The following is a 59,773-nucleotide window of genomic DNA, read 5'->3' as shown; positions in this document are numbered from 1 at the left end:
ATAAACGACCCCCCCCCTCTGTAATGTGCCTTCATGTTGTATTATCTAATGGGGATCCTAATAAACTACCCCCCTCTGTAATTGTGCTCTCATGTTTTAGTATCTAATGGGGATCCTAATAAACTACCCCCCCCCCCCCCCCCACTGTAATGTGCCTTCATGTTGTATTATCTAATGAGGATCCTAATAAACTACCCCCCCCCTCCTCTGTAATGTCCCACTTCATGTTATATTATCTAATGGGGATATTAATAAAATACCCCCCCCCCCCCTTTAATGTCCCACTTCATGTTATATTATCTAGTGGGGATCCTAATAAACTACCCCCCCCTCTGTAATGTCCCACTTCATGTTGTATTATCTAATGGGGATCCTAATAAACTAACCCCCCCCTCTGTAATGTCCCACTTCATGTTGTATTATCTAATGGGGATCCTAATAAACTACCCCCCTCTGTAATGTCCCACTTCATGTTTTATTATCTAATGGGGATCCTAATAAACGACCCCCCCCTCTGTAATGTGCCTTCATGTTGTATTATCTAATGGGGATCCTAATAAACTACCCCCCTCTGTAATTGTGCTCTCATGTTTTAGTATCTAATGGGGATCCTAATAAACTACCCCCCCCCCCCCACTGTAATGTGCCTTCATGTTGTATTATCTAATGAGGATCCTAATAAACTACCCCCCCATCTGTAATGTGCCTTCATGTTGTATTTTCTAATGGGTATCGTAATAAACTACCCCCCCCCATCTGTAATGTGCCTTCATGTTTTATTATCTAATGGGGATCCTAATAAACTACCCCCCCCCTCTGTAATGTCCCACTTCATGTTGTATTATCTAATGGGGATCCTAATAAACTACCCCCGCCCCTCTGTAATGTCCCAATTCATGTTTTATTATCTGATGGGGATCCTAATAAACTACCCCCGCCCCCTCTGTAATGTCCCAATTCATGTTTTATTATCTGATGGGGATCCTAATAAACTACCCCCCCCCTCTGTAATGTGCCTTCATGTTGCATTATCTAATGGGGATCCTAATAAACTACCCCCCCCCCACCCCTCTGTAATGTGCCTTCATGTTATATTATCTAATGGGGATCCTAATAAACTACCCCCCCCCTCTGTAATGTCCCACTTCATGTTGTATAATCTAATGGGGATCGTAATAAACCAACCCCCCCCTCTGTAATGTCCCAATTCATGTTCTATTATCTGATGGGGATCCTAATAAACTACCCCCCCTCTGTAATGTGCCTTCATGTTGTATTATCTAATGGGGATCCTAATAAACTACCCCCCCCTCTGTAATGTGCCTTCATGTTTTATTATCTAATGGGGATCCTAATAAACTACCCCCCTCTGTAATGTGCCTTCATGTTGTATTATCTAATGGGGATCCTAATAAACTACCCCCCCCCCCCTCTGTAATGTGCCTTCACGTTGTATTATCTAATGGGGATCCTAATAAACTACCCCCCCCTCTGTAATGTGCCTTCATGTTTTATTATCTAATGGGGATCCTAATAAACTACCCCCCCTCTGTAATGTGCCTTCATGTTGTATTATCTAATGGGGATCCTAATAAACTACCCCCCTCTGTAATGTGCCTTCATGTTGTATTATCTAATGGGGATCCTAATAAACTACCCCCCTCTGTAATGTGCCTTCATGTTTTATTATCTAATGGGGATCCTAATAAACTACCCCCCCTCTGTAATGTGCCTTCATGTTGTATTATCTAATGGGGATCCTAATAAACTACCCCCCTCTGTAATGTGCCTTCATGTTTTATTATCTAATGGGGATCCTAATAAACTACCCCCCTCTGTAATGTGCCTTCATGTTGTATTATCTAATGGGGATCCTAATAAACTACCCCCCTCCTCTGTAATGTCCCACTTCATGTTGTATTATCTAATGGGGATCCTAATAAACTACCCCCCCCCCCTCTGTAATGTGCCTTCATGTTGTATTATCTAATGGGGATCCTAATAAACTACCCCCCCCCCTCCTCTGTAATGTCCCACTTCATGTTGTATTATCTAATGGGGATCCTAATAAACTACCCCCCCCCCCCCTCTGTAATGTCCCACTTTATGTTGTATTATATAATGACTAGATGACTGGAGGTCGGGACGTCTGATATCGTTTGTTGAACTTTACTGAAAACATTACAAGGATACATTCACTGTTGATCACTAGTTCTTCAGCTCAACTAGTGCAGGAGTAAGACATGGAATGGAATACTGAGTGTATCAGTTCAAACAGGATTTACAAGTTGCATGTTCTCTCTCTCTATCTCTCCCTCCTTACACTAAAGAGGCCAGGCCTTTCACAGTGATACTCATGACTAGAGGAAGGTATCCAGGCTGGTCCTTCATCTCTGTCCTCAGTGTGTCCTCCTCTCTCTTCAGTGTAACTTCAGAGTGACCAAAGAGACTCTCTGTCCTCTGATACAGCTCCTCCTCAGTCAGAACAGCCAGACCTGCATCTCTCAGAGAGAGGGTCTCCCCACTCCCTGCTGCCACATGCTGCACCTGGAGGACAAACAGCGCAGGAATTAATGTGGCATCTGCATCCCTAGAATTTGCAACAATGAAAAACACTTTAAAATGACAAATAGTTAGACATTATACATGTTTTAATTGATATTGAACTGTTTATCAATGTGAAACATAATGAAAAACTTGATTTGTATGCATTGTTTAAAATACTTAGAAGCAAATAGGCTTGTCCCAGTATTGATGAGTAGAGTAATTTTGGAGATGTAGAGATATATTATTTTGAATGCTATAAAATAAAACAAATGTATTTAATATCATTAGTGTTACAGCCTTGTAGATCACTCATTACAAAGATATACAAGGACCTTAAGCATTCTTTCCTGTGGCAAACTGTTATCAGGAGAGGGGTCTATATTAAATAAAATAAAGTTGTATTGTCATTTTGGTCAATTTGATTTGAGGAAAGGCAGCTCCCTAATGCAGCTGTTTCAGCCTCCCTCAGTGATCTGTTATGGAGAGGCTCGCCTGGGGACTCAGTCAGCTGTAGCCCACTTGGGTGCTGCCATAGAGATTCATTAGTAGTGTCCGCCCAAGAAGGCTTGATGTCATTTGCCACAGATAAATAGACATCTTATCTCTGGTAGAAATGTCATAGTTGTTTATCGCCTTCTAGTTAGCTAGCTGAAAAGTCATCATGAATCATGTCAACAATCTCCTGGCAAATTATTTTAAAACTTGTAGAGATAAAACATCTTGGTGCTCATCAACCACTGAACAGACCTCAGTTAAAATAGAGCAAGTTATAAAATAATTCAACCTGAGTGGTTTGGATGGAACTTGCGGTGGCTAACAGCTGTTTGAGGTAGCTAGCTAGCTAGCTAGCTAGCTACTACGTGCTGTTGTTAATAATTGATGTCAGAATGTAAAAACCCATGAAACTGTATCTATGCAATGGTTGAAGCGAGGCAGAGAGTAGCTTTATAAACATTATTGCTTTATTCATAACCTGAGCATCTTGTTAACAGACAGGCAGAGGCAACTGCACTCAGATTGGTGTTCTGCTGCGTCCCATCACTCTAACAGTAATTAGCAATATTGCAGACCGATGCTGATATTGATTCTGAAGTAAAATAAACTTTACTCTATAAAGTATGCTGGACTACCGTGCAATAGGAGCCAAAGATATGGGCAGTAGCATATACACTGGTCATAACCCACGGAACCCAATTTAATTTGCAACGCTCGCGCACGCGACGCAAGCGGTGTGACGTGAGAGGTGTAATCAGCTGACTACACCGCTCACGTCACGTGCGAGAACGTTGCAAAATAAATTTTGAAATCTATATTCTTAAATTATTGCAACCACACTGCTTGCGCGCACCAACGAGCGTCTGCGTTGCCAAAGGCTAAAACAGAAGTCAGTTCTATTTCTGACGCAGATCGCGCTGCAAGTCCTGACTCTCTCTTCTCCTCATTGGTTTATAGAAGCAGGTACCCACATGCCATCTCCTCATTGGTTATACCCACATGGGTAACTGAAAGACGAACGAGGTCAGTGGCGGTAATGGACCTATGGATGGATTTATGAAAGTTGCCAATCGCAATATAAAGTCAAGAGAAGAAAAGGCCTAGAAGGAGGAGAGATGACTAGAAACGATTCGGTTGAGGATTAATTGTCGGAATAAAGGACCTTGTGCATTTCAGGTAAAATAACAACTCAATGTTTATATCCCAGTACAAATTAGCTAGCAACAGCAAGCTAGCAAAATAGGACAAATTAGCTAGCACGTGCAAACTAGCTAGCTAAATTGTCATAAATGTTTAATGCTTTTCGACCTGTTCCTAAAATAATGTAATTGGTTCAGAGTTTGTCTTGATATCTTAACCTGTGTGTCATGATCGCGTTTGGTGTGGAGAGGCAGAATACATTGATGCATGATGGCGCATGCGCGCAGCCGGTTTGAGTTCCATGCTATGCTATAACGTTTTTTGTGTGTGACTCAAAACTAATTTCTGGGATTGGTAGTTATTTATGATGGTGCATTCAATGTTTAGTGTAGTAATGTATCGATGCATATTCACTTTTTTCATTGAGTTTGCCCCACCAATATTTTTGTTAAAAATTGCCACTGGTTACCGTCATTGGTGTCAGTACTGCTACTGGTGGTACAATGTTATCATAATGGTAGAAATATTAGTTTATTTAACATGGGAAGATAAATTTACATAAACCCAAATACATTTACATTAAAAAAAAACTAGAAAAATGAACTCCAGGTCATACAGGACAGGAGGCTCAATCAAGCAGGTGTGAACTCACCAGGATCTGCAGGGCCTGTAAGACTGGAGGACTGCAACAGGATCCCAACACAGAGAGACACTCATCTGTCATTCCTGAAGATATAAATATACACACATAAAACCACAGTAGTGAAACTAGTTTCCCAGGAACTGATCAAATAATAACTGGAGAATCCTGTGAAAACTGCTCTCTATCTCACCGTCCATGGCACTGACAATGAGGTGGATGGCACTGAGAAGTGAGGATCGGATCTCGTCCTCATCCTTCCCAACACATTGGTCTACAAGATCCAGTATGGCCTGGACTGTTTCCCTCTCAGACTCTTCCAGATCACCCAGGTCAGGAGTCTCACCTTCACACATCTGATCCAGCTGTGGAGGGAGAGAGAGAGAGAGAGAGAGAGAGAGAGAGAGAGAGAGAGAGAGAGAGAGAGAGAGAGAGAGAGAGAGAGAGAGAGAGAGAGAGAGAGAGAGAGAGAGAGAGAGAGAGAGAGAGAGAGAGAGAGAGGAATATATTCATTCCTGCAGGTAGGTAGGTAGGTAGGTAGGTAGGTAGGTGGTAGGTAGGTAGGTAGGTAGGTAGGTAGGTAGGTAGGTAGGTAGGTAGGTAGGTAGGTAGGTAGGTAGGTGTGACTACTACTATATGACTACTACTATAGGGCTACTATTATAGGACTACTACTAAAGGGTTACTATAGGACTACTACTATAGGGCTACTACTATAGGACTACTATAGGGTTACTACTATAGGGCTACTACTATAGGACTACTACTATAGGACTACTACTATAGGGCTACTACTATAGGGCTACTACTATAGGACTACTACTATAGGGCTACTACTATAGGGCTACTATAGGACTACTCATATAGTGTTACTACTATAGGGCTCCAACTATAGGACTACTACTATAGGACTACTCATATAGCGTTACTACTATAGGACTACTACTATAGGGCTACTACTATAGGACTACTACTATAGGGCTACTATAGGGTCACTATAGGGCTACTACTATAGTACTACTACTATAGGACTACTACTACAGGGCTACTATAGGGTTACTATATGACTACTACTGTAGGGATACTACTATAGGACTACTACTATAGGGTTACTACTATAGGACTACTACTATAGGGTTACTATATGACTACTACTATAGGGATACTACTATAGGACTACTACTATAGGGCTACTATAGGGTTACTACTATAGGACTACTACTCTAGGGTTACTATAGGGCTACTAATACAGTACTACTACTATAGGACAGCTACTATAGGGTTACTATAGGGCTACTATAGGACCTCTACTATAGGACTACTACTATAGGACTACTACTATAGGGTTACTATAGGACTACTACTATAGGACTACTACTATAGGACTACTACTATAGGGCTACTATAGGGCTACTACTATAGGGCTACTACTATAGGACTACTACTATAGGACTACTACTATAGGACTACTACTATAGGGCTACTACTATAGGGCTACTACTATAGGGCTACCACTATAGGACTACTACTATAGGGCTTCTATAGGACTACTATAGGACTACTACTATGGGGCTACTACTATAGGACTACTACTATAGGACTACTACTATAGGGCTGCGAGGGTTATGGCCTGGGAGGGTTATGGCCTGGAGGAGAGGTGCTGGGTCCCTGCTAGAGACATTCTGGACCCAGCCCTCATGGCCGACCTCCACCGCTGGCACCCCGGTCAACCAGGTATGTAGGGCGCCAGGTGTCGCTCCTAGAGGGCGGGGAACTGTCATGCCCTGATTTGTTTCACCTGTCTTTGTGCTCGTCTCCAACCCCCTCCAGGTGTCGCCCATCTTCCCCATTATCCCCTGTGTACTTATACCTGTGTCCTCTGTTTGTCTGTTGCCAGTTCGTCTTGTTTGTCAAGCTTACCAGCGTTTGTCCTGTCCGATCCTGTCTTTTCCCAGACTCTATTTTTCTTGCCCTCCTGGTTTTTGACCCTTGCTTGTCCTGACCCTGCCGTCCTGTACCTTTGCCTCTGTTGCTGAAATAAACATTGTTATTTCGACTCGGTCTGCATCTGGGTCTTACCTTATCCTGATAATACTCCTTTTCCTCTAACTTTCTCTTTACTTCATTGAAAAAGGCCTCAATCTTCAGGAATAATAGTAGCCTAGACAATGTCTCCTTTTACTCACTCGCTCTCTCTCCTCTCTCTCTCCCTCTCCTCAGCAGCAGGGGCACGTCAGGTGAGCGGCCGGAATCAGTTTCAGTTGGACATAAGCTATACATTTTATTGAGTTGCAATTGGCTGAAACAGATAACAAGAGGACGGGTCCAATCAGGTCCATTCGGTAAATCAATTGTAATTACACATACCCAAAAATCTGTGGCAATTAGATCAGACCCGACCCAGAGCCGAGACAAAAGTCAGAATTTAGGACCCGAACCCACTCGGGTCCCGGGTCGGATTTCAGATCTATTGGACCCGTGAAGACCTCTACCACTCACCACACTCTCCAGCACACTGACTGCCTCTCTGTCCTCCATGGTTGTCTTGAGGAGCTGGAGCAAAGAGGAGCATTTGGCCACCGGCAGAGCTGACAGGAGCTGTAAATGACCACTCAGTTTCTCCAGTTCTATCAACGCACAAACAACACAGAGACCATTTTGTCAAAGTGTCATATTTTTATGGAGCAAATCATTTAATTTTATATTCCAAAAGTGTGGAAACATTGTAATTACTAATCAAAGAGAACGATTTAAATATGGAACATTCCATTCAGTAGACTACATTACATGTTGACCAGACGTTCCATTCAGTAGACTACATTACATGTTGACCAGACGTTCCATTCAGTAGACTACATGTTGACCAGACGTTCCATTCAGTAGACTACATTACATGTTGACCAGATGTTCCATTCAGTAGACTACATGTTGACCAGACATTCCATTCAGTAGACTACATGTTGACCAGATGTTCCATTCAGTAGACTACATGTTGACCACTAGACAGGAGACATTACCCTCCACTGGAATTATTACCTTCGTTCAGATTTAAGGGGCTGGTGGTATCAAAGTCGCCTCTCAGGTCCATAAATCCATCCTCTTCAATCTCGTAATTTGACCAAACCTTTTCAAAGCCCCCATTGTTGCGGATGAGGCACAGCTCTATGGACAAGAGCAGACAACAGTCATAACCAGTCACACACAGACAGATACAGTGGCTGTACTAAATACAGTGGCTGTACTAAATACAGTGGATATACTAAATACAGTGGCTATACTAAATACAGTGGATATACTAAATACAGTGGCTGTACTAAATACAGTGGATATACTAAATACAGTGGCTGTACTAAATACAGTGGCTGTACTAAATACAGTGGATATACTAAATACAGTGGCTATACTAAATACAGTGGATATACTAAATACAGTGGCTGTACTAAATACAGTGGCTGTACTAAATACAGTGGATATACTAAATACAGTGGCTATACTAAATACAGTGGATATACTAAATACAGTGGCTGTACTAAATACAGTGGCTGTACTAAATACAGTGGATATACTAAATACAGTGGCTATACTAAATACAGTGGCTATACTAAATACAGTGGATATACTAAATACAGTGGCTATACTAAATACAGTGGCTATACTAAATACAGTGGATATATTAAATACAGTGGCTATACTAAATACAGTTGATATACTAAATGCAGTGGATATACTAAATACAGTGGATATAATAAATACAGTGGCTATACTCAATACAGTGGCTATACTCAATACAGTGGCTATAATAAATACAGTGGCTATACTAAATACAGTGTCTATACTAGATACAGTGGCTATACTCACTACAATGGCTATAGTAAATACAGTGGATATAATAAATACAGTGGCTGTACTAAATACAGTGGCTGTACTAAATACAGTGGCTATACTAAATACAGTGGATATACTAAATACAGTGGCTGTACTAAATACAGTGGCTGTACTAAATACAGTGGATATACTAAATACAGTGGCTATACTAAATACAGTGGCTATACTAAATACAGTGGATATACTAAATACAGTGGCTATACTAAATACAGTGGCTATACTAAATACAGTGGATATATTAAATACAGTGGCTATACTAAATACAGTTGATATACTAAATGCAGTGGATATACTAAATACAGTGGATATAATAAATACAGTGGCTATACTCAATACAGTGGCTATAATAAATACAGTGGCTATACTAAATACAGTGTCTATACTAGATACAGTGGCTATACTCACTACAATGGCTATAGTAAATACAGTGGATATAATAAATACAGTGGCTGTACTAAATACAGTGGCTGTACTAAATACAGTGGCTATACTAAATACAGTGGGATATATTAAATACAGTGGCTGTACTAAATACAGTGGATATACTAGATACAGTGGGTATACTAAATACAGTGTCTATGCTAGATACAGTGGCTATACTAAATACAGTGTCTATACTAGATACAGTGGCTATACTCACTACAATGGCTATAGTAAATACAGTGGATATAATAAATACAGTGGCTGTACTAAATACAGTGGCTATATTAAATACAGTGTCTATACTAGATACAGTGGCTATACTCACTACAATGGCTATAGTAAATACAGTGGATATAATAAATACAGTGGCTGTACTAAATACAGTGGCTGTACTAAATACAGTGGCTATACTAAATACAGTGGGATATATTAAATACAGTGGCTATACTAAATACAGTGGATATACTAAATACAGTGGCTATACTAAATACAGTGGATATACTAAATACAGTGGCTGTACTAAATACAGTGGCTATACTAAATACAGTGGATATATTAAATACACTGAGGAACATAGACGCTGGCTGTGTACTTTACCATGGTACTTAACCATGCAGCTATACCTGGGACATTGACAAACCATACACTTCCTCACCAAACTGTCCATTGCATTTGACGTAGAGCTCAATCAGACTGTAGGCCATGACAGTATTTGCAGGAATACCCAGTGACACATCACTTTCTGTCTGAGTACTGCCGATCTGCTTCATAGAGGCCTGTGGAGAACATTTTAAATTAGTCAGAGACGTTTGGTGCCCAGGCAGATTCTAACCCAGACAGTCACATATTCTACACCACCACATCTTCAGGAAGTGGTTCTAACGATAAAAACACGATTTGCTGCCTTTTGAGAAGTCTAACTTGCTCAAATTTATTTTGGGATTTCACCTAATTTGAACAGTCTCTCATAAAGAGCATAGGTTCAACTTCGTAAAAAAGTGTTTTCCCATCTCAAGAGGTATTTTTTTAATAATTATAGTAAGTGCCTATTAAGTAACAAGGTTGACCATATCAGGGCTGACCATTTTAAATCAGCCATAAATATCCTTGTGACAGGGGTAATGGAAGCCTGTTCGCAAGGAGTGGCAATGGAAAGCAAGCTTCCCCATTTATTTGTTTAAATCTATGGAGAACAGGTTTGAAGTGTTACGCTCAACCCACTCAGTTTTCCACCACAAAACACCAGAACATTGACTAAAGGAGGAGAACCAGTTTGTTTACCTGCTTTTACACCATGATTTAACTATTAGATGTTGAATATTTCTTTAGAAAACAGTTTCACCATATTAAAACGAGAGTTCACGTAACAGGGTTGACCTTAAAAAGATGGACATTGTATTGTATTAATACTATGATTGATTGTATTAATACTATGTTGACTGTTATGACTGTATAATGACTGTAAAGACTATATATTACTGTTATGACTGTATTAATACTATGTTGACTGTTATGACTGTATATGACTGTATTATGACTGTATTATGATGTATATGAGGACAGAGGGCCTCCTGGGTGGCGCAGTGGTTAAGGGCGCTGTAACCGGCCGCGACCGGGAGGTCCGTGGGGCGACGCACAATTGGCCTAGCATCGCCCGGGTTAGGGAGGGTTTGGCCGGTAGGGAAATCCATGTCTCAAATATAATTCACTTCAGTAGAACACTTGGTAATCTTTCTTCCTACCTTCCCGCTCAGGAACACACAGGCACTCACGTTGGCTCCTACATTGCCATGCTTAAGGACAGTGTTTGTGACCGGGCAAGGTAGTGATGTCATAATCCTCTCCGTCAAGACGCCTAACACTGCCCTGGGATTCGCACGGGTCTGCTTGATCACAGGATGGGACATGTCCAGAACTCTGCAGGAGGGACACATTTTAAGTCATATTTCATAGAAATCTGGAAACACATATTGACCCTTTAAACTAAGCTAGTAGTGAAAACAGTCTAAGTTTCAGGAAGTTGCTAAACCAGTACAGTTCCACTTCTTTCTTGTCTGAAATCACTTCAACCTGAAAATGTCCTTTTTACACAAAAGATACCTTGGGAAGGTGAGCTGAATGATCTATTATGACTGTGTTATGACTTATGACTGTATAATGACTGTAAAGACTATATATTACTATTATGACTGTATATGACTGTATATGACTGTATTATGATGTATTATGACTGTATTATGACTGTATATGAATGGATATTATTGTATTATGACTTATGACTGTATTATGTCTATTATGAGTGTATATAACTGTATTGTGACTATAATGACTGTATTTTGACTATTATGACTGTATAATGACTATTATGACTGTATATGACTGTATGTGACTATTGTGACTGTAGTATGACTATTATGACTGTATATGACTGTATTATGATGTATTATGATGTATTATGACTATTGTGACTATTATGACTATATTATGACTGTGTTATGACTGTGTTATGACTATTATGGCTATATATATATAAATATATGACTATATTATGACTGTATTATGATGCAGTATGACTGTATTATGACTATTATGACTTGGTATGACTGTATTATGACTATTATGATTGTATTATGACTATTATGACTGTTATGACTGGAGTATGACTATTATAACTGTATGACTGTATTATGACTGTATTATGACGTATTATGACTGTGTTATGACTATTATGACTGTATTCGACTGTATTGTGACTTATGACTGTATTGACTATTGTGACTCTATTATGACTATTATGACTGTATAATGACGGTGTTTTGACTGTATTATGACTATTATGACTATTATCACTGTATAATGACTTATGACTGCATATGACTGTATTGTGACTATTATGAGTGTAGTATGACTATTATGACTGTATATGACTGCAATATGACTGTATTTTGACTTGGTATGACTGTATTATGACATATTATGACTGTATTATGACTATATATGACCATATTATGACTGTATGATGACTATATTATGACTATTATGACTGTATATGACTGTATTGTGACTATTATGACTGTATAATGACTGTGTTATGACTATTATGACTATATATATATATGACTATATTATGACTGTATTATGATGTAGTATGACTATTATGACTGTATTAGGATGTATTATGATTGTATTATGACTGCATTATGACTGTAGTATGACTATTATGACTGTATATGACGTATTATGACTGTTTTATGACTATTATGACTGTATTATGACTGTATTATGACTGTAGACTGTATTGTGACTATTATGACTATTATGACTGTATTATGATGTATTATGACTGTTTTATGACTATTATGACTGTATTATGACTGTATTATGACTGTATTATGACTATTATGACTGTATGACTGTATTATGACGTATTGTGACTGTGTTATGACTATTATGACTGTATTATGACTATATTAGGATGTATTATGATTGTATTATGACTGTATTATGACTGTATTATGACTATTATGACTGTATATGACTGTAGTATGACTATATATGACTGTATTGTGACTATTATGACTGTATTATGACTATTATGACTGTATATGACCATATTATGACTATATATGACCATATTATGACTGTATTATGATGTAGTATGACGATTAGGACTGTATTATACTGTATTATGATGTAGTATGACTATTATGACTGTATTATGACTATATTAGGACATATTATGACTGTATAAGACTGTATTGAGACTATTATGACTATATATGACTATATTACGACGTAGTATGACTTATGACTGTATGATGACTGTATTATGATGTATTATGACTGTATTATTATGTATTATGACTCTTATGACTGTATATGACTGTATTGAGACTATTATGACTCTATATGACTATATGACGACATAGTATGACTATTATGACTGTATGATGACTGTATATGACTGAATTATGACTGTATGATGACTGTATATGACTGTATTATGATGTATGATGACTGTATTATGACTGTAGTATGATGTATCGTGATGTATTATGACTGTATAATGACTGTATTATGATGTATGATGACTGTATTATGACTATATATGACTATATATGACCATATTATGACCGTGTTATGACTGTATTATGATGTAGTTTGACTATTATGACCATATTATGACTGTATTATGACTGAATGATGACTGTATGACTGTATTATGATGTATGATGACTATTATGACTGTATGACTCTATTATGACTATTATGACTATATATGACCATATTATGACTGTATTATGATGTAGTATGACAATTATGACTGCAATATGACTGTATATGACTTGGTATGACTGTATTATGACTATTATGACTGTATTCGACTATATTGTGACTATTATGACTGTATATAACTGTATTGTGACTTATGACTGTATTATGACTATTGTGACTCTATTATGACTATTATGACTGTATAATGACGGTATTTTGACTGTATTATGACTATTATGAATGTGTTATGACTATTATGACTGTATTATGACTGTTTATGACTGTATATGACTATTATGACTGTATTCGACTGTATTGTGACTATTATGACTGCAGTATGACTATTATGACTGTATATGACTGCAATATGACTGTATTTTGACTTGGTATGACTGTATTATGACATATTATGACTGTATTATGACTATATATGACCATATTATGACTGTATATGACTGTATTGTGACTATTATGACTGTATAATGACTGTGTTATGACTATTATGACTATATATATATATATGACTATATTATGACTGTATTATGATGTAGTATGACTATTATGACTGTATTATGACTGTATTATGACTGTATATGACTGTAGTATGACTGTAGTATGACTATTATGACTGTATATGACTGTATTGTGACTATTATGACTATTATGACTGTATTATGACGTATTATGACTGTATTGTGACTATTATGACTGTATTATGACTGTATTATGACTATTATGACTGTATTGTGACTATTATGACTGTATGACTGTATTATGACATATTGTGACTGTGTTATGACTATTATGACTGTATTATGACTATATTAGGATGTATTATGATTGTATTATGACTGTATTATGACTGTATATGACTGTAGTATGACTATTATGACTGTATATGACTGTATTGTGACTATTATGACTGTATATGACTGTATTGTGACTATTATGACTGTATTATGACTATTATGACTGTATATGACCATATTATGACTATATATGACCATATTATGACTGTATTATGATGTAGTATGACAATTAGGACTGTATTATACTGTATTATAATGTAGTATGACTATTTTGACTGTATTATGACTGTATAATGACTGTATTATGACTATGACTATATAAGACCATATTATGACTGTATTATGATGTCGTATGACTGTATATGACTGCATATGAATGTATTGTGACTATTATGACTGTAGTATGAATATTATGACTGTATATGACTGCAATATGACTGTATTGTGAGTTGGTATGACTGTATTATGTCTGTATATGACTGTATTATGACGTATTATGACTATTATGACTATTATGACTATATATGACCATATTAGGATGTATTATGATTGTATTATGACTGTATTATGACTATTATGACTGTATATGACTGTATTATGACGTATTATGACTGTATAATGACTGTGTTATGACTATATATATATATATATATATATATATGACTATTATGACTGCATTATGACTATATTAGACTGCAATATGACTGTATTGTGACTATTGTGACTGTATATGACTGTATTGTGACTATTATGACTGTATTATGATGTATTGTGATGTATTATAATGACTGTATGATGTATTATGACTGTATAATGACTGTATTGTGATGTAGTATAACTGTATTATGACTGTATAATGACTGTATTATGACTGTATTATGACTGTATTGAACATATGTATAGTATAGGGTAACTCACCTGTTTTTTGAGTAGTTGTGTAAGTCCTTCACATCAACCTTCTCTTTGTTCAGGCTGCCAAGGGACAGCTTCTGTTTGGTGGACCATTTCCCTTCCACTGTCAGGTTGAAATCAGCCAACTTTGCCTCCACGTTTCCATCTGCGTTCATTTCTTTCTTGTCACCAAATGTCCCACTGTAGTCCACAAAGTCAGACTCCTTGACAGCTGAGGGAAAGTTCAACATTTGAATGGACTCTATGCTATTATACCACATCACATATCTATAACAGACACATCCATCACATATCTATAACAGACACATCCATCACATATCTATAACAGACACATCCATCACATATCTATAACAGACACATCCATGACATTATCATTTCCCTATTCTGCTCAGAAAAATGAGAGTAGGATAAATATTTAAATCAATGGTCAGATATTTTAGAACAACAACAACCCATAGTTATTTGTCACTAGCGCTTTGGTGCTTACTTGGGCTTAAAGGTGTGTTTCCAGGCTCTCCAGGCTCCAGAACATCACCGAGGGTAAAGCCAAGGGACTGGTATTTGGGTTCCTGCCAGAAGTATCTGTGCCTGGTCTTGACAATGAGTGATCGGAGATTCAGTTTGTCTGTGTCATTCAGACTGGACACAGGGATCAGGCGACCAGCATGATCTGTGTCCTTCACGAAGGCTTTTGTGGCTTTGGCAAACATCTGCGAGATGGTGATGGATCGTGTTTCTGGCTGCAGCAGATGACAAAGACACAAATGACAAAGACGTCTAAGAAACAAAACTAAGATGAACACATAAACACTCAATCAATACAAAATCTTCTGAAGAGCATTCTAAATACATTTCACAGTTGTCAAGACATTAGCCCTGTACAAACTTAAAGGAGAATGCCACCACTTTTTAACCTCATAATCTAATGTTCCTAATAGATAATTTGCTGAATACCTGACACCTATTAGGATTTCAAGTCAGGAACAATTGTTTATTAACATTCAACAGAAAGCAAACAACCTAACGTTCACTTGTAATGAAAGTTGTATGTATGCTCTGACAACAAAAGGTATAAACTAAACCAGCAGAGGAAACTAAAATAACCACACTTCTTACCCTTTACTTTGAGAGTTGAAAAAAGTTTGATCTTGATTCAAATAAGCAATGAACAGATACTGTACGATTAGATAAGATGCAAGATAACGCCTTTGAATTTGGCTTATCTACCAAATGAGTGGTTGAAAATATCAGTCTAACTTCCGTTACAAGTGAACTCACAGACTTGACACTAAGGCTTTGTGCTAACCACAGAAGTATAGCCTACCACTTTAGACAGCCTACATCTGTGGTTATGCATGAGCGACGACAAGGGTTCTTCAAAGGGTTATCCTATGGAGACAGCCGAAGAACCCTTTTAGGTTCTAGATGGCACCTTTTTCTGTGTGTGGCTAATCTTCCAACATTCTAATATCAATGATGGCACAGCTATCCAACACATATATGTATCCAAAACATAACCTGAAAGAGCAGTATTTCATTGTAGTATTTCATAACCTGCAAGAGCTTCAATACTTACAGTTTTTCACAGTTTCCTATTGAGTCTGACAATTATTGACTTCAATCACTGTGTAACATCATGAGTAACTCTGGGCATCGGCTTTCAGTTGAAAAAAACGCACGCTCTTTTGGTACTTTAAACCAGCACAGCAGCTTTCACCGATCATATAGTGTGTGTTTATAAAGATGCTACTTTTCTTTTTAAACGTCCTCTTCCACATATATAAGGGGGTAGCTTACTCGTCTTTGTTAAGTAACCCTTTTACTTCCACTTCCTCTTTCTTCAGTCTCACTTCCTCTTTCTTCAAAGGACGACTCGAGTGTGGAAGACGTGTTCAGTCCCAGAATTAAAGTTTAAATCTACTGCATCTGCCACCAACTGTGTCCCCATGTATCCGCTGGCTTCTCCGCTGTCACAAAATGTCCCACTGTGGTCCACAATGTCACTCTCCTTGACAGCTGAGTGAAAGTTCACCGTGACCGTGGACTCTATTATGCCACAAAACACCTATCTGTAACAGCCACATCCACGACATGATCATTTTCCTAATCTATTCAGACATAGACTAACATAAATAATACAATCAAATATCTTTCACAAAAACAACAGCAACAACAAAACAGGAGATGCATTCCAAATGCCCCCATAGTTTGAGTTTCTTCTGAGAGAGATTATTATTTTACCTTTATTTAACTAGGCAAGTCAGTTAACCCACTGTTCCTAGGCCGTCATTGAAAATAAGAATTTGTTCTTAACTGACTTGCCTAGTTAAATAAAGGTAAAATAAATAAAAAATAATCTCTCTCAGAAGAAAGAGAGAAAAAAAACCTTGAATCTACACTTGTGTACTTTGTAAAAAGAAAAATCATGATGTCGTCGATGATGTGCTCCTAATGTCTGTTTTTCTAATTCTAAGAGATCAAAAGATTGAGAGGTGAGCTGGTGAGAGGTGAGAGGTGAGCTGACTGTCATTATACAGCAGATATGTCCCTTTCACATTAAATTACACACATGCAGTCAGGCTACAAACAGCATAGTTCTAGCTTTTGGTTTATCTCCTAGACTAGCAACATTGGGTATATGCTACAAATAGCATAATTATAGCCTTTAGTTTATCTCCTAGACTAGCAACATTGGGTATATGCTACAAATAGCATAATTATAGCCTTTAGTTTATCTCCTAGACTAGCAACATTGGATATATGCTACAAATAGCATAATTACAGCCTTTAGTTTATATCCTAGACTAGCAACATTGGGTATATGCTACAAATAGCATAATTACAGCCTTTAGTTTATCTCCTAGACTAGCAACATTGGGTATATGCTACAAATAGCATAATTACAGCCTTTAGTTTATCTCCTAGACTAGCAACATTGGGTATATGCTACAAATAGCATAATTACAGCCTTTAGTTTATCTCCTAGACTAGCAACATTGGGTATATGCTACAAATAGCATAATTACAGCCTTTAGTTTATCTCCTAGACTAGCAACATTGGGTATATGCTACAAATAGCATAATTATAGCCTTTAGTTTATCTCCTAGACTAGCAACATTGGGTATATGCTACAAATAGCATAATTACAGCCTTTAGTTTATCTCCTAGACTAGCACGGCTGTATCAGGATGTTGGTTAGCTTTAGGCTGTGTATGACAACCAATGATGTATATAAACCTTGGATTGCTGATGCTATGTATTGGCCAATGAAAGGCTTTGAAGCCACCAATCATCCATATTGGCACTCCCCAGAAGAATAAATCCAACATACACTGAGTGTACAAAACATTAAGAACACCTGCTCTTTCCACGACATATAGACTGACCAGGTGAATCCGGGTGAAAGCTATGATCAATTATTGATGTGACTTGTTAAATCCACTTCAATCAGTGTAGATGAAAGGGAGGAGACAGGAAAAGATTGATTTTCAACCCTTGAGGCAACTGAGGCATGAATTGTGTATACAAATCATTCCACTTTTTGTTATGTTACTGCCTTATTCTAAAATTGATTAAATAGTTTCCCCCCTCGTCAATCTACAAACATTACTCCATAATAACAAAGCAAAAACAGGTTTTTAGACAATATTTTAGCAAATTGATAAAAAAACGGAAATATTACATTTACATTCAGTTGAAGTCGGAAGTTCACATATACCTTAACCAAATACATTTAAAGTCAGTTTATCCTAAACCTAGCAAAAATTCCCAATCTTAGGTCAGTTAGGATCACCACTTTATTTTAAGAATGTGAAATGTCAGAGTAATAGTAGAGAGAATTATTTATTTCAGCTTTTATTTCTTTCATCACATTCCCAGTGAGTTAGAAGTTTACATACAATTAGTATTTGGTAGCATTGCCTTTGGCAGCCTTCCACAAGCTTCCCACAATAAGTTGGGTGAATTTTGGCCCATTCCTCCTGACAGAGCTGGTGTAACTGAGTCAGGTTTGTAGGCCTCCTTGCCCGCACATGTTTTTTCAGTTCAAATTTTCTATAGGATTGAGGTCAGGGCTTTGTGATGGCCACTCCAATACGTTGAGTTTTTTGTCCTTAAGCCATTTTGCCACAACTTTGTAAGTATGCTTGGGGTCATTGTCCATTTGGAAGACCCATTTGCAACCAAGCTTTAACTTATAGCCTGATGTCTTGAGATGTTGCTTCAATATATCCACATAATTTCCTTCCTCATGGTGCCATCTATTTTGTGAAGTGCACCAGTCCCTCTTGCAGCAAAGCACCCCCACAGTTGGGATGGTGTTCTTCGGCTTGCAAGCCTCCCCCTTTTTCCTCCAAACATAATGATGGTCATTATGGCCAAACAGTTCTATTTTTGTTTCATCAGATCAGAGGACATTTCTCCAAAAAGTACGATCTTTGTCCCCATGTGCAGCTGCAAACCGTAGTCTGGCATTTTTATGGCGGTTTTGGAGCAGTGGCTTCTTCCTTGCTGAGCGGCCTTTTAGGTTATCTCGATCTAGGACTCGTTTCACTGTGGATATAGATACTTTTGTACCCGTTTCCTCCAGTATCTTCACAAGGTCCCTTGCTGTTGTTCTGGGATCAATCTGCACTTTTCGTACCAAAGTACGTTCATCTCTAGGAGACAGAATGCGTCTCCTTCCTGAGTGGTATGTCGGCTGCGTGGTCCCATGGTGTTTATACTTATGTACTATTTTTTGTACAGATGAACGTGGTACCTTCAGGCGTGTGGAAATTGCTCCCAAGGATGAACCAGACTTGTGGAGGTCTACAATTTTTTCCTGAGGTCTTGGCTGATTTCTTTTGATTTTCCCATGATGTCAAGCAAAGAGGCACTGGGTTTGAAGGTAGGCCTTGAAATACATCCACAGGTACACATCAAATGTACTAAAATTATGTCAATTAGCCTATCAGAAGCTTCTAAAGCCATGACATCATTTTCTGGAATTTTCCGAGCTGTTTAAAGGCACAGTCAACTTAGTGTATGTAAACTTCTCACCCACTGGAATTGTGATACAGTGAATTATAAGTGAAATAATCTCTGTTAATAATTGTTGGAAAAATTACTTGTGTCAAGCACAGTAGATGTCCTAACCGACTTGCCAAAACTATAGTTCATTAACAAGAAATTTGTGGAGTGGTTGAAAAACAAGTTTTAATGACTCCAACCTAAGTGTATGCAAACTTCTGACTTCAACTGTAAGTATTCAGACCCTTTACTCAGTACTTTGTGGAAGCACCTTTGGCAGCGATTACAGCCTCAAGTCTTCATGGGTATGATGGTACAAGCTTGGCACACCTGTATTTGAGGAGTTTCTCCCATTGTTCTCTGCAGATCCTCTCAAGCTCTGTCTGGTTGGAAGGGGAGCGTCGCTGCACAGCTATTTTCAGGTCTCTCCAGAGATGTTCGATCGGGTTCAAGTCTAGGCTCTCGCAGGGACACTCAAGGATATTCAGAGACTTGTCCCGAAGCAACTCATGTGTTGTCTTGGCTGTGTACTTAGGGTTTTTGTCCTCTTGGAAAGTGAACCATCGTCCCAGTCTGAGGTCCCAAGCACTCTGGACCAGGTTTTCATCAAGGATCTCTCTGTACTTTGCTCCGTTCATCTTTCCCTCAACCTGACTAGTCTCCCAGTCCCTGAAAAACATCCCCACAACATGATACTGCCACCACCATGCTTCACCGTAGGGATGGTGCCAAGTTTCCTCCAGAAGTGACGCTTGGCATTCAGGCCAAAGAGTTCAATCTTGGTTTCTTGTTTCTCATGGTCTGAGAGTCCTTTAGGTGCATTTTGGCAATTCCAAGCAGGCTGTCATGTACCTTTTACTGAGGAGTGGCTACCATCTGGCAACTCTACCATAAAGGCCTGTTTGGGGGAATGCTGCAGAGATGGTTGTCCTTCTGGAAGATTCTCACATCTCCACACAGGAACTCTGGAGCTCTGTCAGAGTCTCGGAGCTCTAAAGCCAATTCCTTTGGCCTCATGGCTTGGTTTTTGCTCCGACATGCACTGTCAACTTTATATAGACAGGTTTGTGCCTTTCCAAATCATGTCCAATCAACTGAATATACTACAGGTGGACTCCAATCAAGTTGTAGAAACATATCAAGGACAAGCAATTGAAACAGGATGCACCTGAGCTCAATTTCTAGTCTCATAGCAAAAGGGTCTGAATACTTATGTAAATAAGGGGGCTCTTGATGGGGCGTAATTAACTTATACTTTAATATGTATCATAGGGTTCTTCGTGGAGCCAAGCTTGTCTATCTATGCATTGAAAGTTCCTTTACATGTAATAAAATATTATCATCATGACTACATTATTTTGTAATGTTTTACCACAGATAGAACAATGAGAACATGTTTGGTTTCACTGTGCAGCTGGTGGTGCCCTGGATAGGAGGTGGAGATGGAAGCACAGAGAGATAGAACCAAATTCCCCCAAAACACTCCCAGTGCACGTGGCTGGAGAAAGGGGTGGAGCGAACCTCTTTGTTATCGCGGTACTTATTCCGCTGTTGAGACAGAAATATCTACCTTTATCTAAACCGGTAACTCTAACTTGGAACGGGCTTTCGCTTTCGGCTAGGACATAGCCAGGATAAACGGTAAAACATATTGCTCTTGTAGGTAGCAGTAGTTTCAATTTTGAACATATTGAGTCGTGAATTATGAACGCATAGATAGACTATGAACGTTTACGAATAACAACCACAGTATTTTGACTCTGTGTAATGTCTGATTTCTTAGCGTATCCAGTCTGCTACTCATATGGCTCATAGTTTTTAACCTTTTATTATTTTAGATAGTACATTAATGGGAACTTTTTCAATGTGAATATTATCGTATTATTAATCTTGTGTTCTTGTCGTGTTTGTTATCAGTTGCAAACAGAGACATCATCCTCGATCATTTCTGTGTCTGTCTCCCATTGAAGATGTTTTCCACGGCCACAAGAAACTTTGTGGAGGAGATTGATGATGATGATGGTGGTGGCAGCTTGATCCCTGTGTCCAGTCTGATTGACTCAGACAAACTGCTCCCTCTCTCACTGGTTGTGAAACGCAAGCGTTTTTGGATTTGGCAGAAACCCAAGTACCTGCCCACTGATTTTACCCTCAGTGATGTGCTGACTGGAGACACACCCTTAACCCCAGGTAAACACAAGATCAGCCCCTCAGTTGAAATGATAGGCTGCACACCTGTACTTGCTACCTGTTTGTTTGCAGGTATAGGCTCCTCGCTCCCTCAGTGTGATACTGTGTGAATGTGTTCCTTGTGAAAGATTTGAGCATCGATTCTGTTATCCATGCTACTGGAAAGATTATGAAGAGGATCCTATCATGATACATAATGATACATACAGTGACTTCAGAAGTATTCACACACCCCAACTTTTTCAACATTTTGTTGTGTTACAGCCGGAATTTAAAATGAATTACATTTAGATTTTTTTTGTTGTCAATGGCCTAAACACAATACCCCATAATGTCACAGTGGAATTATGTTTATCTGTTAGGTCCCTCAGTCGAGTAGTGCATTTCAAACACAGATTCAACCACAAAGACCAGGGAGGTTTTGCAACTTTTGGTAGATGGGTACAAAAAGTAGTCATTGAATGTCCCTTTGAGCCTGGTGAAGTTATTCATTACACTTTGGATGGTGTATCAATTCACCCAGTCGCTATAAAGATACAGGCACCCTTCCTAACTCAGTTGCCAGAGAGGAAGAAAACTGCTCAGGGATTTCACCATGAGGCCAATGATGACTTTAAAAGTTTAATGGCTGAGTTTAATGGCTGTGATAATAGATAGCTGAGGATAGTTCAACAACATTGTAGTTACTCCAGAATACTAGCCTAAGTGACAGAGTGAGAAGAAGGAAGTGTGTATGCAACAAGCCACTAAAGTAATACTGCAAAAAATGTACAGCAATTCAATTTTTGTCCTGAATACAAATTGTTATGTTTGGGGCAAATCCAATCCAACACATTACTGAATACCACTCTCCATATTTTCCAGCATAGTGGTGGCTGCATCATGTTATGGGTATGTTTGTAATCGTTAAGGACTGGGGAGTTTTTCAGGATAAAAAATACACGGAATGGAGCTAAGCACCGGCAGATTCACATTTTAGCAGGACACTAACCTAAAACACAAGGAAAATAAACACTGGAGTTGCATACCAAAAAGACAGTGAATGTCACTGAGTGGCCGAGTTAGATTTTCAAGTAGATTTAAGATAAAAACTATGATCAAAAACCAATTTGACAGAGCTAGAAGAATTAAAAAAAGAAACATTTTTGCTTCCCTCTCCTACAGTTGTGGTCAAGACTGATTTCCTAAAGTACCAAGGGACATTTGGTGACAACAAATCAGGAAACTTTGAGTCAAATTTGGTTGCTGTAAACCTTAAGGTGGAGGGGAAAGACACATCTAAACTCCAGTCGTCCTTCGGCAGCCTGAAGAAAGAGGAGGTGGATGTACAGAAGTTGCTGCGCGACTCCAAAGACAAGTGAGTTCCTCTCTCTCTCTAATATGTACCTACAGTAACCCCAGGTTACACTCAGTTCACCTGTACCTACAGTAACCCCAGGTTACACTCAGTTCACCTGTACCTACAGTAACCCCAGGTTACACTCAGTTCACCTGTACCTACAGTAACCCCAGGTTACACTCAGTTCACCTGTACCTACAGTAACCCCAGGTTACACTCAGTTCACCTGTACCTACAGTAACCCCAGGTTACACTCAGTTCACCTGTACATACAGTAACCCCAGGTTACACTCAGTTCACCTGTACCTACAGTAACCCCAGGTTACACTCAGTTCACCTGTACCTACAGTAACCCCAGGTTACACTCAGTTCACCTGTACCTACAGTAACCCCAGGTTACACTCAGTTCACCTGTACCTACAGTAACCCCAGGTTACACTCAGTTCACCTGTACATACAGTAACCCCAGGTTACACTCAGTTCACCTGTACCTACAGTAACCCCAGGTTACACTCAGTTCACCTGTACATACAGTAACCCCAGGTTACACTCAGTTCACCTGTACATACAGTAACCCCAGGTTACACTCAGTTCACCTGTACATACAGTAACCCCAGGTTACACTCAGTTCACCTGTACATACAGTAACCCCAGGTTACACTCAGTTCACCTGTACATACAGTAACCCCAGGTTACACTCAGTTCACCTGTACCTACAGTAACCCCAGGTTACACTCAGTTCACCTGTACCTACAGTAACCCCAGGTTACACTCAGTTCACCTGTACCTACAGTAACCCCAGGTTACACTCAGTTCACCTGTACCTACAGTAACCCCAGGTTACACTCAGTTCACCTGTACCTACAGTAACCCCAGGTTACACTCAGTTCACCTGTACATACAGTAACCCCAGGTTACACAAAATGTATAAAACATTAACTGAAAAATGCACAGTTATAAAGGTAATCAGACCCATTACTCAGTACTTTGTTGGGCGGCAGGGTAGCCTAGTGGTTAGAGTGTTGGACTAGTAACTGGAAGGTTGCAAGTTCAAACCCCAAGCTGACAAGGTACAAATCTGTCGTTCTGCCCCTGAACAGGCAGTTAACCCACTGTTCCTAGGCCGTCATTGAAAATAAGAATTTTTTCTTAACTGACTTGCCTAGTTAAATAAAGTTTAAAAAAAGCAACTTTGGCAGCGATTACAGCCTAGAGTCTTAGGTATGATGCTACAACCAATATTTTACTCTTTGGCCTGAATAGCTAGCGTCACGTCTGGAATAAACCAGGTACCATCCCTACAGTGAAGCATGGAGGTGGTTCCATAGCCGCAGGCAGAACAGTTGAAACTGGAGCAGCAGCACGGCCAGGTAGACTGGGGACAACAAGGAGTCATCATGCCAGGTAGTCCTGAGGCATGGACCTAGGGCTCAGGTCCTCCGAGAGAGAGAATTGGAGAGAGCATACTTAAATTCACACAGAACACCAGATAAGACAGGGGAAATACTCCAGGTATAACAAACTGACCCTTGCCCCCCGACACAAACTACTGCAGCATAAATACTGGAGGCTGAGACAGGAGGGGTCAGGAGACACTGTGGCCCCATCCGATGATACCCACAGACAGGGCCCAACAGGCAGGATATAACCCCACCCACTTTGCCAAAGCACAGCCCCCATCATTCTACTCCTTGCCACTGCTTGTCATGTTTGGCACAATGAGCCGTGGAATGTTGTCACAAACAGACTGGATTACTCCAAGCTACTTTATAATCATCCAAGAAACATAACTTGAATCCTCTTTTCCCTCATCAAAAGGACAACTCTCTGATTTATTTGTCTCTCCTGCAGGATTTTGGACATGTCCCACTGTCTGATCCAGCAGACCCGTGAGAAGTCCAGGGAGGTGTTTGCGGTGGTGAAGGAGAGGATTGTAACGACCCAGCCGTGTTCGGTCATAGAGGAGGTCCAGCAGGGGGGGCAGTTAGGGGAGCTGCTGAGCTTCTGTGGGCCCAAGAGCACCCAGGTAGACGGAGAGAGATGAAGAGCGTTGTAGGATTTGTTACATTAATCATCTCTATTTGTTAGGCTTGGATATTATATATTACAAGTATTGAAGTTAACCATGTAGTTTACCCTGTATAGATGCATCTTTAAGCAGGGAAAATAGGGAAGAAGTTGCCTCAAAGGGCAGCAGGCCGGATTGGACCTATGACAACACTGCAGACAGGCCTATGTGTGCTGGAGGCAGCAGGCTGGATTGGACCTATGACAACACCGCAGACAGGCCTATGTGTGCTGGAGGTTACAGGCTGGATTGGACCTATGACAACACCGCAGACAGGCCTATGTGTGCTGGAGGCTGCAGGCTGGATTGGACCTATGACAACACCGCAGACAGGCCTATGTGTGCTGGAGGCTGCAGGCGGGTTTGGACCTATGACAACGCCACAGACAGGCCTATGTGTGCTGGAGGCAGCAGGCTGGATTGGACCTATGACAACACTGCAGACAGGCCTATGTGTGCTGGAGGTTACAGGCTGGATTGGACCTATGACAACACCGCAGACAGGCCTATGTGTGCTGGAGGCAGCAGGCTGGATTGGACCTATGACAACACCGCAGACAGGCCTATGTGTGCTGGAGGCAGCAGGCTGGATTGGACCTATGACAACGCCGCAGACAGGCCTATGTGTGCTGGAGGTTACAGGCTGGATTGGACCTATGACAACACCGCAGACAGGCCTATGTGTGCTGGAGGCAGCAGGCTGGATTGGACCTATGACAACGCCGCAGACAGGCCTATGTGTGCTGGAGGCTGCAGCAATACTGCTGGACCAGCAAGGCCACAGATGGATGATTTTTAATGTTTGTGCAGCAAAAGGAGGAGTGAAGCGTGAATAGACTCCTACAGTAGATCAGTCACACAGCCTAGGGTCCTGTGTGGCTCAGTCGGTAGAGCATGGCGCTTGCAACGCCAAGCGTCGTGGGTTCGATTCCCACTGGGGCCACCCATATGCAAAAGTAGTGGCCCCAGCCGACTTGTAAGTCGCTTTGGACAAAAGCGTCTGCTAAATGGGATATATTATATATTATATGAATGGCTGATGAGGATTCACTAACACTGCCTTATGTTAGGCTCTTATTCTATGTTGTCATGTCCACTTGTTCACTTCCCTTGACTGGTTTGAAGGAAAATGACTCAAGTGAAAGTCACCCAGTAAAATACTACTTGAGTAAATGTCTAAAAGTATTTGGTTTTAAATATTCTTAAGTATCAAAAGTAAATGTAATTGCTAAAATATACTTAAGAAGTAAAAGTATCAATCATTTCAAATTCCTAATATTAAGCAAACCAGATGGTTCCATTTTCTTTTGAAATTTAATTTACAGATTGCCACAGGGGCACACTCCAATACTCTGAAATAATTTACAAATGAAGCGTTTGTGTTTAGTGAATGTGTCAGATCAGAGGCAGTAGGGATGACCAGGGATGTTCTCTTGATAAGTGTGTGAATTGGACCATTCAAAATGTAGCGAGTACTTTTGAGTGTCAGGGAAAATGTATGGAGTAAAAAGTAAATTATTTTCTTCAGGAATGTAGTGAAGTGAAAGTAAAAGTTGTCAATATGACTAGTAAAGTACAGACACCCCCAAAATGACTTCAGTACCACTTTCCACAGGCGTCTGTAAAGGAGAACAGCAGCCTGCACAAAGACAGCAACGTGTCTCTGGAGATTCCTGCCCACACCGTCATCGCTTACGGCATTATAGAGCTGGAGATCAAACTCAACGGACACTATGGTGAGGGAGCCTTTATTTTCCAGTTTCTCAGGCAACAACACACGTTTTAAACTGTCAACCCTCACCTGGACCCATCAGACCATGGAGGTTGTATATTACAAAGCCTTATCAAGTGCACGGTCTCTGTTAATGTTCAGTATGTCCAATGTATTTGAATGAGTGTCTGTATTAATAGGTTCAAACTACTGTCTCCTTGTCTTGTTCCTCAGAGCTGTGCCTAATGTCCCACACTCTTGTTCCTCAGAGCTGTGCCTAATGTCCCACACTCTTGTCCTCAGAGCTGTGCCTAATGTCCCACACTCTTGTCCTCAGAGCTGTGCCTAATGTCCCACACTCTTGTTCCTCAGAGCTGTGCCTAATGTCCCACACTCTTGTTCCTCAGAGCTGTGCCCAATGTCCCACACTCTTGTTCCTCAGAGCTGTGCCCAATGTCCCACACTCTTGTTCCTCAGAGCTGTGCCCAATGTCCCACACTCTTGTCCTCAGTGCTGTGCCCAATGTCCCACACTCTTGTTCCTCAGTGCTGTGCCCAATGTCCCACACTCTTGTTCCTCAGAGCTGTGCCCAATGTCCCACACTCTTGTCCTCAGAGCTGTGCCTAATGTCCCACACTCTTGTCCTCAGAGCTGTGCCTAATGTCCCACACTCTTGTTCCTCAGAGCTGTGCCTAATGTCCCACACTCTTGTTCCTCAGAGCTGTGCCTTATGTTCCACACTCTTGTTCCTCAGAGCAGTGCCTAATGTCCCACACTCTTGTTCCTCAGACCTGTGCCTAATGTCCCACACTCTTGTCCTCAGAGCTGTGCCTAATGTCCCACACTGTTGTTCCTCAGAGCTGTGCCTAATGTCCCACACTCTTGTTCCTCAGAGCTGTGCCTAATGTCCCACACTGTTGTTCCTCAGACCTGTGCCTAATGTCCGACACTCTTGGGGGGTTCGAGGTGGATGGGCCTGTTAAGAAGAGCTTAGTGGGGGTGTCTGGCGCTCGCGACGACACCCCAAAGAAGAGCTGCTTTCAGAGAGGTAATGAGACTAATGGAAGTTCCCCTTCTTTTGTAGGCCCACGTACCAATTTAAATGGTTGTTGTTATTATTATTCGATTTCTGTCAGGGGAACTCAGTCGGGGTCTCTACTTACTGTTGAGAGGTAGAATAGTAGAATACACAATTGGTTGTGGATCAACATTTTTTAGGTTGCTAAATTAGTCTAGCCAGCTGTCTAAACTTTGTGACATTAGCTGATATATCAACGTGCTGTACAGAAACCCAGCCTAAAACCCCAAACCGCAAGCAATGCAGCTGTAGAAGCACCCCCATTGATCTGGTTAGTCACTCTCACTCAGATATCATATTAAATACTGCAAACATTGTTGCTTAGGGCAAAATCTGACTGCATGTGTGGGAATGGATTTGGGTTGGCAGACCCGCGAGCCACTGCCACCCCTCAGGACGAGTTCATAAAGTTCCCCATCCCTGGTCTAGTGGCGGAAGGCGTCCCTGGTCTAGTGGCGGAAGGCGCCCCTGGTCTAGTGGCGGAAGGCGCCCCTGGTCTAGTGGCGGAAGGCGCCCCTGGTCTAGTGGCGGAAGGCGCCCCTGGTCTAGTGGCGGAAGGCGCCCCTGGTCTAGTGGCGGAAGGCGCCCCTGGTCTAGTGGCGGAAGGCGCCCCTGGTCTAGTGGCGGAAGGCGCCCCTGGTCTAGTGGCGGAAGGCGCCCCTGGTCTAGTGGCGGAAGGCGTCCCTGGTCTAGTGGCGGAAGGCGCCCCTGGTCTAGTGGCGGAAGGCGCCCCTGGTCTAGTGGCGGAAGGCGCCCCTGGTCTAGTGGCGGAAGGCGCCCCTGGTCTAGTGGCGGAAGGCGTCCCTGGTCTAGTGGCGGAAGGCGTCCCTGGTCTAGTGGCGGAAGGCGCCCCTGGTCTAGTGGCGGAAGGCGCCCCTGGTCTAGTGGCGGAAGGCGTCCCTGGTCTAGTGGCGGAAGGCGTCCCTGGTCTAGTGGTAGAAGACTTATACTGAATGGAATGTTACATGTGGGTCTTTATGTAAAACTTTTAATTGATCCCGTCACATTCAGGTTGTAGAACTGACTTACAACACATTTAACACAATGGTTGTTGTGATACAACTTATTTTTGTGATAAATTGTCTGCACAGAAATGTTTACTCAATCATTTGTGCCGTGGCTCCACAGTCCACAACACTTGTGTAATTATTTTCATCCAGAAAACCTTGTTGTGCCAAATGTGTTGTACATACAACATGTGTGTACAGGCCAATGTCTAGCATATCCTGTTGTAAATAAGGATTTGTTCTTCACCTTCTTGCCTAGATAAATAAATACATCAGTAAAATCAACAAAAGAGCTCATAAGGAGGATCATGTAAAAGGTTATAGCACTGCCTTGGAGAGATCACCGTTTGCTCTAACAATTCATTTAAAAAAAATAATTCATAGATTTGTCCCATTGTGGTTGCAGAATAAATCATACACATGATAGTTTTCTGATTGTGAAATCTCTGATACGGTGGCAGCGGAGTCAAACTTCTGCTCGATACAAAGTGTTTGTGTGTTGACAGAACTGGAGAAACTGAGGGGTCATTTCCAGCTGCTGTCAGTCCTGCCAGTAGACACACGTTCCTCTCTGCTCCAGCTCCTCAAGACAACCATGGAGGACAGAGAGGCAGTCAGTGTGCTGGAGAGTGTGGTGAGTGAGACATACAGAAACAGGGCACAAACACATACAGTCCTACAGTTATTTTCTATGAGTGGATTACTGGCAAGAATCAGCAGCTTTATGAAAATGCTGAACATACTAACTTCTCATTGCGTTCGGTCTGTCATCATTATAATCTACCATAGTATCCTAAATATCTTCTGTCTGGAACCTTCACATATGAGTTATTTACCAGACACTCTTATCCAGAGAGACTTACAGTCAGTACATTCAACTAAGTTTAGCAGGAAAAAACAAACCACACATCTCACCTATTCTTTCTAATAATGTCTCTTCTCACAGCTGGACCAGATGTGCACAGGTAAGACAGCTGACCTGGGGGAGGTTAAGGAAGCGTCTCGGATGCAGACAGTCCAGGCCATACTGAACCTTCTAGAGCATTCGGACTCCAGCCCAACACACTCCCTCCTCAGTGATTCCAGCCAGACACCCACCCTCCTCAGTGATTCCAGCCAGACACCCACCCTCCTCAGTGATTCCAGCCAGACACCCACCCTCCTCAGTGATTCCAGCCAGACACCCACCCTCCTCAGTGATTCCAGCCAGACACCCACCCTCCTCAGTGATTCCAGCCAGACACCCACCCTCCTCAGTGATTCCAGCCAGACACCCACCCTCCTCAGTGATTCCAGCCAGACACCCACCCTCCTCAGTGATTCCAGCCAGACACCCACCCTCCTCAATGCCACTCATCTCATTATCAGTGCCATGGATGGTGAGACACTGAGCAGTGAATATTAGTTGACTAGTTGGATATTAAGTGCCAGTTCATTGTCACAACAGTCTCCAGCCACTGCATTTATCAGGAAAACTGGCATCGCACTTCATGAACATTTTATTTTCTCAGAACCCACAATGCCCTGAAAACTACTTCCTGTTTCACACCATCTGTGAATCTTTATTTCTCAGGAATGACAGATGAGTGTCTCTCTGTGTTGGGATCCTGTTGCAGTCCTCCAGTCTTACAGGCCCTGCAGATCCTGGTGAGTTCACACTTCCCATTTTGTTACACTTAGCCTGGTAAAAAAAAGTGTATACTTCTTCAAAAAGACTGTACACTTAAACAACCTATGGGCCTCTCGGGTGGTGCAGTCGTCAAAGGCACTGCATCGCAGTGATGGCTGTGCCACCAGAGACTCTGGGTTCGAGCCCAGGCTCTGTTGCAGCAGGCCGCTACCGGGAGGTCCATGGGGCGACGCACAATTGGCCTAGCGTCGTCCGGGTTAGGGAGGGTTTGGCCAATAGGGATATCCTTGTCTTATCGCGCACTAGCGACTCCTGTGGCAGGCCGGGCGCTGTGCACGCTGACCAGGTCGCTAGGTGTACGGTGTTTCCTCCAACACATTGGTGCGGATGGCTTCCGGGTTGGATGCGAGCTTGGTTGGGTTGTGTTTCAGAGGATGCATGACTTTCGACCTTCGTCTCTCCCGAGCCCGTATGGGAGTTGTAGCGATGAGACAAGACAGTAACTACTAACAATTGGAAACCACGAAATTGGGGAGAAAAGGGGGTAAAAAATAAATACTGTACTGTTTGGTAAACAAGTCTGTATACTTCTTCAAAAATATAGTACTGTGTGACCTGTTCACCACTTGGCTAAGCTAAATAAAGGTTCAATTAATTCAATAGTTGTTTGGAATAGATTAAGGGCGGCAGGTAGCCTTGCAGTTAGTTAGAGCGTTGGGCCAGTAACCCTGGCCGTGACCTCACTCCCTGTGGAACAAACACCTTTCCATTACCAACACGTGTGTAACAGGACAAACACTCCCACGTTATTACAATACTTCATTCTCCATTTTGAAATTGTCATTGCATCTTAGACATGACATCGCTGTATCTGATCATATTCCTGTGTTGCTTGTCCTCCAGGTGCAGCATGTGGCAGCAGGGAGTGGGGAGACCCTCTCTCTGAGAGATGCAGGTCTGGCTGTTCTGACTGAGGAGGAGCTGTATCAGAGGACAGAGAGTCTCTTTGGTCACTCTGAAGTTACACTGAAGAGAGAGGAGGACACACTGAGGACAGAGATGAAGGACCAGCCTGGATACCTTCCTCTAGTCATGAGTATCACTGTGAAAGGCCTGGCCTCTTTAGTGTAAGGAGAGACTGAGTAAGAGAGGGAGGAGCGGTTTCCTTCCTCTCCGGCAACTGAGTTAGGAAGGGCGCCTGTATCTCTTTAGTGACTGGGTGTATTGATACACCATCCAAAGTGTGATTAATAACTTCACAATGCTCAAAGGGATATTCAATGTCTGCTTCTTTTTTTTAACCCATCTACCAATAGGTGCCCTTCTTTGCGAACCATTGGTAAACCTGTGCTTGAAATTCACTGCTCGACTGAGGGACCTTACAGTTAACTGTGTGTGGGGTTGTCATTCAAAAATCATATTAAACACTTATTGCACACACAGTCCATGCAACTTGTGATTATTTAGGCTTACCGTAACCAGTTTTTCATGTTTAATTCCTTTGTAAACAATTCCACTGTGACATTATGGGGTATTGTATGTAGATCAGTGACACAAAATCTCAATGTAATCAGGTTGTAACAACGTGAACAAAAGTCAAGGGGTGTGAAGTCTTTCTGAAGGCACTATTACCGGACGACGTTGTCATGGCCAATAGGAGTGATAAGACCTTACGGGATCAGTATTAAGACCGACCTTACGGGATCAGTGTTAAGGCCGACCTTACGGGATCAGTGTTAAGGCCGACCTTACGGGATCAGTGTTAAGGCCGACCTTACGGGATCAGTGTTAAGGCCGACCTTACGGGATCAGTGTTAAGGCCGACCTTACGGGATCAGTGTTAAGGCCGACCTTACGGGATCAGTGTTAAGGCCGACCTTACGGGATCAGTGTTAAGGCCGACCTTACGGGATCAGTGTTAAGGCCGACCTTACGGGATCAGTGTTAAGGCCGACCTTACGGGATCAGTGTTAAGGCCGACCTTACGGGATCAGTGTTAAGGCCGACCTTACGGGATCAGTGTTAAGAGCGACCTTACGGGATCAGTGTTAAGAGCGACCTTACGGGATCAGTGTTAAGAGCGACCTTACGGGATCAGTGTTAAGAGCGACCTTACGGGATCAGTGTTAAGAGCGACCTTACGGGATCAGTGTTAAGAGCGACCTTACGGGATCAGTGTTAAGAGCGACCTTACGGGATCAGTGTTAAGAGCGACCTTACGGGATCAGTATGAAGAGCGACCTTACGGGATCAGTATGAAGAGCGACCTTACGGGATCAGTATTAAGACGGACCTTACGGGATCAGTATTAAGACGGACCTTACGGGATCAGTATTGAGACCGACCTTACGGGATCAGTATTGAGACCGACCTTACGGGATCAGTATTGAGACCGACCTTACGGGATCAGTATTGAGACGGACCTTACGGGATCAGTATTGAGACGGACCTTACGGGATCAGTATTGAGACGGACCTTACGGGATCAGTATGAAGACGGACCTTACGGGATCAGTATTGAGACGGACCTTACGGGATCAGTATTGAGACGGACCTTACGGGATCAGTATTGAGACGGACCTTACGGGATCAGTATTGAGACGGACCTTACAGGATCAGTATTAAGACGGACCTTACGGGATCAGTATTAAGACGGACCTTACGGGATCAGTATTAAGACGGACCTTACGGGATCAGTATTAAGAGCGACCTTACGGGATCAGTATTGAGAGCGACCTTACGGGATCAGTATTGAGAGCGACCTTACGGGATCAGTATTGAGAGCGACCTTACGGGATCAGTATTGAGAGCGACCTTACGGGATCAGTATTGAGAGCGACCTTACGGGATCAGTATTGAGACCGACCTTACGGGATCAGTATTGAGACCGACCTTACGGGATCAGTATTAAGACCGACCTTACGGGATCAGTGTTAAGGCCGACCTTACGGGATCAGTGTTAAGGCCGACCTTACGGGATCAGTGTTAAGGCCGACCTTACGGGATCAGTGTTAAGGCCGACCTTACGGGATCAGTATTAAGACCGACCTTACGGGATCAGTATTAAGACCGACCTTACGGGATCAGTGTTAAGGCCGACCTTACGGGATCAGTATGAAGACCGACCTTACGGGATCAGTATGAAGACCGACCTTACGGGATCAGTATGAAGACCGACCTTACGGGATCAGTATGAAGACCGACCTTACGGGATCAGTATTGAGACCGACCTTACGGGATCAGTATTAAGACGACACCCAAGAACTGTTGAGTGTTTTAAAAGCCGGTATTCAATCCAAAGCACGTTATAGAGTATTGCACTGGACAGCTGACCATGATCCTTTTAAAGGCATTTTTTTGTTTGTGGACATTATCATTCACGGCAAAAGGTGCATCAAGTGTAAATTACCTTTAAAAGTCACTGCTCTATGATAACACATCTTGGATTGAATCCTGGCCTAAAACTACTGCTCAAAATTGGGAGCGTGTCAAGGGATCTATTCAATCCGCATCGCAAAAGTTCAGCATTCCAGCGTGATTTAAATTTAAAGGCGATGTTCCTGCTTTAGCAGAGAATGCATTGACGGTAAGCACTGAACATTTCCTTAAATTCTACTGTGCAATCTAACTCTTCAGTGATACAGACTGAAGAGCTTTGATTCCACCGTTCTTTGTTTACCTTTTCTCCTGCGTGACAAGTTACAAGGACGGCCCTCATTTCATTATGCTCTTTTTCTGTCAGGATACTAAAACTTCACACCATTATTATTATACTGATGTTTCCCATCTACAACAGCTGGAGAACATACGGACATCCAGGTGCTTTCCGCAGGTCCTGGAGTTGTAGGGAAAACTCATGGAAAAGTGTTGGCTAAATGACAGTACATTTAAATGTAAAAATGGCAATGATTAGACAGTTGCTCGACTCTACTGGCTTTATAAGAGTAGTTTGAGGAAAACAGGGGGTCTGGTAACATGGTACTGTATTGACAACATCAATTATGAGGCTTTTCAGGGAAAATGGCCTCCAGCAAAGCTACACTGAACAAAAATATAAACAATCATTTCAAAGATTTTACTGAGTTAGTTCATATAAGGAAATCCTTCAATTGAAATTCATTAGGACCTAATCTATAGATTTCACGACTGGGAATACAGATATGCATCTGTTGGTCACAGATACATTTTAAAAATAGAGTTGATCAGGCTGTTTGTGGCCTGTGGAATGTTGTCCCACTTCTCTTCAATGGCTGTGTGACGTTCCTGGATATTGGCGGGAACTGGAACACACCGTCCTACACGTTGATACAGAGCATTCCAAACATGCTCAATGGGTGACATGTCTGGTGAGTATGCAGGCCATGGAAGAACTGGGACATTTTCAGCTTCCAGGAATTGTACAGATCTTTGGGATATGGGGCCGTGCATTATCATGCTGAAACGAGGTGATTGTGGCAGATGAATGGCACAACAATGGACCTCAGGATCTCGTCACTGTATCTCTGTGCATTGAAATTGCCATCGATAAAATGCAATTGTGTTAGTTGTCCGTATCATATGCCTGACCATACCATAACCCCACCGCCACCATGGGGCACTCTGTTGACATCAGCAAACCGCTCGCCCACACAAAGCCATACACGCTGTCTGCCATCTGTTGTACAGTTGAAACAGAGATTCATCCTGAAGAGCCCACTTCTCCAGCGTATCAGTGGCCATAGAAGGTGAGCATTGGCCCACTAAAGTCAGTCACGACACCAAACTGCAGTGAGGTTGACTGAGGAGGACGAGCACGCAGATGAGCTTCCCCCCGAGACGGTTTCTGACAGTTTGTGCAGAAATGATTCAGTTGTGCAAACCTACAGTTTCATCAGCTGTTCGTTCGGGTGGCTGGTCTCAGACGATCCCGCAGGTGAAGAACCGGATGTGGAGGTCCTGGGACGGTGTGGTTACACGAGGGCCGCGGTGGTGAGGCCGGTTCAACATACTGACAAACTCTCTAAAACGACTGAAAACAGTTGATGGTAGAGAAATAAACATTGTGGTTACATGAGGGCCGCGGTGGTGAGGCCGGTTCAACGTACTGACAAACTCTCTAAAACGACTGAAAACAGTTGATGGTAGAGAAATAAACATTGTGGTTACATGAGGGCCGCGGTGGTGAGGCCGGTTCAACGTACTGACAAACTCTCTAAAACGACTGAAAACAGTTGATGGTAGAGAAATAAACATTGTGGTTACATGAGGGCCGCGGTGGTGAGGCCGGTTCAACGTACTGACAAACTCTCTAAAACGACTGAAAACAGTTGATGGTAGAGAAATAAACATTGAAAGCTCTGGCGGACATTCTTGCTGTCAACATACCAATTGTACTCTCCCTCAAACCTTGAACACAAGGTGCACCTGTGTAATGATCATGCTGTTTAATGAGCTTCTTGATATGCCACTCCTGTCAGATGGATGGATTAAATTGGCAAAAAGGAGAAATACTCACTGACAGGGATGTTAACTAATGTGCACATCATTTGAGAAACGTTTTGTGCACATGGAACATTTCTGGGATCTTTTATTTCAGCTCATGAAACCTGGGACCAAAACTTTACATGTTGTGTTTTATATGTTTGTTATAGTGTCTTCAGAAAGTATTTATACCCATGGACTTATTCTACACGTTTTGTTATAGCCTGGATTATATAGATGTGTTTCCCCTCACCCATCTAGACACAAATACCACATAATAAAAGTGAAAACATGTTTTCAAATTTACTTAAATATATATAAATATAATTTACATGAATTTTCACACCCGAGTCACTATTTTGTAGAAGCACCTTTGCCAGTGATTACAGGTGTGAGTGTTTCTGGGTAAGTCTAAGCACTTTCCACACCTGGATAGTGCAACATCTGCACATTATTTTCTAAATTATTCAAGCTCTGTCAAATTGGTTGTTAATCATTGCTAGACCACCGTTTTCAGGTATTGCCATAGATTTAAGTTAAAATTGTAACTTGGCCACTGTCTTGGTAGGCTCGCCATAAAGGGGTTGAATTCTTATTGACCCAAGACATTTCAGCTTTTAATTTTTAGTTAATTTGTAAAAAATAAACAATTCCACTTTGACATTATGGGGTGTTATGTGCTGGCCAGTGATAAAATTTAAATGTAAATTTTTAAAAAATTCAGTCTGTAACAGACAATGTGTGAAAAGTTGAGGGTTGTGAATGCTTCCTGAAGGCACTGTAACTACTGACATTTAATGAACTAAGCCAAATGGTTGTTTCTAATGACTAATATGGGAGACATTTACACCTTTGAAATATGATTTGTTTAAATAAAGAAATGTACCCTTCTGTGAAACAAATTAAGTCAAATTTTTTACACAGTCTGGATATGATAAATATGACCTGAGATAAGTACAAGTTTTGCTCTGAAATTGTAAAATATATAACTTTTAAGTAGATATGGCAGTTGGTTAAGTTTCAGTAATATCACAAAGGGATAGTTCTCAGATGCAGTACGCTGTCAAGGTCCAGTATCCTGGAAGTATTATTCCAACATAAAACACAGCACCATACAGACATGTACTGACAGAGTACGGACCCAACTGGGAGACCGTCCGCTGACGATACGATGGAATTAAAAGTAGACTCCTCGAGATGGCGTTGCAACGAAGATATAGAGATGAGTGAGATACAGTCACACAAAGCATGTGCACGGGCAGCGCTTCACGCTGCTACAACGTGGTAGCTACAGGACCAAAACAGCGGAGTAGTTTAACCTCGCGCTTCACGCTGCTACAACGTGGTAGCTACAGGACCAAAACAGCGGAGTAGTTTAACCTCGCGCTTCACGCTGCTACAACGTGGTAGCTACAGGACCGAAACAGCGGAGTAGCTCGCGCTTCACGCTGCTACAACGTGGTAGCTACAGGACCAAAACAGCGGAGTAGTTTAACCTCGCGCTTCACGCTGCTACAACGTGGTAGCTACAGGACCGAAACAGCGGAGTAGTTTAACCTCGCGCTTCACGCTGCTACAACGTGGTAGCTACAGGACCAAAACAGCAGAGTAGTTTAACTTCGCGCTTCACGCTGCTACAACGTGGTAGCTACAGGACCAAAACAGCGGAGTAGTTTAACCTCGCGCTTCAACGCTCCCTAGTTGTGGAGGAAATGGATCCACTACGTGTTAACTTTGTGCACGCAACGACATCTCACTGAGTCGACCTTTAATGAAACCATTCACAATCTCGTAACACAGAAAGCGGCGTAACAAGGGGAGGGGATTATATTAGCCTACATTATAGTCTCATCCAAGAAACAGCAACAAAGACCTTTATATCACAGATGTGGTGTGATATTACCACCTCTCTCTCAGCCCTTAGTCTGCCTTAAAGAGAGAACATGGCTGTTATTCTACATGGAGTGTTCAGAGATGATGTGAGACAGGTTGTGCATCCCAAATGGCACCATATTCTCTATGTTGTGCACTACTTTTGACCAGGGCTGATAAGGCTCCGGTGAAAGTAGTGCACTATATAAGGAATAGGGTGCCATTTGGGACACAAGAGGCCAGGAGATGAAGTATTTATTGTATGCAATGTAAACTGCGAAGAGTTTTAACACACTGAGGTATCGTCACAAAGCAAGCCCTCCTCACATCTCCTTTCAGAATAAATACGCTTGTATTATTGTTCTAAACATTGAGAAATATTGTAGTAGTTGTGAGCAACCAACAGTGATAAAATAAAACATTAAATATTTTAAAAATATCCTCAACTCCATGATTTTGTTTCTCGTTCCATATCCATATGAACAGAAAGGTAGTCAAGTTAAAGTTAGAAAACTGTTCAATAAATAAAGTTCTTCTTGTGTAATGTGAACATTGGTTCTATTCCGAATGGCTCCCTACTCCCTAGGTAGTGCTGGTCAGAAGTAGTGCACTACATAGGGAATAGGGTGCTATTTGGGACGTATCCAGAGAGTTGCATAGTGTACAGATGGGGCCTGTGGTGCAGAGCAGACTGAGCCTGGAGGGGCTAGGCAGGGTGGGCTATTTGAGGCTAGGCAGGGTGGGGCTAGGTGAGGCTAGGCAGAGTGGGGCTAGGTGGGGTGGGGCTGGGCAGAGTGGAGCTAGGTGAGGCTAGGCAGGGTGGGGCTAGGTGAGGCTAGGCAGGGTGGGGCTAGGTGAGGCTAGGCAGGGTGGGGCTAGGTGAGGCTAGGCGGGGTGAGGCTAGGCAGGGTGGTGCTAGGCAGGGTGGTGCTAGGCTCCACTGGGGCTGCATGGTAAAGTCCCATACAAACATAAGTCTCAATGGGTCCTTAGCTCTCACATCCCTGTAGGGGTCAATTCCATTTCAATTCGGTCAATTTAGGAAGTTCACTGACATTCCACTTTTCCTCAATGGGAAAAATGTGGAATTGTAGTTCATCTACTTCCTGAAATTCCAGAATTAAAATTGACCCCAACCGTGATGGTTAGGGACAACCTCTTCCAAGTCTCCATTTGCTCCTGGGCCCAGCAGCAGGCGGCGTGTCCTCCAGCCCAGTAGGGAGCAGCCTAACCAGGCAGGGCAGCAGGTGAGGACAGTGTCTCTCAGTACACCCAGCTGACAGGGACCCACTGGGGCTCAGAACACAGCTGCTCCACGGCCGCCTGCAGCTGCTCAAAGGCCTTGTCCAGGTTGTCATTAACGATGGTCAGGTCAAAGTAGTGGCTGTAGGCCCGGCGGATCCTGGCGCTCTCATCCACCGTCTTCTTCAGATCTGTCTCCTGAGAGAGGGAGGGGGAGAGAATGGGGAGAGAGTGGAGAGGGAGAGAGTGGAGGGGAAGAGGGAGCGGGAGAGAGTGGAGGGGAAGAGAGAGTGGAGGGGGAGAGAGTGGAAGGGGAGAGGGAGCGGGAGAGAATGGGGAGAGAGTGGAGGGGAGAATGGGGAGAGAGTGGAGGGGGAGAGAGAGCAGAAGAGAATGGGGAGAGAGTGGAGGGGGAGCAGAAGAGAATGGGGAGAGTGGAGAGTGGAGGGGGAGAGGGAGTGGAAGGGGAGAGGGAGCAGAAGCAGAAGAGAGAATGGGGGAGAGTGGAGGGGGAGTGGAGTGGGGGGAGAGAGAGTGGAGGGGGAGAGAGAGAGAAGAGAATGGGGGAGAGTGGGGAAGAGAATGGGGAGAGAGTGGAGAGGGAGAGAGAGTGGAGGGGGAGAGAGTGGAGGGGAGGGGAGCAGAAGAGAATGGGGAGAGAGTGGAGGGGGAGAGAGAGTGGAAGGGGAAGAGAGAGTGGAGGGGGAGAGAGAGCAGAAGAGAATGGGGAGAGAGTGGAGGGGGAGCAGAAGAGAATGGGGAGAGTGGAGAGGGAGAGAGAGTGGAGGGGAAGAGAGAGTGGAGGGGAAGAGAGAGCAGAAGAGAATGGGGAGAGAGTGGAGGGGGAGCAGAAGAGAATGGGGGAGAGTGGAGGGGAGCAGAAGAGAGTGGAGGGGAGAGAGAGTGGAGGGGAAGAGAGAGTGGAAGGGGGAGAGGGAGCAGAGAGAATGGGGAAGAGAGAGTGGAGGGGAGAGAGTGAGTGGAGGGGAGTGGAGGGGGAAGAGAATGGGGAGAGAGTGGAGGGGGAGAGATGGGGAGAGAATGGGGAGAGAGTGGAGGGGAGAGAGAGAGGGAGGGGGAGAGGGAGTGGAAGAGAATGGGGGAGAGAGTGGAGGGGAGAGAGAGTGGAGGGGAGAGAGGGAGGGGAGAGAGTGGAGGGGAGAGAGAGTGGAGGGGAGAGAGAGAGGGAGGGGGAGTGGAGGGAGAGAGAGTGGGGGAGAGAGTGGAGAGGGAGAGAGAAGAGAATGGGGAGAGAGTGGAGGGGGAGAGAGAGTGGAGGGGGAGAGGGAGCAGAAGAGAATGGGGAGAGAGTGGAGGGGGAGGAGAGTGGAAGGGGAGTGGAGCGGGAGAGAGTGGAGGGAGAGAGAGTGGAGAGAGAGTGGAGGGGGGAGAGAGTGGAGGGGGAGAGAGAGTGGAAGGGGAGAGGGAGCAGAAGAGAATGGGGAGAGAGTGGAGGGGGAGAGAGAGTGGAGGGGAGAGGGAGCAGAAGAGAATGGGGAGAGAGTGGAGGGGAGAGAGAGTGGAGGGGGAGAGAGTGGAGGAAGAGAAGAGAATGGGGAGGAGTGGAGAAGAGAATGGGGGAGAGAGGGAGGAGTGGAGGGGGAGGGAGCAGAAGAGAATGGGGGAGAGAGTGGAGGGGAGAGAGAGTGGAGGGGAGAGGGGGAGGGGAGAGTGGAGCAGAAGAGAATGGGGAGAGAGTGGAGGGGGAGAGAGAGTGGAAGGGGGAGAGGGAGCAGAAGAGAATGGGGAGAGAGTGGAGGGGGAGAGAGAGTGGAGGGAGAGGGGAGAGGGGAGAGAGTGGAGGGGAGAGAGTGGAGGGAGGAGAGAGTGGAGGGGGGAGGAGGGAGAGAGAGTGGAGGGGAGAGAGTGGAGGGGAGAGAGAGTGGGAGGGGAGAGGGAGCAGAAGAGAATGGGGAGAGAGAGGTGGAGGGGGAGAGAGAGTGGAGGGGGAGAGGGGGAGCAGAAGAGAATGGGGAGAGAGTGGAGGGGGAGAGAGAGTGGAAGGGGAGAGGGAGCAGAAGAGAAGAGTGGAGTGGGGGGAGAGAGTGGGAGGGGAGGGGAGAGAAGAGAATGGAGAGTGGAGGGGGGGGAGAGAGTGGAAGGGGAGAGGGAGCAGAAGAGAATGGGGAGAGAGTGGAGGGGGGAGAGAGTGGAGGGGAGAGAGGGAGAGAAGGGGAGAGAGTGGAGGGGAGAGAGTGGGAGGGAGCAGAAGAGAATGGGGAGAGAGTGGAGGGGGAGAGAGAGTGGAAGGGGAGAGGGAGCGGGAGAGAGTGGAGGGGAAGAGAATGGGGGAGAGTGGAGGAGAGAGTGGAAGGGGAGAGGGAGCAGAAGAGAATGGGGAGAGAGTGGAGGGGAGAGAGAGTGGAGGGGAGAGGGAGGAAGAGAATGGGGAGAGAGTGGAGGGGGAGAGAGAGTGGAAGGGGAGAGGGAGCAGAAGAGAATGGGGAGAGAGTGGAGGGGGAGAGAGTGGAGAGTGGAGGGAAGGGGAGAGGGAGCAGAAGAGAATGGGGAGAGAGTGGAGGGGGAGAGAGAGTGGAAGGGGAGAGGGAGCAGAAGAGAATGGGGAGAGAGTGGAGGGGGAGAGAGAGTGGAGGGGGAGAGGGAGCAGAAGAGAATGGGGAGAGAGTGGAGGGGGGGAGAGAGTGGAGAGAGGGAGAGGGAGCAGAAGAGAATGGGGAGAGAGTGGAGGGGGTGGAGAGAGTGGAGGGGGAGAGGGAGCAGAAGAGAATGGGGAGAGAGTGGAGGGGGAGCAGAAGAGAATGGGGAGAGAGTGGAGGGGGAGAGAGAGTGGAGGGGGAGAGGGAGCAGAAGAGAATGGGGAGAGAGTGGAGGGGGAGAGAGAGTGGAAGGGGAGAGGGAGCAGAAGAGAATGGGGAGAGAGTGGAGGGGGAAGAGTGGAAGTGGAGGGAGCAGAAGAGAATGGGGAGAGAGTGGAGGGGAAGAGAGTGGAGGGGGAGAGAGAGTAGAGGGGGAGAGAGAGTAGAGGGGGAGAGGGAGCAGAAGAGAATGGGGAGAGAGTGGAGGGGGAGAGAGAGAGGTTTCCATCAGTCATTATCTTCTGAAGAACTACAACACTCAGAATTGTGCACAGATCCACCAACACCCAGAGACTGACCGTGAGCAGTTTGGTGGTGAGTCCAGCGTCCACCACGGCTTTGTGCATAGCTCTTAGTGTGTCCAGTTGTGGAGCAGCAACAAACACCACAAACGGCATGAACTCTGCCGTCTTCAACTGCTTCAGCGCCTGACAACACACACACACAACCCATCAACACACACACGACCCATCAACACACACACGACCCATCAACACACACACGACCCATCAAGAAATACACACACGACCCATCAACACACACACGACCCATCAAGAAACACACACACGACCCATCAATACACACACACACACGACCCATCAATACACACACACACACGACCCATCAACACACACACACACACGACCCATCAAGAAACACACACACGACCCATCAAGAAACACACACACGACCCATCAAGAAACACACACACGACCCATCAGGCTTATTCAGGTTTTGCTTAAGACCCATGCAGCTGTCTTTATCTCAATATCAAATTATTTCTGGGTAACAAATTAGGTCCCTTGCTGTCATTATTTTCAATCAAAATAGGCAAAAAGAAACAAAAAATAGCTTCTTAACAAAAGCAATTTCTCAAAGAATTTAGCCAAGACTGTCTGGGAGTGGTCTGAATGGGGAGGGGAAACTGAGAACTAGCTGTTATTGGCAGAGAGGTTTGGAACTCTCTTTCTTATTGGTCTGTTAACTAATTTCCCACATGGTGATGTCACCAGGCAGACCAAAACTCAATCCCACAAAAACAAGCTGAAATTTCAGGCAGTCTTTTCAATCAGCTCTTACACTAAAAGGCATGATCATAATGTTCACATTACAGTATTATTCCAACCTAAGTGCGGTAATATAAGGACACAGGAAAAATTGACGGAACTGTACCTTTAAAATGAATAGATCCTGACTGAGTGAAATGTGTGTGTCAGACCTACCTGTGGGTTAACGTCCAGTATGCAGGTACGTCCTGCGTCCACCACCTCATGGATGGAGTTCATCTTGGTTCCGTAGAGGTTTCCATCGTACTCTCCATGCTCCAGGTAGCGACGGGCCTTAATGTCTGTCTCCATCTGGGACCGAGACACAAAGCAGTACGACTGGCCGTCTCTCTCCTCCTCCCGAGCAGGCCGAGACGTGACTGGAGGGAGGTGAGGAAATGGTGGGAGGTAAGGAGGAGGGCGAGGAGAGAGTGAGAGGTGGGGTAAGGAGATTGAGGGAGGTATTGCAGGAGGAGTGAGGAGAGAAAGAGGGGGGTGAGGAGAGAAAGAGGGGGGTGAAGAGAGAAAAGGGGTGAGGAAAGAGGGGTGTGAGGAGAGAAAGAGGGGTGTGAGGAGAGAAAGAGGGGGGTGAGAAATTTTCATTCATCCATAGGAGACTGAAGTTTGTCTTTTGCTGTACCCCTGATACACACACACACTATGGTGGTTCCATAGAGCAGGGGGTTGATATACACACACAGGGGGGACTGGGACTCACAGGGGACGGTGGTTCCATAGAGCAGGGGGTTGATATACACACACAGGGGGGACTGGGACTCACAGGGGACGGTGGTTCCATAGAACAGGGGGTTGATATACACACACAGGGGGGACTGGGACTCACAAGGGACAGTGGTTCCATAGAGCAGGGGGTTGATATACACACACAGGGGGGACTGGGACTCACAGGGGACGGTGGTTCCATAGAACAGGGGGTTGATATACACACACAGGGGGGACTGGGACTCACAAGGGACAGTGGTTCCATAGAGCAGGGGGTTGATATACACACACAGGGGGACTGGGACTCACAGGGGACGGTGGTTCCATAGAGCAGGGGGTTGATATACACACACAGGGGGACTGGGACTCACAGGGGACGGTGGTTCCATAGAGCAGGGGGTTGATATACACACACAGGGGGGACTGGGACTCACAGGGGACGGTGGTTCCATAGAGCAGGGGGTTGATATACACACACAGGGGGGACTGGGACTCACAGGGGACGGTGGTTCCATAGAACAGGGGGTTGATATACACACACAGGGGGGACTGGGACTCACAGGGGACAGTGGTTCCATAGAGCAGGGGGTTGATATACACACACAGGGGGGACTGGGACTCACAAGGGACAGTGGTTCCATAGAGCAGGGGGTTGATATACACACACAGGGGGACTGGGACTCACAGGGGACAGTGGTTCCATAGAGCAGGGGGTTGATATACACACACAGGGGGGACTGGGACTCACAAGGGACAGTGGTTCCATAGAGCAGGGGGTTGACATACACACACAGGGGGGACTGGGACTCACAGGGGACAGTGGTTCCATAGAGCAGGGGGTTGATATACACACACAGGGGGGACTGGGACTCACAGGGGACGGTGGTTCCATAGAGCAGGGGGTTGATATACACACACAGGGGGGACTGGGACTCACAGGGGACAGTGGTTCCATAGAGCAGGGGGTTGACATACACACACAGGGGGACTGGGACTCACAGGGGACGGTGGTTCCATAGAGCAGGGGGTTGATATACACACACAGGGGGACTGGGACTCACAGGGGACGGTGGTTCCATAGAGCAGGGGGTTGATATACACACACAGGGGGACTGGGACTCACAGGGGACGGTGGTTCCATAGAGCAGGGGGTTGATATACACACACAGGGGGGACTGGGACTCACAGGGGACGGTGGTTCCATAGAGCAGGGGGTTGATGATGATCAGTCTGTTCTTCAGGCTGCGCCGGCCCACTCCCTGAGCACCAATCAGAACCAAGGTCTTCCTCTGGAATGGAGGCATCTTGGCCACCTCTTCGTAGATCTGCAGCTCGTGGCGGTCAAACTCTGGTCGTCACGACAACAGACACACTACCACCATCAGCTTAGTTTGCTCAGTAATAAAACTAACACATTACTAATGAACAAAAATATAAAACACAATTTCAACGATTTTACTGAGTTAGTTAACAACTGTCAACTGCAATAAATTCATTAGACCCTAATTTATGGATTTCACATGACTGAGCAGGGGCACAGCCATGGTTCAGCATAGAGCCACCCACTGGGGAGTCAGAATGAGTTTTCCCCCCACAAAAAGGGCTTTAGTACAGACGGCAATAATCCTCAGTTTCGTCAGTTGTCCGGGTGGCTGGTCTCAGACGATCCTGCAGGTGAAGAAGCCGGATGTGGAGGTCCTGGGACGGTGTGGTTACACGAGGGCCGCGGTGGTGAGGCCGGTTCAACGTACTGATAAATTCTCTAAAACGACGTTGAAGGTGGCTTATGGTAGAAACATGTACATTCAATTCTCTGGTGGACAGTCCTGCAGTTAGAATGCAAAATGCACACTCCCTCTAAACTGGAGACATCTGTGGCATTGTGTTGTGTGACAAAACCGCACATTTTAGAATGGTCTTTTGCCCCCAGCACAAGGTGCACCTGTGTACTGATCATACTATTTAATCAGCTTCTTGATATGCCACAACTATCAGGATTATGGATTATCTTGGCAAGGGAGAAATGCTCACTAACAGGGGATGTAAACAAATTGGTGAAAAACATTTGAGAGAAATAAGCTTTTTGTGTGTATGGAACATTTCTGAGATCTTTTCTTTCAGCTCATGAAACCAACATTTTACACATTGAGTAGTTTATTTGTGTTCAGTATTATATACAGTCATTTATACCACAGTTATATACACTGAGTGTACAAAACATTAAAGAACACCTTCCTACTATTGAGTTGCTTCCCCGTCATCTACACGGATTAACGTGGATTTAACAAGGGACACCTGGTCAGTATATCTCATGGAAAGAGCAGGTGTTCCTAATGTTTTGTACACTCGGTGTAGAGCCCACAATAGATGGAAAATGAACCTACTGTACACATACGTATTAGTTAGGCTGTACTGTAGTACACTTTTATATCAGTGAAATATTAAATGAATGTCTGCCAATAATGAGATAGAGGTATAATCCAGCTGCTCTTTGCTTCGATATGCATTAGGAGACGGCTCTGGCCAACAACATGTTACTGATAGCAACACCCACTACTGTTACCAGTATAACAACGTCCACAGGGTGAACTGAAGCCCTTTAGAGCAGGATCAGAGAGGTCTAATGGCTGGATCAGAGAGGTCTAATGGCTGGATCAGAGAGTTCTAATGGCTGGATCAGAGAGATCTAATGGCTGGATCAGAGAGATCTAATGGCTGGATCAGAGAGATCTAATGGCTGGATCAGAGAGGTCTAATGGCTGGATCAGAGAGGTCTAATGGCTGGATCAGAGAGGTCTAATGGCTGGATCAGAGAGGTCTAATGGCTGGATCAGAGAGTTCTAATGGCTGGATCAGAGAGTTCTAATGGCTGGATCAGAGAGTTCTAATGGCTGGATCAGAGAGTTCTAATGGCTGGATCAGAGAGTTCTAATGGCTGGATCAGAGAGTTCTAATGGCTGGATCAGAGAGATCTAATGGCTGGATCAGAGAGGTCTAATGGCTGCTGAACTCACCTGCATTCTTGGACATCAGGTACATCATCTTCTTCTTCTTCTTCTTTCCTGTTAGTGTCCCACAGAGAACACCTGGGAGGAACAAAACACATTCAAAGGTCACTGAACCACAAGAGGGCACCAGAGTAAACATATTTCCTAAGCACGTCTGAGTTGTGGACACAAGTAGAGGGGAAGTAGACAGGAAGTAGTGTGTGTGTGTGTGTGTGTGTGGGGGGGGGGGGTTATTCATTAGAGTGTGGATTCAGCCTATACTTTCATGGCAGTTTGATGCCAAATGTGATAATTTGAGAAATAAACTGTGATGGGTATAGAGGCTGTGTGTATTTAGTACACTACTTTTCACTATATAGGGTAAAGGGATCCATTTGGGACACAAACAGGTGGGAAGAAGATATGATTTTGGGGTAGATGTCAGTAATTTGTTGAGTATAGTGTGTTACAATTCCATTTCACCTTAGTTGAACCAGGCAGTGTTCTGAGTTATATAGGCGGGTGTAAAGAAGTCTAACTACGTAATAATAATTACATTTGAAGCACTTTTCAAAACACCCAATGTCACTTTACATAGTCAGAAATGTACCTGATCCATTCCATTCTCTCCTCACAAAGGCCTTCCTCTTCTCCTCTAAGAACTGACTGGGGATCAGTCCTGTGGCTCCTCCCACAATGTTGACTGCCTGGGGGACAGGATGTGAGGTCAGAGACATGCTACTTCCTGTTTCTCTTGCTCTACTCTTAAGGATCAGTTATTGTTTTGTAAATTGAAGTCAGAAATGGAATACTAGCCCCTATTCCATTAGGGTAGGACAGCTGGAAGCAATGTGATTAAATGTAGCGGAAAAAACGATATTCCAGTACAGTTAAATAGTTAACACACACACATGGATGCAGCAGTCTAAGGCACTGCATCTCAGTGCAAGAGGCATCACTACAGTCCCTGGTTTGAATCCAGGCTGTATCACATCCAGCCGTGATTGGGAGTCCCACACAATTGTCCCAGCGTTGTCCGGGTTTGGCCGGGGTAGGCGGTCATTGTAAATAAGAATTTGTTATTAACTGATTTCCCCAGTTAAATAAAAGGTTATACACACCACACTGACCAAAAAGTTATTTTGTTGGCATTTACGCATGTCCCCATTAACAGTTTAGGTCTTTGCGTGTCAAAAAAGTTACACGTCAAATAAAAACTATTTGACGTGTCATATAAGCTTGTTGATCAATCAGGATATGACTACACGTCACATAAATCTAACTCGTTCATTCATTTTTTAAATGTAATTATTACACTATCAATCGTATTTCATGTGTCACAACGACTCATCGATACGTATGCTATGATGCTGGTAGTGTTGCTAGCTAACTCATAGATGCAAACAATGTTCTTCCTCAAAAACACATCATCTGTTTCAGAAGCTATAGTTACTTGGCTAACTATATAGCTAGGTGTCATCATCTAAAATAACCCTAATTTATAAGACAGTTCTTATTTGATTAATGGTGGTTGGACCCATCTATGTGAAGCTAGACACAATAAGGATTAGCCAAAATAGTGGACTTTGCGGTTAGCCTTCAAAATAAAAGTATGCCATTGACAGTGATGCAAATGAATACAAATAGTATAATTATGGCAGTTTAATTGATCAAGCTAAATGAGGTTGGAATGTTATAAAAATCATCAAAAGACAATTTGTTAATTTGACAAAAGCGTTTGAATCTACACTGGATGTAATAGGGTAGCCTAGTGGTTAGAGCGTTGGACTAGTAACCGAAAGTTTGCAAGTTCGAATCCCTGAGCTGACAAGGTACAAATCTGTCATTCTGCCCCTGAACAGGCAGTTAACTCACTGCTCCTAGGCAGTCATTGAAAACAAGAATTTGTTCTTAACTGACTTGCCTAGTTAAATAAAGGTAAAATAAAAAATAAATAAAATACGTTAAAATTGCATTGTGGGCATACTTATTTCACTGACAGCCTTACCAATGGATTGTGGATCAATGACGGTGTATCAGTCTCCTCAGTGACACCCAGAGAACATTAGCGTTGTAGCTCTCATTGCGGGACTCTGAAACAACTGTGAATTGAGCCACATGTATTGTCAACCTATACTGTGTGGATGTTTTAGAGTCTGATAACTGAGGAGGACACTGGGAAAAAATATATTGGGTATTGAGTAGACTGATACCCCATTTCATTGATCCCCAATCCTTAGGTAAAGCTGTACAGTGCAATATGAATGTCAGTACACACAATAGGCTGACTGTGGAGATGATTTCACACAGTCACAGTCCCGCGATAAGAGCTACAAGGCTAATATTTGCGTAAACTCTTCACAACTTCACAGTTGTGTTCTGTGGGTGTCACCGAGTAAACGGATACCCCATTTCATTGCTCCACATTCCAATTTTGTTTAGCATTATCTAGTCTAATTATGGCATGATTCCACCAATTGTAACCTTGTGCATCACTTTCAAAGAGGTACTTTTATTTTGAAGGCAAACCGCAAATTCCTCTATTGTGCCTAATCCTTATTGCGGCTAGCTTCACAACAAATAACCCGGTCCCGTTGAGACTCACTAGCCAGCTGCTTATAATATAGCTATGGGAAACAAGGTTAAGTCGCTGGCTAGCTACTTATCTTCATGAACTGAAGTTCAATTTCAATAGGGGAACAACAAGAGACTACTTAGCTTATACTTAATCACAAGGATTCCTAAATCATTGCTAAGAATAGTGAAAATGACTGCAGTTTCTACTGGTCATTGTTTTCAGGCTGGTTGTATTGGTGCTAGCTAGGTACCAAGCTAAAGCTAGCTACCCCAGAAGTTGCGGTTGAACAAATTATGCTTTATTCCCAACGTGGTATTGTAAACACATCGTGGCCGGTGTTTGCAGACTTTTTTTGTACAGCTTTGACAGTGCTACTGATAGTAGTAGTGGTGCTTGGCTTGTAAAATCAGAACCTTGTACAGCTTTGAGTGCTACTGATAGTAGTGGTGGTGCTTGGCTTGTAAAATCAGAACCTTGTACAGCTTTGACAGTGCTACTGATAGTAGTGGTGGTGCTTGGCTTGTAAACTCAGAAGCTTGTACAGCTTTGACAGTGCTACTGATAGTAGTGGTGGTGCTTGGCTTGTAAACTCAGAAGCTTGTACAGCTTTGACAGTGCTACTGATAGTAGTGGTGGTGCTTGGCTTGTAAACTCAGAACCTTGTACAGCTTTGACAGTGCTACTGATAGTAGTGGTGGTGCTTGGCTTGTAAACTCAGAACCTTGTACAGCTTTGAGTGCTACTGATAGTAGTGGTGGTGGTGCTTGGCTTGTAAACTCAGAACCTTGTGCAGCTTTGACAGTGCTACTGATAGTAGTGGTGGTGGTGCTTGGCTTGTAAACTCAGAACCTTGTGCAGCTTTGACAGTGCTACTGATAGTAGTGGTGGTGGTGCTTGGCTTGTAAACTCAGAACCCACAACATTCTACAATAGAACGCTGTTATTTTACATGGCAAATTAAAAGCTTATTTAACGCGTCAAATAGTGTTATTGTCAAACAGTGTTATTGTCAAATAGTGTTATTGTCAAACAGTGTTATTGTCAAACAGTGTTATTGTCAAACAGTGTTATTGTCAAAGTGTTGTTTGACACCCAAAGACCCAAACGGTGTTCCATAGCATGTGGTGAAGCTATTACTGTGTAACTCCGGCAGGGCAACATCTGAACAACAGCACACTTGGTAGTGTGTACCGCTGCTCGACCAGTCGGCGAAAGCCAACATCACCCCCGACAGAGAACGGTTGATTGTCAAGGGCAATGAATTCCATTATCTTGCCACTAATGGATTTCACCTTTGAGTTGTCTCGCTGAAATGTTCTTCCTCTTTCAAATGACTGCTGGACTTGTTGACTGCTCGATCCACAAAGCAGACATTGTGGGCTTGGTTAGGAATGCTGTGTTGCACGTGTAGCGCTACATTTTACGTGGCGTCATTACCTCATGTACCTACGTTATATAGATATGCACGGCAGCTTTGACACCGGTTTTTAACGTTGCTGTTAAACTAGACATCGGGCCGATACCGATGTTGGCATTTTTTTTTTAGCTAATATCGCCCGATTCCGATATATCGTGCATCCCTAATTAAAAGTTCCACTTAGCGAATCAAAAGAAGGCAAGATGGAGCACGGACCTATTACCATATTGCTTCCACTGTATCTCTCCATCCAGTTGTTTCAGATCAAGTGCCTAGGGGTGGATGTGGGAAAGTCATTCAACCCTGAGTCTATGGGAACGTTCCTCTGAAAGTAGTAGCAGAGCCATATTTGAGCAGTAAGGCATGAGGACCTGTGGATTATGGATGAATAACACACAGCTAAGGGCTGTTCTGTGGTCAGCAGTACCTACCTGCCACCAGTTAGGGTCCTCTCTGTTGACAATGTGCAAAACGTCTCCTTTAGAGAAGGCCAGGCCAGCCTCCTTACAGGGGATCAGCTTGTCTGTGGCTGGGCTGTAGTTAAAGTGGGCTTTCAGATGCACCTAGAAAACAAGGTCTGTGTTACCATAGTTACAGCTTCAGGTAGAAAAAAGGAAATAGGAGGGGTGTTTAACAACAACAATACAGGACCGTATCTCTCCAGGAACAGGGTTGGAGAGCCCCGTCCTACGGGACCGTATCTCTCCAGGAACAGGGTTGGAGAGCCCCGCCCTACGGGGCCGTATCTCTCCAGGAACAGGGTTGGAGAGCCCCGTCCTACGGGACCGTATCTCTCCAGGAACAGGGTTGGAGAGCCCCGCCCTACGGGACCGTATCTCTCCAGGAACAGGGTTGGAGAGCCCCGCCCTACGGGACCGTATCTCTCCAGGAACAGGGTTGGAGAGCCCCGTCCTACGGGACCGTATCTCTCCAGGAACAGGGTTGGAGAGCCCCGTCCTACGGGACCGTATCTCTCCAGGAACAGGGTTGGAGAGCCCCGTCCTACGGGACCGTATCTCTCCAGGAACAGGGTTGGAGAGCCCCGTCCTACGGGACCGTATCTCTCCAGGAACAGGGTTGGAGAGCCCCGTCCTACGGGACCGTATCTCTCTCTTCCGGTTCCGGGTTGGAGCGAGCGGTCGCATCTACACTTCGGTCCGCAGGTAGTATAACTTTTCATTACATTTTCATTACATTTCATTATAGTACAACGGTTTGATTTGTCTAATCTTAGCAATTTCTTCTTAGCTAGCTACATAGCCGTCTTTGTATCAAAGATAATTGCGTAATTATCGTATTTCGTCGTCCTAACGTAGTCTACACTGCTATCTGCCCAGCAGCTAGCTAACGAATACCAGCACTGTAGAAACTATTCACTCACCTGAACGACTCGATTAGTGTAGTGTTAGCTAGCTACATAGTTGTCTTTGCTGTCTTCGTATCCAAGATAATTGTGTAGTTTAGAGTGTGTAGACTTAGAGTGATTATCTTAATTTACCGAGGTTAGCTAGCCAGCTATTTGTCGTCCTTAACGTAGGAGATACTGCTAGCTAGCTAGCCAACAGCTAGCCAACGCCTACTGAATAGAACGTCAACAACCCGGTCAACATTCCGCTTCGCTCCACAGGTAGTATCACATTTTCATTTCACTTCATTACAGTACAACGGTTTGATTTGTTTGATCGTAGCTAGCTAGCTACATAGCCGTCTTTGTATCTAAGACAATTGTGTAGTCTAGAGCGATTTTCTAGGTTAGCTAGCCAGCTATTGTCGTTCTTTTAACGTAACGTAACGTAATCAACACTGCTAGCTAGCCAGCTAGCCCCGAATAGCAGCACTGTAGAAACTATTACACTCGACGGAACGACTTGATTAGTGTAGTGTCAACAACGCAGCCACTGCCAGCTAGCCTACAAAGTCAACAACGCAGCCACTACCAGCTAGCCTACTCCAGCAGTACTGTATCATTTCAATCATTTTAGTCAATAAGATTCTTGCTACGTAAGCTTAACTTTCTGAACATTCGAGACGTGTAGTCCACTTGTCATTCCAATCTCCTTTGCATTAGCGTAGCCTCTTCTGTAGCCTGTCAACTATGTGTCTATCCATCCCTGTTCTCTCCTCTCTGCACAGACCATACAAACGCTCCACACCGCGTGGCCGCGGCCACCCTAATCTGGTGGTCCCAGCGCGCACGACCCACGTGGAGTTCCAGGTCTCCGGTAGCCTCTGGAACTGCCGATCTGCGGCCAACAAGGCAGAGTTCATCTCAGCCTATGCCTCCCTCCAGTCCCTCGACTTCTTGGCACTGACGGAAACATGGATCACCACAGATAACACTGCTACTCCTACTGCTCTCTCTTCGTCTGCCCACGTGTTCTCGCACACCCCGAGAGCTTCTGGTCAGCGGGGTGGTGGCACCGGGATCCTCATCTCTCCCAAGTGGTCATTCTCTCTTTCTCCCCTTACCCATCTGTCTATCGCCTCCTTTGAATTCCATGCTGTCACAGTTACCAGCCTTTTCAAGCTTAACATCCTTATCATTTATCGCCCTCCAGGTTCCCTCGGAGAGTTCATCAATGAGCTTGATGCCTTGATAAGCTCCTTTCCTGAGGACGGCTCACCTCTCACAGTCCTGGGCGACTTTAACCTCCCCACGTCTACCTTTGACTCATTCCTCTCTGCCTCCTTCTTTCCACTCCTCTCCTCTTTTGACCTCACCCTCTCACCTTCCCCCCCTACTCACAAGGCAGGCAATACGCTCGACCTCATCTTTACTAGATGCTGTTCTTCCACTAACCTCATTGCAACTCCCCTCCAAGTCTCCGACCACTACCTTGTATCCTTTTCCCTCTCGCTCTCATCCAACACTTCCCACACTGCCCCTACTCGGATGGTATCGCGCCGTCCCAACCTTCGCTCTCTCTCCCCCGCTACTCTCTCCTCTTCCATCCTATCATCTCTTCCCTCTGCTCAAACCTTCTCCAACCTATCTCCTGATTCTGCCTCCTCAACCCTCCTCTCTTCATCCTTTGACTCTCTATGTCCCCTATCCTCCAGGCCGGCTAGGTCCTCCCCTCCCGCTCCGTGGCTCGACGACTCATTGCGAGCTCACAGAACAGGGCTCCGGGCAGCCGAGCGGAAATGGAGGAAAACTCGCCTCCCTGCGGACCTGGCATCCTTTCACTCCCTCCTCTCTACATTTTCCTCCTCTGTCTCTGCTGCTAAAGCCACTTTCTACCACTCTAAATTCCAAGCATCTGCCTCTAACCCTAGGAAGCTCTTTGCCACCTTCTCCTCCCTCCTGAATCCTCCTCCCCCCCCCCCTCCTCCCTCTCTGCAGATGACTTCGTCAACCATTTTGAAAAGAAGGTCGACGACATCCGATCCTCGTTTGCTAAGTCAAACGACACCGCTGGTTCTGCTCACACTGCCCTACCCTGTGCTCTGACCTCTTTCTCCCCTCTCTCTCCAGATGAAATCTCGCTTCTTGTGACGGCCGGCCGCCCAACAACCTGCCCGCTTGACCCTATCCCCTCCTCTCTTCTCCAGACCATTTCCGGAGACCTTCTCCCTTACCTCACCTCGCTCATCAACTCATCCCTGACCGCTGGCTACGTCCCTTCCGTCTTCAAGAGAGCGAGAGTTGCACCCCTTCTGAAAAAACCTACACTCGATCCCTCCGATGTCAACAACTACAGACCAGTATCCCTTCTTTCTTTTCTCTCTTGAACGTGCCGTCCTTGGCCAGCTCTCCCGCTATCTCTCTCAGAATGACCTTCTTGATCCAAATCAGTCAGGTTTCAAGACTAGTCATTCAACTGAGACTGCTCTTCTCTGTATCACGGAGGCGCTCCGCACTGCTAAAGCTAACTCTCTCTCCTCTGCTCTCATCCTTCTAGACCTATCGGCTGCCTTCGATACTGTGAACCATCAGATCCTCCTCTCCACCCTCTCCGAGTTGGGCATCTCCGGCGCGGCCCACGCTTGGATTGCGTCCTACCTGACAGGTCGCTCCTACCAGGTGGCGTGGCGAGAATCTGTCTCCTCGCCACGCGCTCTCACCACTGGTGTCCCCCAGGACTCTGTTCTAGGCCCTCTCCTATTCTCGCTATACACCAAGTCACTTGGCTCTGTCATAACCTCACATGGTCTCTCCTATCATTGCTATGCAGACGACACACAATTAATCTTCTCCTTTCCCCCTTCTGATGACCAGGTGGCGAATCGCATCTCTGCATGTCTGGCAGACATATCAGTGTGGATGACGGATCACCACCTCAAGCTGAACCTCGGCAAGACGGAACTGCTCTTCCTCCCGGGGAAGGACTGCCCGTTCCATGATCTCGCCATCACGGTTGACAACTCCATTGTGTCATCCTCCCAGAGCGCTAAGAACCTTGGCGTGATCCTGGACAACACCCTGTCGTTCTCAACTAACATCAAGGCGGTGGCCCGTTCCTGTAGGTTCATGCTCTACAACATCCGCAGAGTACGACCCTGCCTCACACAGGAAGCGGCGCAGGTCCTAATCCAGGCACTTGTCATCTCCCATCTGGATTACTGCAACTCGCTGTTGGCTGGGCTACCTGCCTGTGCCATTAAACCCCTACAACTCATCCAGAACGCCGCAGCCCGTCTGGTGTTCAACCTTCCCAAGTTCTCCCACGTCACCCCGCTCCTCCGCTCTCTCCACTGGCTTCCAGTTGAAGCTCGCATCCGCTACAAGACCATGGTGCTTGCCTACGGAGCTGTGAGGGGAACGGCACCGCAGTACCTCCAGGCTCTGATCAGGCCCTACACCCAAACAAGGGCACTGCGTTCATCCACCTCTGGCCTGCTCGCCTCCCTACCACTGAGGAAGTACAGTTCCCGCTCAGCCCAGTCAAAACTGTTCGCTGCTCTGGCCCCCCAATGGTGGAACAAACTCCCTCACGACGCCAGGACAGCGGAGTCAATCACCACCTTCCGGAGACACCTGAAACCCCACCTCTTTAAGGAATACCTAGGATAGGATAAAGTAATCCTTCTCACCCCCCCCCCCCTTAAATGATTTAGATGCACTATTGTAAAGTGGCTGTTCCACTAGATGTCATAAGGTGAATTCACCAATTTGTAAGTCGCTCTGGATAAGAGCATCTGCCAAATGACTTAAATGTAAATGGAACAGGGTTGGAGAGCCCCGTCCTACGGGACCGTATCTCTCCAGGAACAGGGTTGGAGAGCACTGCCCTACTGGACCGTATCTCTCCAGGAACAGGGTTGGAGAGCCCCGCCCTACGGGACCGTATCTCTCCAGGAACAGGGATGGAGAGCCCCGTCCTACGGGACCGTATCTCTCCAGGAACAGGGTTGGAGAGCCCCGTCCTACGGGGCCGTATCTCTCCAGGAACAGGGTTGGAGAGCCCCGTCCTACGGGGCCGTATCTCTCCAGGAACAGGGTTGGAGAGCCCCGTCCTACGGGGCCGTATCTCTCCAGGAACAGGGTTGGAGAGCCCCGTCCTACGGGGCCGTATCTCTCCAGGAACAGGGTTGGAGAGCCCCGCCCTACGGGACCGTATCTCTCCAGGAACAGGGTTGGAGAGCCCCGCCCTACGGGACCGTATCTCTCCAGGAACAGGGTTGGAGAGCCCCGCCCTACAGGACCGTATCTCTCTAGGAACAGGGTTGGAGAGCCCTGTCCTATATAAGGCCCCAGATCAGCTGTCCTTTCCTTTAATCCTCTTCATGCCCCAGATAGGCTTTCCTTCTCTTTCATACACTCCCTCCCTCCCTCTCCTCTCCCCTCCCTCCCTCCCCCTCCCTCCCTCTCCTTCCCCCTCCCTCCCCCTCTCCCCCTCTCCCCTCCCTCTCTCCCCCCTCTCCCCTCCCTCTCCCCTCCCTCCCTCCCCCTCCCTCCCTCTCTCTCCCCCCCCTCCCTCTCCTCAGTGCCCCAGTTATCCCATGAAGTGTATTAATAGGACCAGTGTGTCCCAGGCAGGGTAACAGTTCCAGCTGCGTGCCCTGTCATTCTGGGTTAGGACCAGGTCAACCCCGTCTCCCCCTCCCCCTCCCTCCCCCCCCCTCTCCTCAGTGCCCCAGTTATCCCATGAAGTGTATTAATAGGACCAGTGTGTCCCAGGCAGGGTAACAGTTCCAGCTGCGTGCCCTGTCATTCTGGGTTAGGACCAGGTCAACCCCGTCTCCCCCTCCCTCCCTCCAGCCCTCCTCCTAATATCTACCAGTATCATTATTACAGCCCCTCTGACCTAGTGGGGAACCAGCCCTCCTCCTAATATCTAACAGTATCATTATTACAGCCCCTCTGACCTAGTGGGGAACCAGCCCTCCTCCTAATATCTACCAGTATCATTATTACAGCCCCTCTGACCTAGTGGGGAACCAGCCCTCCTCCTAATATCTACCAGTATCATTATTACAGCCCCTCTGACCTAGTGGGGAACCAGCCCTCCTCCTAATATCTAACAGTATCATTATTACAGCCTCTCTGACCTAGTGGGGAACCAGCCCTCCTCCTAATATCTAACAGTGTCATTATTACAGCCCCTCTGACCTAGTGGGGAACCAGCCCTCCTCCTAATATCTAACAGTATCATTATTACAGCCCCTCTGACCTAGTGGGGAACCAGCCCTCCTCCTAATATCTACCAGTGTCATTATTACAGCCTCTCTGACCTAGTGGGGAACCAGCCCTCCTCCTAATATCTAACAGTATCATTATTACAGCCCCTCTGACCTAGTGGGGAACCAGCCCTCCTCCTAATATCTAACAGTATCATTATTACAGCCCCTCTGACCTAGTGGGGAACCAGCCCTCCTCCTAATATCTAACAGTATCATTATTACAGCCTCTCTGACCTAGTGGGGAACCAGCCCTCCTCCTAATATCTAACAGTATCATTATTACAGCCCCTCTGACCTAGTGGGGAACCAGCCCTCCTCCTAATATCTAACAGTATCATTATTACAGCCCCTCTGACCTAGTGGGGTACCAGCCCTCCTCCTAATATCTACCAGTGTCATTATTACAGCCCCTCTGACCTAGTGGGGAACCAGCCCTCCTCCTAATATCTACCAGTGTCATTATTACAGCCCCTCTGACCTAGTGGGGAACCAGCCCTCCTCCTAATATCTACCAGTATCATTATTACAGCCTCTCTGACCTAGTGGGGAACCAGCCCTCCTAATATCTACCAGTATCATTATTACAGCCCCTCTGACCTAGTGGGGAACCAGCCCTCCTCCTAATATCTACCAGTATCATTATTACAGCCCCTCTGACCTAGTGGGGAACCAGCCCTCCTCCTAATATCTACCAGTATCATTATTACAGCCCCTCTGACCTAGTGGGGAACCAGCCCTCCTCCTAATATCTACCAGTATCATTATTACAGCCCCTCTGACCTAGTGGGGAACCAGCCCTCCTCCTAATATCTACCAGTATCATTATTACAGCCCCTCTGACCTAGTGGGGAACCAGCCCTCCTCCTAATATCTAACAGTATCATTATTACAGCCCCTCTGACCTAGTGGGGAACCAGCCCTCCTCCTAATATCTAACAGTATCATTATTACAGCCCCTCTGACCTAGTGGGGAACCAGCCCTCCTCCTAATATCTACCAGTATCATTATTACAGCCCCTCTGACCTAGTGGGGAACCAGCCCTCCTCCTAATATCTACCAGTATCATTATTACAGCCCCTCTGACCTAGTGGGGAACCAGCCCTCCTCCTAATATCTAACAATATCATTATTACAGCCCCTCTGACCTAGTGGGGAACCAGCCCTCCTCCTAATATCTACCAGTATCATTATTACAGCCCCTCTGACCTAGTGGGGAACCAGCCCTCCTCCTAATATCTACCAGTATCATTATTACAGCCCCTCTGACCTAGTGGGGTACCAGCCCTCCTCCTAATATCTACCAGTGTCATTATTACAGCCTCTCTGACCTAGTGGGGAACCAGCCCTCCTCCTAATATCTACCAGTATCATTATTACAGCCCCTCTGACCTAGTGGGGAACCAGCCCTCCTCCTAATATCTACCAGTATCATTATTACAGCCCCTCTGACCTAGTGGGGAACCAGCCCTCCTCCTAATATCTACCAGTATCATTATTACAGCCCCTCTGACCTAGTGGGGAACCAGCCCTCCTCCTAATATCTACCAGTATCATTATTACAGCCTCTCTGACCTAGTGGGGAACCAGCCCTCCTCCTAATATCTAACAGTATCATTATTACAGCCCCTCTGACCTAGTGGGGAACCAGCCCTCCTCCTAATATCTACCAGTATCATTATTACAGCCCCTCTGACCTAGTGGGGAACCAGCCCTCCTCCTAATATCTACCAGTATCATTATTACAGCCCCTCTGACCTAGTGGGGAACCAGCCCTCCTCCTAATATCTACCAGTATCATTATTACAGCCCCTCTGACCTAGTGGGGAACCAGCCCTCCTCCTAATATCT

General features: G+C 44.7%; 2 protein-coding genes and 1 pseudogene across 9 annotated transcripts; 1 reads left to right on the top strand and 2 right to left on the bottom strand.

Annotated features, from left to right (window-relative positions):
- Nucleotides 1-2,153: 2,153 nt before the first annotated feature.
- LOC135532534 (gasdermin-E-like) lies at nucleotides 2,154-17,124 on the bottom strand. 5 transcript variants are annotated; one of them, XM_064960014.1, is made up of 11 exons: nucleotides 16,703-17,124; nucleotides 16,451-16,515; nucleotides 15,614-15,866; nucleotides 15,133-15,337; nucleotides 10,903-11,047; nucleotides 9,786-9,906; nucleotides 7,859-7,984; nucleotides 7,322-7,449; nucleotides 5,016-5,187; nucleotides 4,835-4,908; nucleotides 2,154-2,547 (listed from the first exon to the last, which is right to left on the bottom strand). In XM_064960014.1, exons 2-11 carry the CDS (start codon nucleotides 16,481-16,483, stop codon nucleotides 2,320-2,322), a joined length of 1,485 nt encoding a protein of 494 aa, XP_064816086.1. In that variant the 5' UTR covers nucleotides 16,484-16,515; nucleotides 16,703-17,124; the 3' UTR covers nucleotides 2,154-2,319. The 5 variants fall into 5 exon arrangements, with proteins under 5 accessions (XP_064816086.1, XP_064816085.1, XP_064816089.1 ...); XM_064960013.1 differs by having other exon boundaries at nucleotides 10,873-11,047; nucleotides 16,703-17,122; XM_064960017.1 differs by lacking the exon at nucleotides 16,451-16,515 and having other exon boundaries at nucleotides 10,873-11,047; nucleotides 15,614-15,862; nucleotides 16,703-17,120.
- Nucleotides 17,125-21,661: 4,537 nt separating this feature from the next.
- LOC135532532 (gasdermin-E-like) lies at nucleotides 21,662-32,602 on the top strand. Of its 4 annotated transcripts, none has more exons than XM_064960009.1 (10): nucleotides 21,662-21,778; nucleotides 22,108-22,327; nucleotides 23,492-23,684; nucleotides 25,518-25,692; nucleotides 27,350-27,470; nucleotides 28,374-28,493; nucleotides 30,037-30,164; nucleotides 30,477-30,909; nucleotides 31,104-31,177; nucleotides 32,064-32,602. In XM_064960009.1, exons 2-10 carry the CDS (start codon nucleotides 22,108-22,110, stop codon nucleotides 32,289-32,291), a joined length of 1,692 nt encoding a protein of 563 aa, XP_064816081.1. In that variant the 5' UTR covers nucleotides 21,662-21,778; the 3' UTR covers nucleotides 32,292-32,602. The 4 variants fall into 4 exon arrangements, with proteins under 4 accessions (XP_064816081.1, XP_064816082.1, XP_064816084.1 ...); XM_064960010.1 differs by having other exon boundaries at nucleotides 22,055-22,327; XM_064960012.1 differs by having other exon boundaries at nucleotides 21,662-21,796.
- Nucleotides 32,603-38,057: 5,455 nt separating this feature from the next.
- Nucleotides 38,058-59,773, bottom strand: part of LOC135532531 (protein PALS2-like) — a 25,412-nt pseudogene continuing 3,696 nt past the window's right edge.

The sequence above is a fragment of the Oncorhynchus masou genome, unplaced genomic scaffold, assembly GCF_036934945.1.
Source record: "Oncorhynchus masou masou isolate Uvic2021 unplaced genomic scaffold, UVic_Omas_1.1 unplaced_scaffold_1899, whole genome shotgun sequence".
Classification (NCBI taxonomy): Eukaryota; Metazoa; Chordata; class Actinopteri; order Salmoniformes; family Salmonidae; genus Oncorhynchus; species Oncorhynchus masou.
The sequence above is the reverse complement of the archived record's forward strand: the minus strand, read 5'-3'. Positions and strand labels throughout refer to the sequence as shown.

Coding starts and splice junctions, on each gene's coding strand:
- LOC135532534 (XM_064960013.1), bottom strand. CDS start 16,483: ATGCATAACCACAGATGTAGGCTGTCTAAAGTG. Junction 15,338..15,613: donor AAACACACCTTTAAGCCCAA/GTAAGCACCAAA, acceptor ACTTTCCCTCAG/CTGTCAAGGAGTCTGACTTT. Junction 11,048..15,132: donor CACAACTACTCAAAAAACAG/GTGAGTTACCCT, acceptor TCCCTCCTGCAG/AGTTCTGGACATGTCCCATC.
- LOC135532532 (XM_064960009.1), top strand. CDS start 22,108: ATGTTTTCCACGGCCACAAGAAACTTTGTGGAGGAGATTGATGATGAT. Junction 28,494..30,036: donor GAAGAGCTGCTTTCAGAGAG/GTAATGAGACTA, acceptor GTGTGTTGACAG/AACTGGAGAAACTGAGGGGT. Junction 30,910..31,103: donor CATTATCAGTGCCATGGATG/GTGAGACACTGA, acceptor TTTATTTCTCAG/GAATGACAGATGAGTGTCTC.